Source organism: Kryptolebias marmoratus, linkage group LG12, assembly GCF_001649575.2.
Source record: "Kryptolebias marmoratus isolate JLee-2015 linkage group LG12, ASM164957v2, whole genome shotgun sequence".
Classification (NCBI taxonomy): Eukaryota; Metazoa; Chordata; class Actinopteri; order Cyprinodontiformes; family Rivulidae; genus Kryptolebias; species Kryptolebias marmoratus.
In genome coordinates, this window is record NC_051441.1 from 5747528 (window position 1) to 5817953 (window position 70426).

General features: G+C 37.7%; 5 protein-coding genes across 10 annotated transcripts in view; 3 read left to right on the forward strand and 2 right to left on the reverse strand.

The window, feature by feature from the left end:
• The first annotated feature begins 21042 nt into the window (after positions 1-21042).
• LOC108243773 (bryoporin) lies at positions 21043-24462 on the forward strand. Its single transcript, XM_017429444.3, has 3 exons — positions 21043-21202; positions 21508-21616; positions 23760-24462. Exons 2-3 carry the CDS (start codon positions 21513-21515, stop codon positions 24187-24189), a joined length of 534 nt encoding a protein of 177 aa, XP_017284933.1. The 5' UTR covers positions 21043-21202; positions 21508-21512; the 3' UTR covers positions 24190-24462.
• A 1276-nt stretch (positions 24463-25738) lies between these two features.
• Positions 25739-27466, forward strand: apnl (actinoporin-like protein). Its single transcript, XM_017429448.3, has 3 exons — positions 25739-25886; positions 26351-26458; positions 26551-27466. Exons 2-3 carry the CDS (start codon positions 26355-26357, stop codon positions 27005-27007), a joined length of 561 nt encoding a protein of 186 aa, XP_017284937.1. The 5' UTR covers positions 25739-25886; positions 26351-26354; the 3' UTR covers positions 27008-27466.
• Positions 27467-33629: 6163 nt separating this feature from the next.
• ramp2 (receptor (G protein-coupled) activity modifying protein 2) lies at positions 33630-38719 on the reverse strand. 2 transcript variants are annotated; one of them, XM_017429441.3, is made up of 6 exons: positions 38567-38719; positions 37937-38002; positions 37822-37851; positions 35775-35804; positions 35442-35619; positions 33630-35361 (listed from the first exon to the last, which is right to left on the reverse strand). In XM_017429441.3, exons 1-6 carry the CDS (start codon positions 38649-38651, stop codon positions 35112-35114), a joined length of 639 nt encoding a protein of 212 aa, XP_017284930.1. In that variant the 5' UTR covers positions 38652-38719; the 3' UTR covers positions 33630-35111. The 2 variants fall into 2 exon arrangements, with proteins under 2 accessions (XP_017284930.1, XP_017284931.1); XM_017429442.3 differs by lacking the exon at positions 37822-37851.
• A 3761-nt stretch (positions 38720-42480) lies between these two features.
• Positions 42481-56469, forward strand: ezh1 (enhancer of zeste 1 polycomb repressive complex 2 subunit). Of its 5 annotated transcripts, XM_017429484.3 has the most exons (21): positions 42481-42550; positions 42866-42965; positions 44671-44848; positions 45348-45467; positions 45598-45720; positions 46530-46647; positions 46857-47078; positions 47698-47800; positions 48086-48249; positions 49183-49274; positions 49380-49542; positions 50540-50724; positions 51937-52028; positions 52142-52170; positions 52256-52381; positions 54508-54686; positions 54782-54877; positions 54980-55061; positions 55150-55230; positions 55312-55396; positions 55554-56469. In XM_017429484.3, exons 3-21 carry the CDS (start codon positions 44672-44674, stop codon positions 55612-55614), a joined length of 2298 nt encoding a protein of 765 aa, XP_017284973.1. In that variant the 5' UTR covers positions 42481-42550; positions 42866-42965; position 44671; the 3' UTR covers positions 55615-56469. The 5 variants fall into 5 exon arrangements, with proteins under 5 accessions (XP_017284973.1, XP_017284974.1, XP_017284975.1 ...); XM_017429485.3 differs by lacking the exon at positions 42481-42550 and having other exon boundaries at positions 42793-42965; XM_017429486.3 differs by lacking the exons at positions 42481-42550; positions 42866-42965 and adding an exon at positions 42972-43196 and having other exon boundaries at positions 55312-55438.
• Positions 56470-59917: 3448 nt separating this feature from the next.
• cntnap1 (contactin associated protein 1) overlaps positions 59918-70426 on the reverse strand; it is a 16973-nt gene continuing 6464 nt past the window's right edge. The window contains exons 3-24 of the mRNA XM_017429491.2: positions 69937-70130; positions 69510-69663; positions 69186-69389; positions 68809-68993; positions 68575-68724; positions 68236-68497; positions 67646-67795; positions 67380-67554; positions 67106-67212; positions 66874-66996; positions 66003-66206; positions 65753-65909; positions 65544-65671; positions 65275-65448; positions 64977-65195; positions 64642-64881; positions 64327-64566; positions 64034-64161; positions 63845-63938; positions 63504-63734; positions 63358-63402; positions 59918-60199 (exon numbers count right to left, since the gene is read on the reverse strand). Of these exons, the coding sequence (XP_017284980.1) occupies positions 60000-60199; positions 63358-63402; positions 63504-63734; positions 63845-63938; positions 64034-64161; positions 64327-64566; positions 64642-64881; positions 64977-65195; positions 65275-65448; positions 65544-65671; positions 65753-65909; positions 66003-66206; positions 66874-66996; positions 67106-67212; positions 67380-67554; positions 67646-67795; positions 68236-68497; positions 68575-68724; positions 68809-68993; positions 69186-69389; positions 69510-69663; positions 69937-70130 (3764 nt within the window). The 3' untranslated portion in view covers positions 59918-59999. The remainder of the gene's footprint in view (positions 60200-63357; positions 63403-63503; positions 63735-63844; positions 63939-64033; positions 64162-64326; positions 64567-64641; positions 64882-64976; positions 65196-65274; positions 65449-65543; positions 65672-65752; positions 65910-66002; positions 66207-66873; positions 66997-67105; positions 67213-67379; positions 67555-67645; positions 67796-68235; positions 68498-68574; positions 68725-68808; positions 68994-69185; positions 69390-69509; positions 69664-69936; positions 70131-70426) is intronic.

A 70426-nucleotide genomic window follows, 5' to 3' on the forward strand; every position in this document is an offset into this window, starting at 1 on the left:
TGAGTTAGCCGAGGGGAGAATTCCCCTAAACGTTTATGCTCACTGACAAAAGACATTGTCCACTGGTTGTACCTTTTATCCAGCAGATAGTGCAGTCAGTCATGGCTTGTCTACTAAAGGAGCAACACTTGTTTCTCCTTTCAATACAACGCTGTTTTGAAACAAAAGCTTGCAACAAGCTACCAGATTTAGCATGTTAGCAGGTGCATACTTTAGGTTCGTTACAGAGGCTAAGAACCCAGCTAATTTATTAATGTTATCAGCTTGTCAGGCACTTACTGTTACTTTACAAAGAAAAAAAACAGCAAAAATAAAGTATTCATCTGTGTAATAGCCACAATTACCTTAGAATTGTAAATAAATTATAAATAAATGTAAAATGACTGTTGACTCCCACGTGTTTTGGCTGACTCTGTTTAAATTAAATTTAAAATTATTCTCAGTACTTGTGATTAAATTAAAACTTTAACTGTGATCTTACAAATCATCATAAATAAAATGTTATAAATTAAACTGCTGAACACAAATTGGTTTAAAATCTGTCCTGAGTGCTGAAAAATTATATTATATCTGTGCACTAAAATTAAAATAACTATAAATAAAAGTATTTTGTTTGGTATTTTTTATTATTGTACCTAGAAATAACTTAAATTAGGTCATATGTGATCATTTTTAGGCAGCAAAAATAATAATAATAATTATGTTTTTGTCTTGAAATTTTAAAAAAAAATCATGTGATGCCTTTTTTAAATACCATAAACCATGAAATTGTCATATTTTTGCTCAAGGTAATCATACCATCAGAATGTCATATTGGCAGCAAAAATACACAAAAATATAATATAATAATATATTTGTGTGTGTGTGTCTCTGTGTTATGAATCTATTCATTCTTTTAAATATATTCATATATTCATAACACTCTTCCCATAGACGTAATTTATTGCTTCATATATTAGAGCATTATGTTTAAAAACCTGTGATTTTTCATATTGTTTACGGTAAATTTTATTTTACACTTTAGGTGTTAACAGACATAAAATAAAGATATAACTTTATAATCCCTAGGAAGGAAGGGACAAATTTTCTCACTTGAGGAAAATTTTAACAACAATTTAAAAACGTCTTCCTGATACTTCTTACACATTTTAAAATAAACTTGACAAACTATAAGCAGAAATAAAAACAACAAACTAATATAACATTTCAGAAACTGTTTAGAAAACTGAAGCCATAATTTGATGAAATGCTGTCACAACAACAACTTTGTTTTTAAAGAAGTGCAAACAGAGCAATTAGTGGGGAAAAAGTGCAATATTTCTGTTTCCTTCTCAACTCAACTAAAATGTAAAGATGGGGGTTGGTTTGAGGCCAGCAAACAATTTGTTTTCACTCCCTCACATCTGGAGGAGTCCAAATCTCAGCAGGGATCCACCTCAGGCGGAGCCATGTGGAGCAGCGTGCCCCAGCAGGACCAATACCATCACAAGCATGGAGGGAGGTCCCACAGAGCGCACATGTGAAGAGAAGGTCACAGACTGCGCTGCACCAGCCGAACACCAACAGCATGCTTCTCCCTGTCTGGAGCCACCACTCGTAGATCTGACCCCGGTTCACTTTCTGGACGTCCCCGGGTTGGTCCGTACCTGTCAGGATTTATTAATGTCATGCTCCCACTCTGTGGCCTAATGCTCACCCTAATAAAAATGTATGGAGACATTTCAGTCACATAAAATATATTCTTCTCAAAAGGCATGCATATGTCTTGCAGACTTTGAGTAGAAACAATGTTTTCCTGAATATGATATGTTAATCCAGATCATTGCAGATAAACTTCAGCCTTCTGAGACACTTGGCAACATAAAGTTTGGCTCAGTATCTTTAAGGATAAAAACTTTTTGTTTGTGTTATCACAGTCTCAGCAGCTGCTTTGTCAGAGTTCTTGAACCTTTTTGGGTCAGACCCGATCAAGGTGTTTTTGTGTTTTCCTTCTTTTAAATGACCACATTAGAGCTATCAAGAAATTACATTATCAGTGACTAATGGTATAAAAAATAGATTTGACTGCCATCATATTAATGCAGAAACAAGTCACAGATGTGGTGAAATCAGAAAGCATTGAACCATAAAATTTAAGCATCGTACCCAAGTCTGCACACAGTTATTTCAATTTTCTTTTCCAAACTCCAAAAAAAGTGTTTCATAATCTTGCAGTCTTTTCTGTGAGGCCACATTGATCTTACAGAACACAAGACAATTAAATATGTGAGAAAGCGAGTTGCCACCTGTCAGGAGAACAGGAATCACTGTTCTCGATCGTAAAACACAGTAAACTGACCTGGTGCGGTCACGTTACAAGGCATCCCTGTCAAAGACCTTCCTGCAGGGAACTGAAAGCAAAAATGAGGCAGACAGAGGAAGACCTGCAGGGATAACATCAAGGAGTGGATTCCAAACCCTGCTCCACACAGCAGAAGACTGAGGATACTGGAGATCCCTGATAGCTCAACTTTCCATCACGTCACCCCTACAACCCTCTGGGTCATGTGATGAATAAATGATGATAAACGATAATAGTATTTTCTTATATATCAAAGGTAGTAGGACGGTGTTTGATGAGGAAGCAGTAACAAACTAAACAAATGGTGCCATGCAAAACTGTACAGGTTATAAGCTAATGTAGCATTCTTTTACATCTTTACGACATTTCTGAGAAAATTTTGTTTAATAAGCCTGAAAAATTATATGAAAGGGGTCAAGATTTGGCTTGTCATAGCCTAGAGGAATACTTCTGCTCCATTCTCCATACTGCATGCTCTTTGACTGATGTTACCCCCAGAAGGTACTACTTATTGATAACTATTTGACAGAACATCACTTTAAAAATCACCAGAATATTCAATACTGTTTCAAATGACCAAACAACAGAATCGGAAACATGTTTGTATGAATGTGTTGGCTAAGTTTTGCAAAATTTTATGTACTTGTTAAATAAAAACCAACAAATTTTTGATGCAGAATCCTCCGACCCTCTGAGCACAGATCATGGATTTTTTTTTCCAACAATTGTGTGAAATTTTAAATAGATATGCCATCGGTCAATCACTGGACAAACAAAATAAAACCCTGCAGACACTTAACTCCTGCAGACAATTTTGTATCAACATAGAAGTTAAGCTGAAGTTATGAATTGTACATATTGCAAAACCCTAAATAAGTACAACAGCTTTATTTTGAGCCATTTACAATTTCTGTGTCTGTCACATGGTAAAAATCTGCTTTTTAATTGACCTTGTTATTTTTTGGTTAATGTAGCTTTTCTGTTTAGTGACACAAAAGCTACAAATTAGTAATTACACGCTGTCATGTTTGAAAGACTGTGTCCCTTAATTCACTGGGCAATAATGTGTTTTTGCAAATTGAATCTAAAATACTTGACTGAGACGTATTTGTAGAGAAGCCTTTAAGATTTTTACAGCCTTCTTCTTCTTTTTTTTTCCATAAAACTGTGTGAATAGATATCTCTAACAAAATGTCATTTTTTCCTTCTGTAATACTACTGTAAACATGATTTTATTTGTTATTTTTTAGAAATTTAAATTTAAGTGGAGATAATTCAGCTCTTAAGAGTCGAGCCCTGGAAGTTTTTTGGGAAAAAAAAGCCCATAAATTTGCTTCAGTCACAGTCTGCTCATTGTGCCAATTGCCCGGATCTGCTGGAAGTGTTTTGTGTTAACGATTGTTCATATCAGGCCAGAGAAAGAAAAAGCTGTTTATTCTGGCAAAGTTGTTGCGTTATTATTTCAGCTAGCAGAAGCAGTGACACTTGTCTGACTGAGAGTAGATCATTATGGTTTACATGTTTTCTTGTGTTTCTTTCTTCAGTTTAGCATCATCCAAGAAAAACAGTTGGTAGTTGGGCTCATGATGTTTGCTTTTATTAGTACACTTTGTTTTGAAAATAGATTATATAGTGAATGTTTTCTTAGCTTCTTTTCAGCAATAATTTGTACAAAATAGATTTTTTGGTGTAGTTTGTAAAAAAAATATTGGCTAATATTAAAGGCTTACCATTCCATAAAGGAACGCATATCATCCGCCGCTTTTCACGCCAGAGTTTTAAACTAAAATCATCTTATGTGAGGAAATAACAAAGCTGAGAAATGTAGCTGTTTTTGCAAGCAGACTAACAGGGTTGACTTGAAAAGTTAATTATAAACATTACATTATTACGCAATGCACATCACTTAAAGTATGTATTGCGATTGACTCTTAGCTACTACCACACCAAATTATAGCACAATATCTAATAAAATTACTGAATTATAGCAATTTATTTACTTGAATAGGGTTGATTTCAAAGGTTAATCAGTTGTAGATGCACATCTGTGGAATACTTTAAATTTGCTTAAATCTGTGGTTCATGAGATATTTTGGTATCAAACAAACACATGAACATATATTCAGACACAAGTGATAGTTAAACTTAAGTAGAAGTCAGAATTACTGTAATAGTTTACTAAAAATAATTATTCTTTTTACTTTAATATTCTAAATTAGAAGAGAAGAAGTAAAAGCAGAATTTGGTTTTAAGCAGAAAGTTTCATACAAATTTGAGTAGAAAAACTTTTGTTGCTTGCAGAAATATAATAAAACCCTCTGTAGACTCCATGCTCCACCCACATATATTCTTCAGTTTCTCTTCAGGTATATTTTTGCCAGCCACTCTTTGACTTGACCAGTTTTTCTGACTGTTTTTCACCGGAGGAAAGGGAAACATTAAGGTCAGCTGTGTTCTTTTTTATTAAATGCAAATGTGAAAAGTTTTTTTTTTTTTTTTATGGTTGCAGGGTGCAGGTGTATAATGAAGTGTCAGGATCCTGCAGCCTGACAGGGATGAGATGAGTATCCACTCAAACATAAACCATGCTGATGTGCGAATGTTCCACACCCAATCAACCGTCCCTCTTTTTTCATAAGCCATTTGAGGCAGGTGCTGTTATGTGCTGCGTCGTGGGACTGAATGGCATTTTAAACTGAACTCGCCATTCTTACCTGCAACTGCATTGTGTCTCTAGAGCACCCGCTTTCCCATTTAGCGCCTGACAATATCCAAGCTTTCTATTCATTTCCCTTCTTTCAGGCTGGAGGAAATGAATCACGGGGCTGTCAAGGAGAGGCACAGGAGCAATAACAGAAGTGTTCGAGAAAAGAAACTTTGATATGTGAGGTTTACTCACTCTTTATTTCCCACAGACCCTTGGGGTCTGTTGTAGGACAACACGCTGCAAGAATCTGCCTGCTAAAGCTAACAAACCTGCAGGTGTAATTTCATCTGCCCATCTTTGTCCTCCTTGGCTCCACCTGCCTTCCACTTTTACTCCAACTTTCTGTTTTTATCTTCCTCTGCCTGATCTTCTATCACACCAGCTGCCTGACAGTCTGCCCTGTGTCATTTCCATTTACATCACAAACTTTGGGGTGCAAGTTCACACCTGCAGCTTCGGAAAACAAAAAAATATTCACTATCGTAGCTATAGACCTAAACTGTTTACATCACTGTGACTCAAAACAGCATTATTCTATTAATCTAGTATTTTGGCTCGTGCTGTGAATGAACCTAAAGTCAGGGGATTATCACAAACAGTACGTTTCATTCCTCTGGTGACCATCAGTGTCTGCACTAATGGCAATGCATCGAATATTTTTATAATTGTTTCACTGTTTCTGACAACTGCCTCCATTTTAAAAACTACCTCACCTGCACAGCTTTACCCTCCTGAAGCCCTCATAACTGAAGAGAGGAAGTGAAGCCCTCGTAAAGTGGAATTCATTTGACCTGAAGGCCATAGGAGGGTTAAAAAGCAACACACATGACCAAAAGGTGGGAAGGCAAAAGTGCCTGCAAATCTTGAACAGAAAACCTGGAGTGAATGTACTGAAGGATAGCAGAAAATGTTGCACCACTGTGGTTCCTTTGTCTTTATACCTGTTTGTGCACTCCTGAAGAAACTGACCTGTATTAACACTTATTCTTATTTCATTCAAAAGTGCCTTAAGATGTTTTTTGTTGTAAACTGCTTGGACTGCAAAAGCTCATGATAGTCTAATCATGGCCAAATTTCTTAGAATATATGATATTTATGGTACTGTTCTAGGTGCCTACAAACTAATTTCTTAAATCATGTAGTTAAAGAGAAATTAGAAGGTCTTTGATTCCAATTAGAGATCTTTCTTTGTCACACAGGAACATTAGCTAGCATCTTTTTCTAGCCTTTCTCTATTTTTATCTTTTAACTAGTGTTGTGCGTTTTTTAGTTTTTAGCTGGAGTTCTGATTATTTTAGGCTTAATAACTCAGTTTCAGCTTCATTATATATCAGCAGTCATTCAGCACTCAGCATTCACACTGCATTTTCTGTGAAAATGCAGTGTGTTATATGATTAAATGGTAAATGGCTTGCACTTGTATAGCACTTTATCTAGTCCAAGGACCCCAAAGCGCTTTACTCTACAATCAGTCATTCACCCATTCACACACTGATGGCGGTAAGCTACATTGTAGCCACAGCTGCCCTTTGGCAGGCTGACAGATGTATAGCTTAAGCTATATGCTTAAGTCTAATTTAATTTCTTTGCACCATTAAATGAACTGATCATGTAGTTACTTCTATTTCTACACACCTATCTGGTAAAAATCTGTTAATAGAAGTTGTTTCCAATCAGAGGTATCTAACGGAACCTGTACTCCGTGCTGCACACGGTTCACAGTCTCTCATGACGTGTTAGTGTGAGTTTTTTTTTATCACAGTCCTGTGCTTCACGTTCTCAAGCTCTCCCCTCTGTGATGAAGCTGGTATTTTAAGGTCTGCCATCTGCACAAGTGCCAAAACAGCGCGGGAGTTCCACTTGCTGCCTGTAGATCAATCTGAGATTATTCCCCTGGTCCCTACGCTGAGGAGGATGGCCTGTCATGCACATTCACTCACTCACTCACACACACACACACACCGACACACACAGAGACACTCAGGCAAATACCTAATGATTTTTTCTGAAGTGAACAAAACAATTAAGTAAAGCCTGCAGCATCAAAGTCTTTTAGTTAAAGCACAGAGGCCTGCGGGGACATGTAGAAAAGACTGAACACAAAGAAATCAAAACACAGCTGAGTAAAAGGCAGAGTGTGTTTATTCTCCAGCTTCAAGCTCTAAATGTTACCTTAGAGAGATCACCTCATGTTCTTTGAACACCTTTGTTCTCCAGCAGAACCATCAGCTGTGTATAGAGACTAAACTGGGCAACTTTTATCTTCAATGCAAGCCATGTTGTGGCCAATTTATCTGTCTTTCACTAAAAGTTTTCAAAGAAAGCTTTTTGTTTCTTTTTGTTTTCCATAAAGATGTTCTCAGTTATACCGTGTAAATTAGAAGTATGCTTGTAAAGCAAACAATGAACAATTAGCAAAATGTTAAGTTATGCCATTTACTGTATCAGTTCACAGATTTCCTTAAATTGGTAAAAAAAAAAAAAAAAACTCTTACAAAAGCTAGAAAATTACATTTTATTTTTAGAAATATTTAAAATTTGGTATGATCAAAAACATTTCAAAAAGTCACTTTAATTTTGTGGTGATGTAGTTACAGTACTTGTAATTTGTCTTTTTTTCCCAGTGTGTCTTATAGATAGAAAGATTAAGTACACAGTAAGCTTCCCAGCACAAGATAAACAAACAAAATATTAAAATATGATCTGCTAAACCTCATTCAGTTTTGTGTACTGCAAAATTTCTGACATCTTTATGAAAAACCTTCTGTAGCTGATACTAGCAAGTAAACTGTAGCTGCTAGCTGCAGTTTATTTCTGTTCAGAGTTCATATTTTTTGTCAAAATCTCATTTTAATGATGTGAGAGTCACTCCGCCATATAAAATTCTCCTCATGGCATCCCAAAGATACTCACTGTGTAGGATTAAATCTCTGTGGTGGCTAATTTAGGTGTGAAAATGTGTGTGTGTGTGTGTGCGTGTGCCAGGTGAAACAGGAATCAATGCAGTCACTTTATAAAGACTAAGAGACGATTTTTACCTGCTTACTTGGTCAAATCCAGGTTTCAACTTGTTGTTGATGTTTATTTTTTGTGTTTGTTGTTTTGTTTTATAGTATTTGCATAAAGATATACTATAAATTTATAAAATGAAAGAATTAACAAGCTGATCTGAGGTTTATGCAGAAAATTGACCAAATCTGTTGCTGCTTAGGGAGATATTACTTCATATCGTTGGTCTTATAAATGACCACAAGCATAAATAATCTTAGAGTTATTGCAACACTTCTTGGTTGAAAATACTTCAGAAACAGTCATCTAGTTCAAACCACATACCAGCCAATTAATATGTATTATATGTTTCTTTTCTGTCCAAGCCATCTGTCTACTTGTGAAGTTGACACTGGGCTGTGCTTGGCTGTTGCAGTTTGTAAATGACTAAGAAAGTGATCACACAAACAAATCAAACATGCAGGAATCATCTTGCAGTCTTTATAAATAAAATGCTCATTATTATAAATGTGTTTACAGGAGTTACAATGGTCAGTGCGTTATTCAGCTCTATCTGGTAAACTAAATATTCTGATTAAAATGTTTGGCAGAAAGGAAATCCTTGAAGATTTTGTGCATGAAGTGGAGCATTAAAATGTGCTCTTACTCATTTTATTCAGCAGAAATTGACAAGACACTATACACCTAACAATGCCAGGAGAAATTAATGTTTGCAGCATTACTGCACACTGTGTTGTATATTATAGAGGATTTGGGATTAATTCCAAAACTGGCCAAAATTAAAAAATGAAGCCCAAGTGATGGAAACTGCATCAAATACTCAGTTTAAACTGGGAAAATCTGCATCCTGGAATTCTGTTCGCAATAAACTAAAATGATGATGGCACTAAAAGGCTAAAGCATTCCCACTCTGGGAGAGTATGATTCATCTTGTCAGGTCTGCACTCTAACTGGAGCCCCAATTAACATACCCGATGATTTCTACAACTGGCTTTCTGAGCAAATAAATTAACTGTTGGAGTCAGACTGAAAGGGAAATACGTAGATTCTTGCACCAAACAAGTACAAGAGTTAGCAAAACAAGAGCACGAGAAATGTAGGAGACAATAATGTTTAATATGTCTGACAGATAAAAACAAGCAGCACAATAAAACAGCAGAAAAAGCAGGTTACAGCTGGCTCCAAAATCATAATAATGCATATATATCTAATTTCAGATCAAATTGGAGGAAAATCTTTTGATTAATTTTGTGCCTTCTTATATTAAATTTTTTTTGGACATCATGAAGATTTCATATTACACCTCTGAGAACAAACCAAATCATGTGCTTAATAAACATTAAAGGGTAATTTGTGGTTGTACTGATGATGCAAAAGTAAACTTTTCTGATTCAGCATCATTTCTTGTTCATATCTACTTATGCATGTTTTCACCAAATTAAAACGAGTTCAGTCAAGACTAGTTAGACATTTAGGATTTGTAACTTGTATAGTTTTTGATTTATTTAACTTTATTTATATATATTTTCCCTTTAGAAATACATTGAGAGCTGTCCATCTTTTAGCTAATTAAACCTTTTGCTATGATTTTGTTTATTTTAGTTTTAACTACTGTATTACTAATTTTAGCTCCTTTTTTGCTTTTTTTAACTTTAATATTTTTTAACAAATTTCAGCAAACTCATTCAATATTAGGCATTCACACTGGACTTTATCAGAAAATGCATTTCATTTTCTCTGGCTAAGATTTTTGTTTACAAAAAAGTGTGAAAAAAAACTTAATGAATCTTAACTCATAAAAGTGATTCAGTGTTTTTGGATCGGAAGTGCGGAATGACAAGAGCTTTAGAGCCATCTGATAACTGCTAAACAAGAACACTTTTGGATCAATTATCTTGATTACTCATGTTGGGTTTTGATGGATTACCGGCCACTTGTGATTTGTTAATTAATTTAAAAAAACAGAAACTTCTTTCATCCCACAACAAACATTCTCTGTGAACTGAAATGAAAAAATATCTCTGCTTTATTCCAGACAGTCAAATATGAATACGCTGCACAACATAATATGCCTTTGACCTCTTCTTAGAGCAAAAATATACTCAGTGCTCATTTTTATCTTTTGTATTTGCAATTATTGAGACTTTTTAGGAGGGATGCCAAAAGTAGGAGAAGCTGGACTGAATGTCAGCGTTGGTAATTCACGGTAGAGGCATGCTCACAGCAAAGGTACGCTGTGTACAGTTTTCCTGCTCAATTTCACTCTTTGTGTTCCCGGTAAGAAACAGTGAGATTTCTGGCTTCACCTTAGTGAGATTTTTGCATAAACCAAGTAGCAGAACTTCTCTTTGAGCTGGCTAAGTTTAAGGTTCTATTGTAATGGGGATATTTTCAGGCAGAACTGTTTAAATTCTAAACCCATTTGTTTCACAACCTACAAGCTGAATTGTGCTTGAATTGATGAGTTTTTAAGACGGCTCCCATTCTGCCGGCAGAGTTCAAGGTCTCTGTATTGATGAGACCTTTTATCTATAAAGTTTATTTTACAAATCATTAGCTGGAGTGTGTTTTTGACCTTAAAGTATCTGTTTGTTCTTTGGAATATTTCACTCACCGCTGCGTTCGTGTCCGTGAATGTTGGTGTATGAATCAATGTTGCAACCCAGCATTTTCCTGTATTTTCTGCAGTCGTTGAAGTGCTTTGTTTATGGAATAACCACTACTTTATAATTTGTACTATACATAATTTTTTTTATCCTTAAATGTCAGCCTAAATTGACTGTTACAAATCAAAATTTAAGAATCAAGGTGTGTTTGTGAGAAAAAAAAATACAAAAAAAGGGCAGAAATTTGTCAATGCAATGGTTTTTATAATGTTTTTGCCCAAGTGTGTTCATTTGTCTGTACAGTTAGCAACATATCTCATGAAGTACTGGACAGGTTGCAAAGAAACTCTCAGAAAGTAATCATTAGATGTACATCTGGAACTGAATAACTTCTGGAGTCACCCTATTCAAGATGGTCAACACAGCTAAAGGACTTAAGAAACCCAAAAATGGCTGCAACTATTTATTTCCTATATTGTCCTGAACCACTGGTTGTGTTCTAATCTAATTCAAAGAAAGTAATCCTTGGCTGTACACCTAAAGCGCATTACATTAGGAGTCAACCCAATTTAAGATGGCCACAACAACTTTTCGAGTCTGGCCTACAGAAAAATGGTTATAACTCAGCCAGTTTTGCAGATATTGAGCCAAACCTTTGCGTGGTAGTAGCTGAGAGACATCCTCAACACATTTTATGGTTGTTCTTGTGTATTTTATTTCCCTTTTTTTTTTTTTACTTTGAAGTCCTCTCTAAAGCTAGATCAATAGCCTGACCACAAAAACCCATTAGCGTCTCCCAGCTGTGGCTGGAGATGACCCGGGCTAACCCAAGTTCAATTTAGACAAAAGAGTTAAATCCTGTTCTTAGGTTTAGTGGGATCGAAGGGATACCAGAGGCTCTGTCACCTGAAAGCTCAACAGCCACAAACACATAATTTTGAATCTTTCATATATCAGCTGGCAAAGAACCCTCCATCTTACCGAGGAGTGGATGCCTCTCGGTGACAAATGGCCTTGATACAGAAACGGCGTGAGTACAGATAGATCCACTCACTTTATCAAAGGCACAAAAAGGAAAGGGTTAAGAGAATAACCATGGAAACACAGGGGGAAAAGCCATCTGTTGCTTTGTACCATTTTTCAACTGACAGCAGTTGATTCGGGATGAGTTTAACTGATGGGCAACACTTCTCAGCTCAGCAGCTTATAGGTAATCATTCATTCCGAATTATGAAATCCAACATAAAAATTGTTACCCTGAACTATTTCAAAGGGGCAGTTTGAAAGAGTTTACTCCAGATAAATCGATATGCAATTCTGAAATGAGGGTATGCACTCAATGTAAACAAAGCACTCACAAACCATGAAGACGCTTGAGTCACGTGTTTGACTTTTATGAGGCTGGCCATAGTCTGTGTAGGCAAACAAATATAGCTGGTGAGTTTAACTTTTGACCTATTTTCAGTACCTAGGAGTGTTTAGGTAGGTAAACATGTGGTAGGTGGCATCCAGTCACAAATCTTGCTTACAAATTTTTAACTTATGGACTCATTAACCATTGATGTGACAAAAATTTTGTTTCTTACTTTATCGTTGTTTTGTCCGGCCTTGATGACTTTACAGTGAGTACATTTAACCCTTAGGAAGATGCAAAACAAGCAGAGAGCAGAAAGGATGAGTTGAATTGAGACATGCAGGAAAAAAGCAAATCCATATCCATGCTCGGATGCATCTGTCTGTCCTGTCACTCTGAATTAATTGTCAGTCAGAGCCCAAATGTCACACCTTTCATCGGTTCCGTCTGAGCTGCGGACTTTTTAATTGCCTGAGTGGAATATCATTTTGAGGCTGGAGCAGGGGGTGGGATGAGAAGGTTACTATGGGACCATAGAGTCAGGTGAGGGGTGATGGTGGCCCTGCAAAAAGACAAGAAAAGCAATAAAACTGATAAATGATGCTAAGACACACGGATACAGAGACCCTCACCACCTTCATTCTCTCCCAGCTGCTCTTCTCACAAGCACTCTGCCCCTGTAACACCAATCTACCCCCCCTCTCCAACACCTATCCACCCCTCCATCTCCTCTCTGGAGGACTGGACGCTTCTTATTGAGCACTTGTCTGTTTACAGATCAACACTTCCCATCGGGTTTTGGATCAATGGGATTATATTTCTTATAAAATGGGATGGAGCAGCTGAAGGTGGAGCAGGAAGGGAGACAGAGGATCAAGTCACAGAGAGGCTGAATGAAGGCTGCAACGACAAAGCAACAGTTTGGGGGAAAAGGGTGGGGATGAGGGGGAAAATTGGGGGTTTGGTTAAAAAAAAAGGAAGGAGAAAAGCCAATGCCAGATGGAATGGAGGATGAGGAGCTTATTGATCTTCTGTCTGCATTCTCTTCGGAGGATCAGCAGCAAACATAGGCCTTGGTGTTTATCATTTAGTCAATGCAAGGATGAGGACGCTCTGTTTGGGGATATGGAAATGAACGGCAAACTGTGCAATACAGCATGTTTGCATGATGCAGGTATTTTCCCAAAATGTCTTTGAAAGATAACATGACCACAAAGGACACAATGTTTTTCGAAAACAGGAAGCTGGTGGGACAGAAAAAGCACAAAGTATTTACATATGTTAAACAGGAAAAATGTAGCAGATTGGGCTCACAATGAGGACAAAAGATTTATTTTTATTCCAGTCTTTTGACACTGCAAAGAATTAAAAAAAACCTTTGTGTTTCCCCCCTGAGGAATTTTTACTTGGCTATGAAATCAATATGTTTTTGTGGTGTTCATGAAGTGTATGTTTTTTTTATTGTGTGAGCTTAAAAAAATACAGTGTTGTTCCTCTAATAATTATAAAATGGTCAAAAACAATCTGCTTCTGATTTAAACAGGTTGCTAACAGTTGGATGTAGGAATCTGAATGCCAGAAATTAGATGAAAAGTGGTATTTGAACAATAAATTATGAATATTTGAATGCATTTGCATATATTGAATGATCAAATGCTTAAGGTTCAAACATAAGAGATTGCACAATTGCTATTTTGGAATAAAGCATTTAAATCACAGTGAGCGGTGAAATGTTTTGCACACAGTACAGAAAAAAAAGAGGCAAGGAGAGAATGTCCTTAACTACTGGCAGAATGAGCCTTTTTACCAGCTTTTCATTGCTAAGTCACAAAGACCAGACCAAAAAAGTAAGAAACAAAACCATCACAATATGTGTCATATTGATGATTAATATAATAATAATAATAATAATAATAATAATAATAATAATAATAATAATAATAATAATAATAATAACAGAACAAATTGTGACTGGATGCCAGCTATCATGTGTTTTTGTTTATCTATGGAAACAAACTAAAGGGACTGAAAATAGGTCAAACATTAACCTTACCGGTCGTATTTCAAACTTTTTATGCTGTGCCCTCCTTTGGAGTAGTAACAGTTTTCAGGCTCCACCTCAGCTCAGCAAGACTAAAACAAAGTGAATCAAGTTGAACTGTAACTGGGAAAAACTATAAAATACATAAAACTCAAGATTTACGTAAACATTTTCATTTTGCTCTAAAGTCATTGTCAAAATAACGTGACTTAGTTTTTGTTGCATTTGTTATCATGAGTGTTTTCTTTATTTAAAAAAAGAACAAACAAGAACTGGACTTTGCTAAATGATTAAAAACAAATTGTTCCATCAGGCAAGGATGTGCAATTAATTTTAGAACCTTAATAATGAGCATTTAATCTATGCACAGAAATCCAACAAACACAAATATAAAGGAGCTCAATATTTACACAGTATAAATGGCAGCAATGAGTCTGTTTCTCTTGTTTATCTTTAACTAGAAAAACAAATCCGTTTATTCAGTTTATTTATTTCAAAATCCAAAACATGAGCAGGTATTTGGCAGAAATGTTGAGTCCCTTCATTAGGGAGGGCTGATTTAATTTTATCACAGTATTTGTGGTTAGGGTCTGTTAGCAAACAGACGTGGGACGAAAAGGACCTCCTTCAGACAGAAAACTTTTTTCAAATAAAGAGAACTCTTCTGTTTCCGCTCGTCATCACTTCTGTCTGACTGTAGAGTGGGTGTGAATTTACTCACCACACTGTTGTCCAGTCCAGTTCAAGTAGAAAACATCGAAACATTAGTTCTGTTTGCAGTTTTTAGGTTCAAAAATGAATAAATAAATAAAGAGTAGTGGTCACACGCCTCCCTTATAATAACCTCGTCCAAACCCAGTTAGAGAACCATTGACCTACACTTTACAGCCACAGGTCAATCATGTGACTCAAGCTTCCACTTGAGTTTGGGCAGATTTAGCTGGCTGCTTTGTTTACATTGAATATGGACCCCCATTTCTATCAATATATCTGGAAAACTACTCGAGTAAACTCTTTCATACTGCACCATTTGATATAGTCCAGGATAACCTTTTTGTTTGATTTCATACTTTGGAACCAGGACCTTTAAGTGTTGGTGGGTTTTAGTCATTTTGATGTGCATTGTCTAAACTTGCCTCCCTCCACCTTGTGTTTTTGCTTCTTTGTCCCCAAGAGGTGACACAAATGTATTCCTATTCCATTGATTTTTCTTAGGTGGGGGAATTAATCCACGTTGAGAGCAAATCATCTTTGAAGCAGGCGTTTATTCCCACTCTCACCTCCGGTGCGACACCCTGGATGCATTTTGTCGCGAGGTAATTTGAGCGGGTGGATGCGCTGGCATGCTCTGTCAACTTAAAGCTCTCGTCTTCAGTCTTGCCCTGTTGAAAACACACACCAGCCTACATAAACACATACACACACTTGAGCCTGTGCATGCACAGACACTTGCAGACAGATTAATGTCAAGGTCTTTTCTGTCAGAATTCTAAAACATTATATGCAGATTAAAACCACATTTCTCCATATGCACACTTTTGTTGTGGGATATTCTGCTGGCTTGTCCCTTTATCCCTCCTCCTCCTCCTCAAAGTGGCACCGAATGTAATCCTCCTTAATGGATGCGTAATATTTACACTTATACCATAATCGCTTAAACATTCATTTACACGGCCATATTTGGTTGTTGGAGGCCCTGACAGCCGATTCATCAAAAAGTAAATGTGCAGAACCTCGCGCCCCCTGTAGCAATCAATCAATACGCTCTTCTCCCGGCTACCATCAGCGCAGATACGTTTCAGGCCAAAATTAATCACTGTGAAGTTTGCATAATCCCCCTCCTCTTCCCCTCACCCATTACCCTTCATTTGAGAACCTTTACCTTTGAAGACCATTTTGATGACTGAAGAGATTAATCAGAATCTCCCTTCTCAGGGCTGATTAAACTGTAAGAGTTTATGCAGTGGATAATGTGGTATAAAAAAGGGATATTTAGATTTTGTGATTGGATCTGTGGCTAAAATGAGTGTCTGGAGTTTTAAACTTGTACATGTTAGACACTGCTTCTAAATCAGAAATGGCTGAGCTTTGCTGCTTTGCTGGTGTCATTTACGACATCTAAGTTTCATTAGAAAGTCTGTATTGGCCATCTTGCTGTGACAAAATATTACATGAAATGCGCCTGAAGCTTTGTGCAATTGTGCCTCACTGTTTTAAAACAAATAATATTCTTCCTACTGTATATCCTAAATACACAGTCAAGTATTAAAGTGCTAATATATTAACCTCAACCTATTAATTTCTTTCCTTTTCAGAAAGTAAATGGGGAAACAGTTCCCTAATTTAGCACTAATTAGTCTTGCAAGTCTATTCTTTTCCACTGCATCTATAAATTCTAATCATGATGGAGTATTTTGTTTACATCAGACCTGAAACAAACAAACCTCAGAGATGTGACCTTTCTGTTTCCACCAGTTTGGAAATGTTTTGGTGAATGTGCTGGGCTTAAAAATATGCATCTTTGTTACATTACAGGTAGTACACCATGAGATGATTTTCTTGTTGCGCCAATCTGAGAGAGAAAAAGAGACAGCTGATGTAATGAGTGAGAAAAACATTTGTTTTATATTTTTAAAAAAACAAACTGCAGATAATGAAAGGCTTGAGTGGACACTGTTTAACATAATTGGTCTTAAAAGTAGGAATATTCTCCGCATGAAGAGTACTGTTATCATCAGGTGTATCTGCAGAGATAAAGAGATTAAGACAAAACCAAATTGCTCTCTCAAGTGGCAGAAATGTCACTGATGTTATGCATCATTAGAGCTGCAAAGGAGCCGTGCAGGAGTGGGGGATGGAACGTGAAAGAGACATCAGCGTTTAACAGGAGAAAAACCGCTTTCTGTTAAGGCGGTTTTCAATTACTACATTAGTAGCGCAGGACTTTTATGTGTTAAATTTGAAAAATGTTTTTTTTTTTTAAATCTTCAATTTACAGGCGTGAAAAGATTGGGAAAATGGAGTGCCACTGTTTGCTGCAGTTTTATTCTAATGTTTTCATATCAGCCTAAAAACCAGTCTGGCACATCTGCCAAAGCCAACGACAGCAGAGCAATTTGCAATGATTTTTGTTTTCACACTTCCTAAGTGGCCAATTCTGTATCCCAGGGCTCGCTTATATTGATATCACATTTGGAAAAGAAAAAAGGGATTCTGGGAAAAGGTCATAACAAAACCAGACATAGAGCATTGGACGACATGGAGAGTGTGTAAATCTGATAATAGATATATTGTGAAAACTGGGAGGATTTTTTTTTGTTGTTTACTTTTAGTTATAATGGTCAAATTGTTATTGTTCTCAAAATGTTTAAGGTCATTTCAACAAAGTGAAGTTTCTCTGTGAAATGCAATACATCGTACATATATTTGTGAAAAGAAAAGAAGAAAAAACAGGACCACACACTCTGCTTATCTATTTGTTTTTCTGCATCAATTTTATTGTTTTCAATATATAAAGTTACAAAAAGATATCAGTAGAATTAGTTTGTAGCTGATATTTGACTTTCCTGTTAAGAATAATTTGTCTGTTGAGGCTTTGTTTTTGTGCTGAACAGCTCAAAATATGCAGAAAAGAGTTAGACAGCGAAAAACTTAAGGAAAAATAAACTGAAAATAGAAGTAAGTGGTGTGAATTCTGAATCAGCTTTCACACTGTTGTAAACGTAACTTTCACTGTTGACCCAGTTTATTTTGGTTCAGCTCAGATTTGACACAAATGATGAACTTTGCTACGTGCTATAAAACAGTTTTTGTTTTTTTTAAAACATTTTCTTTTTCAGTTTTACTCAAACTCCACCCTGACACACAAACAGTGGTGTCAGAAAAGGTGTCTAATGTACTAAATCTGCACCTCAAACGACATGACACTATAATTAAATACAGTTATATAGTCAGCATGTATTTATCTTTGTCACAACACTCAGCATCACACAACCAGCGATTACTCCTGTTCTTTTCTTTTGTTGCCATCTTTAATTGCCTCTTACTAGCTGTTCTCGGGAAGACAACTGGAGTGTGATTAAATTTAACACACCTGCTTAATAAGAAGGTAATTTGGCGCAAGATGGGCTCTTAAATTGGTGATCATGCACAATGCAGGGTGCTCTCTGTTAACCCCTATAAGTGCAGTTCAAGAGAGGCACGGCTCACTAGTGATTATGTCCTTACTGGATTTCTGTTCCAAAGGAGGAACGAAACAAATGACTGAAAAACAAGATGTAAAGTTTGGCCTGAAGATGGCAGCAGAAAAGCAGTCATGTTAAAAAAACAGATTTCTTGCATGGTCTTTAGACTCAGTTTCAGTGACAATGGTGTCCTTCAGGATTTTCAGTTAGGTCTGATTATTATTTTAGTTTATTAGAAAACTGTATTTTGTTTAAATTATGATCTTCCACAGTGATAATATTTTTGCCTGTGTCTTTGCATGTGTTCATTTGTCTGTACCATTAGCAAAATATCTCATGAACCACCGGCTGAATTTTAATGAAACTCTAAGAAAGTACTTATTGGATGTACATCTACAACTGATTAAATGTTGGGGTCAGGCATATTCAGTCTGGCCACCACAACCAAGCAACAAATTAAACATATAAGTGACGAACTCAGCCAGTTCTACAGATAATGAGCTAAAATTGGGTGTGGTGGTAGCTGAAATTTCTTAACACATACTCAAAGTGATAAATATTGTGAAACATGCTTAAAGCTGTGGGCTAAATCAACATTGTCTGTCTGTTTGCGAAATATCTCATGAACCACTGAACTAAATGTAGTGAAAGTCTCAAAAAGTAATCAGTGAAACCAATTCAAGATGGCCACCACAACAAATGGACATATTACTCAGATATTATAAATGCAGGCTCTTCATATACTATTTCTGTTTTTATAATCTAGTAAAAGCAGTTTATATACATACAGTATATCTGAATCATCATGGGACAAACTAGAGGACTTACATGCTGCATAGAAAATGTTTGTCAGAGATTCCCTTTACTTTTTTTTTCCTTCTGGCTAAATATCAGCAAATTGACTGACAAACTCTGTAGTGCAAATGTATTTTTGCAAATGCATGTTTGGTGCCATCTGGTGACTTCAAGCTTTGAATGACGTCTAACAAGTTCCAAGCATCTGATAAATGTAACAGAACAGCTGCCATAGTATTGCACGCACCGTTTCATAAAATAATTACAGGCTTAGCTTTCCTTGAAGGAGTGCATATCACCCACTGCATTTCATGACAGAATTTAAACTAAAATCATATGTATCAGATTTTTTATTTAAAGTTTTAAAAACTGATCTCAAGTGATCAGTTAGGGCTCAGAGTTTGAGTATATCAGTTTCAGCTGCTACTACACTAAATTTTAGCTCAATATCCTTAAAATTGGCTGAGTTATAGCCATTTTTGTGTTTGTTAGGGTTGCTTAAATTAGACTGAGTCAAAAGATTAATCAGTTGTAAATCTATACTTTCTGATAGTCTCATCCAAATCTGTCCATTGGTTCATGAGATTTATTTTGCTAACACTACTGATAAACGAACAACACAGACATGAGCAAAAATATTATCTCTTTCAGAGATAATGAACACAATGCAAAACATTCTTTGACTTTGGATCTTATAATCATATAGATTAGTTTAATGCAGCTCTATAGTGATCTCTCTTATATAACACACTGTTTCTTGTAAGCAACATGGAAGAAAGGAGTGTCTTTCTCGACTCCATAATCCAGCGGGAGCAGAGTCAGCAGCAACGTTTCGAGACAGACAGTGTGTTGAAATGTGTGAGTGATTTCAGGAGACTCCCACAGGAATCTGTTGCTAGCCTCACCTACAATAATAACCAGTTGAGCAATGCCTGGGGGAAAAAAAAGGAGTTTCATTCAAAGCAAGATGGAACATGAACTGTTTCTTATGCCTGGTTAAGTCAAGCATGTAATGTAATACAGGTGATACCTGAGGAAAAAGGTGAAGGAGCATTTTTCAAAACTAAACTGAACTGAAACTCTTTGACAAATCTGTGGTGATTTCCCATCAATGTGTTGCATAAACGTTGTGCAGAAAAGTACTTTTCTTCACATTAAAACACTGTGAATAATGTGAAGATAATGTTGAAACTAGAGAAATTGCATTTCTTGTGAAAAAGCAGTCTGTTAAAACTAAAAGAAGCAGAACACTAGCTAAAAGGAGCAAAATACTAGCTAAAATTCTAAAAAAGCAAAACACTAGCTAAAAGACAAAAGTGGCAAAAAGCCAGCTAAAAAGTAAAAGTTGAAAATGAGTAGCTAAAAGTAGCTAAAGGCTAAGTGTAGCAAAATGTGTGTTAAAAATTAAAAATAGCAAAACAGCACCTAATAGATAAAAAGTTGCAAAAGGCTAGCTAAAAATAGCAAAAGGCTAGCTAGAAGCTAGAAGCTAAAAGGCCATTTTGAACCTAAAAGTAGCCAAAGGCTAGCTAAAACGTAAAAGTAGACAAATAGTTGCTAAAAACTATAAGAAGACAAAAGCAACTATAAAGCAGATTTTATTTTCAGTGTATATCACTGGGTAAAATGTTTGTAAATACAGTTAAATATCTGGAAAGTATAAATGTTGCAAAAACCAAGTCATGGCATCGCCTGATCAAGTTGAACATTTTGACATGAATGTCTAAAATAACACAAAGTAGTTAGCTTTCAAATATATATATATATATATATATATATATATATATATATATATATATATATACAGAAAAATAAAAAAACAAGAAAACAATAATGTAAATGTTAAATCAGCGTTCACACAATTAATAAAGACGTGACGTCTGGTTAATTTGTGAACATGTTTGCTGGTTAGCCTAATTAAAATCCCTCATTATGACAGTGATCACATAATATTAGAGAGCCTAAGGGCTTCAGTCAGATCTGAGTTCCTGTCATGGACTGTGTGCGTTCCGTGTGCAGAGGACACGCCTGTGTTTGTGTTGGAACAGGCTCTGTGGAGGTGTAATCACACAGGAGATATTCTCTCCACCTCTCTGCAGGAGCTGGGAAAAAGAACTTAGACACTGCTGTCTGGCACAACACCGACCGTTGTTAAACTCTAAAAGGTAAATATAATCACACTTACTCAGAGCGAGAATGTCACCTTATTTTGTCTTTATTATTGTGGGGAAAAAGTTCTACATTTTAGTAAATCTTTTTTTATGAGGTGTATTATAATTTCTCAACTTTAGATATAGTTCTTCCCAGAAAGCTTCTGTTACTGACAAGAAAAACGAACAGGGGATGCAAACATTTGACTTATTCGGGATGACTTCTGTCTTAAATTTGTACTTTTAAAGTAAATGCATGTTAAACTTGTACTTTTTTACAATATAAATGCTGATTAATGATCTGTATCTTTCTGTTGCAGTCAAAATGCCTGAAACTGCAGAAGCTGTGTCGGCCACTCTCAGCACCAACAGAAACTGCACCATAGAAATAACCAATGTCAGCGGCAGCTACTGCCTCATCAACCCCGTGTAAGTCTACAAGCACCTTCAAAGTCTTAGAACTCAGAAGACAGAAATAAAAAAAAAAAAGCTTAACATTCCTTAAAGAAATGCATGTCACTCTCCTCTTTCTGTGTCAGAGTGTTAAACAACTGTAAGATGATCTTAGGTGTGGTCTTGTAACCAATTTTGGTCAAAACTTGTAAATGATATGTGCAATCTCATCCTGAAAATCTGTTAGCATTAAGAGTATGCATTGAGGATGACTCTCAGCTACTACCACGTCAAACTTTAGGTCAGTATGTGTAAAACTGGTTGAGTTCTGGCCATTTTTGAGTTTGAGATTTAGCTGAGGTGGCTATTTTGATTTGGGTTGATTTAAAAAGTTGTGGATGTACATTCAGTGACAACTTTATGAGCATTTCATTAAAAGCTATACAGCGGTTTATGAGAATAAACACTAACCCTATAAACAAACAAACACAACCACCCAACCCCACCCACACAAACACAGTCAAAAACATTATCACCTTTCACCTTCAGTGACTAGCAATAAAGAAGTTAAAGTTTGGATTAAATTTGAACAATTGGTATTTTCTTTAGAAATTAGGATGACATTTTACATGACAAGAAAGATAATGTGATGAACTTTCAAAATTTTATAATATTACACAATGAAACACTATAACAAGTTTATCAATGCACCTGAAATTGGATGTGAAAATAATTGGATTAAAGAAATTTTTATTTTCTTTTGCACAAAATTCACCTTTCAACTAGAAGTCACTAAGAGTCACAGCAAAAAACACAAAGGTTCTCAGTGATTATAGAAAAGTTCAAAATAATACACATTTTTTATTAGCTGCCCCTTTGAATTTAAATTAATATTAATTGACAATTTTTACAATTTCAGTTTTAAATTTAAAAGTCTAGTATTACTTCCAAAAATGCATATCCCCTGCTGCCTTTCATGCCAGAATTGTATACAAAGGTTTTTATTATCTTATGTTGAGAAATAATGAAGTTGTAGCTGTTTTGGTCAAACCTTTAAAATAACATTATGCAAAATCTCATGAAATATTGAGAAAATGTCACTTGTGTTGTAAATGACTCTCACCTACTACCACATCAAATCTAACTCTGTCTGTAAAACTGTCTGAGTCAAAGGCATGATTTTAAGTCTATAATTAATAATCACAATAATTACTTTTTGAAAATTTACAGCCATTTGGCTGTGGTGGCCATCTTGAATCAGCTTGACTCCAAAAGGTAATCAGGTGTAAAGGTATATCCAAATTCTTTATCCAGTGGTTTATAAGATATTTTGCTAACATTTGTCATTCTGTGAGTGTTAAAAATCACTGAAAATGCAACACCAGACAACAGCAAAAAAGAAAGCCATGTCTTTTGCAATGTGTGTCATGTTTCTACATTTATCCAGCTTTGTCAGGACAGGCTATATTTTGAATCAGTGTTTTTTACGTGTGACATTACTTTACTGAGAACATCCGCCTATCGATCATGCAGTGACACGCTCTGCCTCATTGCACACTGCATGCAGGTACAGTCACTGTTGTTTCCACAGTAGTACTTCCAGTCACACTCCATCCATCAGCGTAAGTTATTTTACTCTGAACAGGCAAACACTCAAAAAGTACATCAAGAAGCTTCTCCAAACTTCGTAAAGTGTTTGTTTTTATTGCGTGCTCCTGAAGGAGACAGAGGAGCGATAATGTATTTACTTGTCTGCGTGTGCTGTGGGTTCATTTGTCTTTACGATTAGCAAAATATTCCATTAATACTTGAACTGATTTCAATAAAGCTTTTCGAAAGAACTCACTGGGTTGACATGTAGATGGAATCAAGTTTTGGAGTCAACCCAATTCAAGATGGCCGCCACAGAAAAGCATTCCTTAACAAACACAAAAATGGCTGTAGTTCAGTCAGTTTCACAGAGATTAAGCTATAACTTACATACAGTATACTGAGCTCAAGGCTGGTGTAGTTGTAGCTGAGCTCTGTCCACAGCACATACTTTAAGAGCAACACATTGTGCAGTATGTTGTTGCAGGAAAGGTGGTGGCCGATATGCATTACTTCAAGGAATGCTAGGCCTTTACTTGTCAATGAAATCTTAGCAGTGATGATTTTCTATGTATTTATCTTTTTTAAGGGTCTACATGTCGAGTGGCTTCAGCTACCACCCACCTCAGCCGACCGTTCGAACCCAGAGGACAGAAGTCTGCTCCTTCACGAAGGACGACAACACGGCCACAGGTGCCGTCGGCCTGCTGACCTATGACCTCTTCCACATGCAGAGTCGGGTTTGCGCCGATCGCATAGCCATCATGTTCTCCGTGCCCTTTGACCACAACTTGTACAAGAACCGGCTGGCTGTGGGTGTGGTGGAGCATTCCCGGGCCTGCGACAAACATCTGTACGACCAGATGTACGATGGGAAAGATCTCAGCAGCTACACCCGCTCCGAGGCAAATGGGTGTGGGCTGGAATATAAAGCAACTTACGTTGATTTAAGAGCCACAATGTCATCAACCGGCAAAGCTATTGTTAAAGTAGAGCTCTATGATAAAATGGGCCATTAGAGTGCAGTCCATTGTTCTGTTTTTGGTACTTTTTTGTTGTCTTTGTATCCACAAAGTGAATAAAATTCATTTGATGTGACCACTGTTGTCATCTTAAAGAAGAGGCTCAGGAGAGGAAGACTGATTTTGCTGTCATCTGTATTTTGCGTCTGCTGAAAGATATCAATATCTGACAGCCAGCTCATTGATTTCCCATTAGCTAACGTCTCAGGCTCGTGTACGCTCTGCACACTCTCTACACTTTGATTGTGGTAATAAAACATTTAGATCCAATGCCTGTGTCACTTTGTGTGGATTGTGTTTTCACTTTGTTTGCCTGCATTATTACCGATGAACATTAATTATTATTTAATCTCTTATCGGTATCCATCCAATTCTAATGAGCACCACCAGATGGAAAGTCTGCATAGATGTTTTTTAATCGGCACTATAACAGTCTTGCTTTTCACAAGCTGGGAGATTTTCCACTTTGCATAACTGTGTGGAATTTGGAAAACAAACCTTAGACGTAGAAAGAATAAGAGTCTTGACTTGACTTGGACAATATGTGAGGAAAGAGAATCCCAAACCACCTCAGTCAAACAGAAGTCATAATTAAACACATTCCTTGAATGCCTTTCATGACAAATATTTGGCTAACTGGCATTAGCCAACACAAAAATGTGTTATGTGTTGCCATCTTAAACTAGGTTGACTCCAAAAGTTAATCAGTTGTAGATGAATATCCATTCATTACTTTTTGGGATTTTTGTTCAAATCCGCCCAGATATCTGAGATATTTTTTAAACAAACAAACAGGGTTGACACCAGCAGGTAATGCCAAGATTTTAAACAAATGTTTCAAGCAACACGTTGCCCTCAAACTATGTGCTCTGGACAATGCTCAGCTACTAAAACACCAAACTTGAGCTCAAGATCTGTAAAACTGGCTGAGTTATAATGATTTTTTGTGTTTTCTGAGGTCACTTGGCTGTGGCTTGGATTAACTTTAAGAGTAAATCAAATGTAGATGTACATTCAGTGATTATTTCCTGAAAGATTCATTAAAATACATTTGGTTGTTCATGAGACATTTTACTAACAGACAGACAGACTTGATTCTAGTAGTTTATGTCACAGTTTTAAACACAGATCTCATGCAATCATTGAGCACTCAGAATATAAGTTGGGGAGGCTGCCATTTTCTGTGGCAGCCATCTTGAATCAAGCTGACTCTAAAAGTTGTAGATGTTCACCCCATGCTTGTTTTTTTTTAAGTTTCATCAAAAAACCTTCACTGAGTCATGACATACTGTGCTAACAGAACAGACAAACAAAATGACATGGGCAAATACCATATTGCTCCACCTTTGCCTTTAGTGGCAGGCGATAAAAAGTTGGAAGACAAAATAAACATGTTGAGTGAATGATCCCTGCTAAGAGATGGATACTTTTCCAGAGAAGGGTGTGGTTATCTGATCAAATAAGGGCAAACCAAGCTGATATTTGTTCTGTTACTCCTTTTGTGTGTGTGTGTGGGGGGGGTGACTTACTGTATAGACAGAGGGTGTGCCTGTTCCAAATTATGTTGTGTTGCAAGTGGGAGGGAGGAAACTGACATCCCTGGGAAAAAAAGGAAAGAAAAGGAAAAAAACAGCCCCTCCTAGTCAGGTATCTTTTCCAACCTTCTCCTGTTGTAACTTGGAGCACTCGGGCAGGTAAGTCACCGCGAACATAAAAAAAACTTTTCTTAAAACAATGACTTAAAAAAGCAATTTGTGAAATAAAAGTCAGATGGTGGGGCATTAGTTTGATTTGCTTCTAGTTCTTGTTGATAAAAGGAGGGATGACTTTCTTTTATGTTTTCGCCCTTATCATTACTGCATGGCTCTTACTGCTGTAATTGAAGTGTGCACTTTCTTATGAGACTGCAGCTATTCTCTGATTGCTCACAACTGCTTTAAAATCTCATTAGCCTGTGAAATGCCTCATTCATACTTTGCACTAGTAGTCAGTGTAAATTTGAAGGTCAGAGTTCTGCCAACAGAGTAGAACTCTTCTATTCTACACTGTAACGAGTGCTGTTCTCACAACTCTTAGTGTGTTAGGAGAGAAAAAAAGCTCAGCAAGTTGCACTTTTTGTGTTGTCTGGTTGACACCTGATTTATCTTTGTCCTACAAGCGGTATGGCGGAGTCTGCGGAAGCTGTGGCAGCTGATGTGAGCAGCAAGAGGAGTGTGACGATTGAAATCACAAATGTCACCAATAACTACTGCATGATCAATCCCAAGTAAGCAAAGTGTTGGAGTGGCGAAACTTCTGTCTTAAATAAAAAACATTTTAGGACAAAATACTGCATGTATTTGTTTGTGCGTTCTTTAGAGCGTACCTCGAGAATGGAGAGACATACAACCCACCCCAACCCACAGTACGCCCCCTAAAGACGGAGGTTTGCACCTTCACCAAGTCCGGCGGAAAAGCAACTGGCTGCGTCGGCGTGGTGACCTACGACCTCTTCGAAAGATCCCAGAATGACTACATTGAGACTCTGGCCATCATGTTCTCTGTGCCCTGGGACTACAACCTGTACAAGAACTGGTTTGCAGTTGGCATTTATAAAAAGGGACGTAATTGTGATAAAGATTTGTACAAAGAAATGTACTATGAGAAGAAGGAGAAAGAGCATGGGTTTGTGAGAGCAGAAGCCAATGGGTCAGGAATCAATTATGTGGGGAACTACCTTGATATCAAAGCCACCATGTGTCCCATGGGAAGAGCCATCATGAAGGTGGAAGTGTGGGACAAGCTTTTCACACCCATGGGTCAACAGGCATACTAAATTTTGTTCATGGCCAATATTTCTGTTCTTTCAAATTTTGCTTTGCACATTGTGTTTTATTTCAGCAAGTAGATGTGTCGTTACTCACGTATGCCTGTATTCCTCAGTGTTAAAGCTTCTTGCTGCAAACTATGAAATCAAACAGAAAAAAGGTTATCCTGAGCTATATCAAACGGTGTAGTTTGAAAGAGTTTACACAAGTAGCTTTAACCTTCAATAAATCTACTAAAGATCAGAGTTTGTTTTCAAATCCTGGCAGAAATATCCTCCCTTTATAGCCAAAGCATCTCTGTGCTTCAATACCATTCAGTTTTAAACTGGGATCTTTAGAAAAGGGAATGAAAGGATGACTCAGGGAAGGATGAGGGCACACAGCTTAATGAAATACACATAGTGCTTGTCTGAATTTACCTTGACACTGCCTTTTGAGGAATCAAATAAACCTTTTGGCTGCAGCTATTTGTGTGTTTGTCTACTGAGTTTAAAAGAGGGCTTAAAAAAAGATTGAAATAGTTTAATACAAAATGATGAATGTTGAGCATGCCATCTATCTAAAGCATGCTTTGTGTGTTTACAAGGTTTTTAAAATGATCATTCTGTGGAATTGGGATTTGGACAGAAACGTAAACAAAATGGCCACTTTTTTATAAATACAATATGCTACTACAAACAATGCAATGAGGTCTTAATCCTTGAAAGTTTATTTTAACTTATTATTTTAATACATTTGATTTGCTTTGCACATTAATACAATTGTAAAAATTGCTACAGTTCAGTTTTTATTATGGTAGTTATTATTGTAAATAAATTTTTAAAAAGCCTTTGGTACCCAATCAGAGCTTTCATTCAAAGCTTTGTAAAGCACAAACTCAAAAAGAAAAAGAGTGAAAAAGTAATTATTTGCCGTCATGATCTTGGCCAGTGTGAATACAAGCCTGATTATTACGGCTGCTACATAACTTGTTGGTCTTTTATAATTATATAACATTAATAGGTAAGAGATTAGAATTAGAATATTTTATCTCAGCATTAAAGAAGTTATTTTCCAGCAACATCACAAACAGATTCTCTGTGGACATTGTCAATAACCTTGTGAAAATATGAAGATATTACGCCGAAGATGGAATTTATATTTCATAGAAATATATCAGGTAGCACCATTTTTGTTTGGGATCTCAGCAGTTGGTTTCCTTTTATTTTCATGACGCTTTTGCAGCATTAAAGGTTCCTGCCATAAAGACACATAGATCAAAGGTTTTGCTCACTGTCATATACATAATACAGAGGCATTAACGGCTCCTTTTAGGCTCAATCCCTGAAGCTTGGTTGAGTGACATATTGACAAATATTTTGGCTTTCAGCTTTCTTTTTCTCTGTTTACAATAGCTGCACATAAGTCGACTTTCATCTTTTGTATTGCGAGGGCTGGTGCGTTTGTGAGAATTACTACATACAGTATGAGTGTGTCTCCATGATTTGTTGAGAGCATCACAATTAGATGCAAATGCATGTGGTGATATGGATATTTTATAACAAAAAAGAAATCTAATGTGCAATATGCAAAATTTCAGAATTTAAAAAAAAAAACTTTCCAGAGCAGAGCAGGATTACTGTTTTAAAGAAGAAGAATAAAGATGAGAAAACATGTTTCCCCATTTAGATAAAAGTAAGAAGCTCTGTAATTGTGGAGTGAAACAGCTGCCGTTTATCACCAAACAGGGAGCGAAAAGCTGGTTTTCTTCAGAAAAGCTTCGGTCAAAACCCTTTTAGGATATTAAAAGAAAAATGATTAAGGAGAGTGAAGGTGTGCCATGAACGAAAACAGCTGATCAGCTGATCAAAGATAAATAATAATCAGGCTACAGTTCAACATTCTGCAGAAAGATGAGCCCAACCAGGAGGGAGAACTTTAACACATAACACAAAAACCTGAAGAATCCTAAATGCTACAGCTACAACCTTTCTTATAATGTCACAGCCATTTTCTGTATTTTAAAATTTTTAAATACCTCTGAACTAATTAATGTTGAAATCTGGTGATTTTAGCTTAGTTCTCCTTGAAAGTCATTCATTTCTGCTTTAAATATATACAAAGGTTGTATCAGTAGTGATCTATAAACAGGAGAAATAACTGTTTATTGAATCAACCTGGGTGTGCACACAGAAGCAAAGTTACTGATAGATGTCCCTGATGTGATATTTGAGAGCAAACTGGAGGACACTCGAAAGGTACAGGTTTCTGTATTCAGGTTTCCTTCTTAAAACACATAAAAACCCTTTGAAAAAGTTTAATTTGTCTCTAACTACAGAATTTGCTCTCAAAGACTGCCATCTAGAGGCATGACCTGGTAATAAATGTAGGTAAAATTCACAGCTGAGTCTCACAAATACATTTTTGGCCAGGAGATTTATTGAAAACAAAATAAATTTTGGATATAAAGCAAAACTCTACGCCAGCTATAAAGTTTCTGAGAATTAGGAGATGGTTGGTTTTCAGAGAAAAACTTTTCCTCAGATGGGTCATCCCTCATTTTGCTCTTCAGCTGCCTCCAAACTCCAAACATGTCTTGACATCCAGCCGGTCTGGGAGTCTCAGATAGTTCACCATGTGTCCTGATGTGTGTCAGGCTGAGACTCCAGCTTCCCATTTAGTTTCAGCCTCCTATGTCAGTCACTTTTATTTCTGAAAAAGATAAGAAAAAAAACAAAACAAAAAGCCAAATATTTTCAGCTGAGATGGAGTTCCGCTGATATGCGTGTTTGTTTTGTTTTTCCAGATATGTGCAGGTTAAATTTCGCAAACTCCTCAATATTTCTTTAGTTAATGCCTGAGGGTTGATAGTCGTGTTATTCCTGGCTGGCTATGGGGATCATTTTTCCAGGTTAGTTTGTTATTTTGGAATCTCTCAGCATGCAGAAAGACAAAGATATGTATCATGTAATAGTTTAGATATTTGGAGGAAAAAAAAAACTTTCATTGTTCTTTGTCCTCAGAATTTTGACAAGTTAAGAAGAAACCTTTTCTGTTCCTCTAAAACTGATGTGTTTTGTCTTAAATGTCCATCACGTGAAACATTTTGAGCTCCTAATTGGATTTGACTGATCAGTAATTATATTTAACAGAAAGTGTGTTATTGATTCTGAGGATGAAATGTGATCAGAAAAGCATGCAGAAAAATACAATCAGATTCTGTTTTGCAACATTTGACTTTTATCTAAATGTTTTGTCTTTGAGCTGAAGATTTGTTTCTGTCAGTGTTGTCTGCTGTATGATTTTTGTCCACATCATGAGGCTTTTTGTCTCTTTAACGTCACCATTTGTTGTTTGCCCAGAATCAACAGCAGGCCCCACAACCTTAGCGATAAAAAAGCATCAATATAAATTTAAAAAGTGACCAGAAACACATCTTAAAATAAATGTAAAACTTGCTCAGATTCTGCCGGATGCTGTTTTCTAACAACTCTGTTTTAACAGCTTAAAGTGATGATAAGTCTGTGTTGTGTTCACCACTTTATCACTTACTTCTCAGTTCCAGGTTGTTAGAAAATAATTATTGCACATTTAAATGTTGTGCGCTCTGTTGCTTGTAATGTTGTCTGCCCTCTAACATAACTTCAGCTTGGATGTAAATCTATTCAACTTCCTAAGATGATGCATTTTCTGACTGTAATGAAAAAAGGTAATCAAGCCATTTATATGCAGGTATTTTAAGTTTACTGTTTATTTTGTTCTGTGTCATAAATGCCCAGAGCTATAAAAGTCCATTTTGGTCATCACTCCTCAGCTGGTGCACGTCTGTGAACTGTTTATATATTAGGTTTCTGATTAATCCGGTCCTTCTTGTCTCACACAAAACACACAAAAGACCCTGGGTTATTTTGACCAGGTCAGACATGACTGGACTTTTGCTTTAGGATGTAATAATTAAATAAGCCTTCTTCGTTTTTGCTTGTTTCTACTTAACATCCTTCAAGTTCTTAACTGGCAGTGAAACAAAGCTGATCCTGCTCTGCATTTCTTTAAGTTTATTCTGAGTGATTGAGCTGCAGTTTTGATGTCAAACCCACCTGAATGTTCAGTCAACTGCTGCCAACATGGCGTCAGCCAGCTGAAGGATCAGCTCCAACGCAGCCGAGCCAGATGCCTGGCTCTCAAACAAAAAACTAATTACTTGTGTCGCCTTTAATAACTTGCATCAGCGAATGCATTTTTTTTTTCATCATTTCTGGCAAATCTCCAATGTGTACAAGTGCCCACAAAGCAGATGCTGGAAAAAAAAAAAAAAAAACAAGTTAACTGAGAAAATAAAGGTGGTTAAAACAGCAATCACTCATAAATAATTAATCAGCTCCAGGTCGCTTTTTTTCTTCATCTTGCTGTTGAGGTTCATCTGATTTCACTGAGGCTCTGTGTAAAGCTGTGCAGATGATATTATCAGCCTCAATGTCAAAGTCCTCCCCACGGTCTGACAAAAATGCCCTAACCTGCCTTCTCCACCTGATCTCTGGAATGTAGTGTTTTATTCCCAGAGGCAGCTGATACCTGCGCCAACAACTCGAGATGCAGCTGAGACTTGCAGGTCACCACCGCAGAGAGGAGGGTTTCAGGTATTTAATTGTATGGGTGTACAATATAAAAAAATTTATAAAAAAACCTGATGCAGAATTCTGAATTTTAGGCTGGTATTATATTTTAAATGTGTGGTGTCTAATCCTGGTCCCTGAGGGCCACTCCTGCTTGTTTGACTTGTTTTCCTGCTCCAACACACTTGGTTCTATGATTGAATTATCTCCTCAGTTTTTCCTCAACTTCTTCAGAAGCCGTTTAATCACCCCATTCATTCAAAACAGGCGTGTTAAAGCAGGGAAACATCTAAAACATGCATGATAGTGGCCCTCAAGGCCCAGGATTAGACCCACTGCTTTAAATCTTTTCATTGGTTTTAGGAATTCTTCTTGCCTGTGCTTTTTATGAGAAAACTTTATGATAATTGAAATAATTGTGTGGTCATAAAAATATGTTTAATATATGCCTCTTCTTTTGTAGTTTTTTTTATAAATAGAAAATATTTAGCTTCATTATTATATTTTATAGCTTCTCTTTTTTTTGTCCTTGATATTGTTTTTTGAAAATCACTGTAACTATTCTCCACATTAAACAGTTTCTCACAATAACGTTTAAAGCCACTAGGGGTCAACCTTTCCAGGCCAGAAAATTTAAAGACTGCCATGTATCTTGGGTGGTATTGACAAATGTATAGCAGCAACACACATACTTTTTTGTATGTTTTGTTTTTTTAAACCACCTGACAAGACATGAGTTAAGTTTAAGTTTCACTAAAATCTGTTTAGTGGTTCATGAGATACTTTGCTAACAGACTTTCTGTCCAATAGTTTTTTTTAGGAATGTTTCAAACAATAAAACTGATGGATCTGTTAGCAGTCACAGTATGTCCTAGGGATCACTCACAGCTACTGTCACGCCAAATTTTAGCTCAGTAACTCTGAAAAGGACTGAGTAATAGCCAATTTTGTGCTTTCTAAAGTAGCTGTGGCAGCCATCTTGAATCAGAATGAGCCCAAAAGTTAATCAGTTGTAGATGTGCATGCATTGATTACTTTCTGAGAGTTTCATTAAAATCTTTGAAGTCATTTTCAAGATGTTTTGCTAACAGGCGTTATTCTCAAAAGTTTATAGGAATATTTCATACAAAAACCTAAGGGATCTGTTAGCAGTCACAGTATGTCTGACAGCTACTATCACACAAAGGTTTAGATCAGTATGTTCAAAAACAACTCAGTTGTAGCCGATTTTATGTAATTGTGGTGTCAAAGAGACTCCAAATGGTAAGCTAGGTAGTTTTAGATGTTTCTCTAAAGATGACTTTCTGAAATGTTCATCAAAATCCATTTAGTGATTCAAGAGATATTTTGCTAACAGACAGACAGTCAGAGTCGCCGTGCACTCCAGTGCTCCTACGCAGGCCCCAACAAATCTAGAGACACGTTTGCAGGTTTTGAAGACACAATAGGTGCCTGTCATACGACTGCATTGGAGCACTGGAGTGCGTTAAAGTTAATACTGTTTGTACTATCACATTTTGCACAATTGCGTCAGAAATGGCGTCTGATTTGCCGTAACAGCAGGGACGAACACAAACTTGGATGAGATCAGAAACGGGCGGAGGTGAGGATGACCCGATATCTAGAGAGGAAGAAAGGTCACCAAACACACTTTCCCACCCAGTCCAGCTCACACAGACACACACGCAGTCATGCACTGGTGTGTGTGTGTGTTTGCCAGATGAGGGTGTGATACATGACTGCTGTCACTGCTTCCTTCTCTACATCAGGACTCGCACAGCATAGAAACTGCACCACAATATACTGCTCACTGAAGATACATTGAAACACTACCTGAGGAAGGAAAAAAGACACACACTCAGCCATCTGTTCTACACTCAGGGGACAGGAGTGTTTAATCAAATCCTGACAAAGGTGAAAGGGTACTTTCAGCAGAATGATGCAGTGACTCTGTTAATATATCCCCAAAAACTTGAGCTAAACTTCAACTGCGACTTTCATACTGAAACAGATGAGAACAAACAAGAATCAACAATAATTAGGTCTACAATGCAGGTTTAATAGTTTAAAAAAATAGATCAACACGTGCACAAACATGGTGTGGGAACAGACATGAATTATTCTTTCAGACTGCAAAGTCCATTAGTTCCTGACAATAACAGAGCTACATGAAGGTATATAAATACACATTTTTCTTCCAAATCTGAAAGCACTTTGTTGTGGCTTTATCGTCATGCAAAACTTAACATCACATAACCAAGCTATCATGTTGCAAGCAAAGAAACATCTTCTTGTCATTAATCACTACTTTGCCAAGACAAATTAAACATATTTGGTCTGGATGGAGATAAACTCTTCATTAGTTAATTCACCATCAATCAACAGTTTGTATTTAGACAGGAGGAAGAATTTAAAGACACGGTTAAAAAAAAAAAAAGAAGAACAATACCAGGATGTACTTCTCCTGTCACACCCATTCATTCTGCCCTTTGTGCTGTAACCTTTGACCCCAAACCCCCCATACACTCACATAACTTTATCCACACATTGTTGCCTGACTCGTTTCCATGTTTAAACATAAATATCACACTGGAGATGGATCAGAGTTAGGGAATAAAATAAATTCATCTACAAAGTCAGACAGTTCTAATGAAAAATATCTTGTTTGTTAAAGTTACTCATTGCAAAGTCATGAAGACAAGACAAAAAAAAGAAAATCTGCACAATAATTTTCTCATATTGATGATTAGTGACCTTAAATAAAATAATTTGTAAGCAAAGTTTTGAACCAGATGCCAGCTATCATGTGTGTTTGTTTACCTATGGAAACATAGGTCTAAAAATAGGTCAAACTTTAAATTTACCATATTTGTTTACCTGCACAGACTAATATGTCAGCCATTTGACTCGAGCTTGCATGTGGTTTTTGGTGTGATGTTTACACTGAGTACTAAATACAGAATTGCATTCAATACATCTGGGGACTTACTGGAGTTCAAGAAAGTTCAAGAAAACCTTTTTATGTTTGACTTCATACTTTGCAATGACTACATGTAAAAGTAGAATGATTACATATCATGAGGAGTGTCACCTAACAGTCCCTTTAACTTAACTTTTGCGAGTTGTGGATCCTTTGTCAGCACAAATAACCCTGAATACATTTTTTCCAGTACAAATAAAGCTCTATTTTTAAAATACCAGGTGCAAACTGATTCAGTCATTAGTCATTTTTCCAGTAAGACGATTACTAACAAAATCTTTTTTTTTTCATACAGTAAATGAGATGCTCTGACTATTGCACAGTACATAGATATTGGGTTAATCTGTAAAAATGCCTTAACTATAAACAGGTACTGTTTCTAAACATGGCTCAATTGTGGCTGATCAAAATGTTTAAATCCTTTTGAGTTGTAAAGTAAATGTAAGCTTGTCAGAGACACACAGACACCAGGAAGGTTGTCTGACAGATAAAGGATAGCAGCAGTCCTAGAATGGATGTCCTCATGGCAGTGGTTTCATTTTAAGGGGTGCCATCGCCATTTTTGGTCTTCAGCACCACCAGGCTCACCATCACTGGTATAAGGGCGATGGGAGTGATCACCAGGGCAAAGATGATGGGCGGCAGTGGGTCACTGAACTCTTCTGTGGAGCAATCCTGGAAAAACTCTGAATGGATGTTCACAAAGGTCTCCTCTATGAATGGGTTGGGCCACGGGATCACAAGACAGTCAGATATTTCCTCTGTGCATTCGCTTAAGTTGCTGTACAAACTGCATACAACGAGAACATGACAAGTGAGCGTCATATTAGAACGTATTTATTTAATAAACTGAAAATCTGGTTTAATTACCTGTTCACTTTATCCCAGATACACCAGTCTGTGTTGTTTAGTTGTGCCATGTCCTCTTTAAATTTAAGCAAACAGTAGTAGTTGACCAGTAAGGAGAGGCAATCCATCGACGTTCTCTTAAATGTATGATCACAAAACTCGCAAAAGCTTGGACAGTTACGAGAATTATTCCCACAGGCTGCAAGAATTAAAGTTAAAAAAAGATTAGAAACAAAGATGTTCTGAAAATCTCATATTGGCAAAAAAACTGTTGAAATTAGTTCCAATGTATACATTTTAAAAGTCTTAGTTATTACAGAATGATAAGAATGAAATGTGAAATATGTCACCTACCAGATGCCACAGCAGTGTCTCCAAGGACGTCTAAATGAGAGAAAAAATACAGTTTCAAGTTAAAAAACATTAAAAGTATGTCTCAAACCTGCTGTACACTCAGTCTGATTCAGTTCAAACCTACATACTGTGAGATTTGGTTTATTTAAAAAAAAAATTTAGCCCAGTGAATCTGTTTTACATCTCTAGCACAACTGTAAGGCAGCCATTTTTAGCTGTAGAGGAGAGACCACACACTCACCAGAGAGAAAAGAGAGGAATACCCCAATGAAACCAGCAGCTCCCTTCATGTCAGAAAAAAATGAATAAAGGTGCGATTTCCCCAAGTGATGAAGCTCCCAGACTGTGTACAGCAAGGCATAACAGGAAACCCGGCAGGGTTATCTTCGGTTAACAGATGTCCAAGTAATGTTACCCGCGGTTACCAGATGTTCTTCGAAGATCTGTCTGATGGCCCTGCGCCTTGGCAGCAGCTCTTCCTCTCTCCAACTCACGTTTCTTCAAGTTTTTCTTCCTTTTTTTTAAAGGGGTGGAGGCAACAAAGATTGTTCTCTCTATTCTCCCAAATAAAAGGAGCACACCCAAGCTGGGGCTGGACTCACATCTGAAAACCCTTTACTCTTTAACTCTTGTTCTGCTTTTTAGTCTCAGTTTCTCACAGTCGTAGGCCTGGCCAGCTCACAGCATGTGATTTATTTGCCTTTTGGGCTGCCTCTGCCAAATAGGAAACATAAGTAAACATTTAGGGCTTAGCGTTTTGGGGTGGATGTAATCATGACTCGGCAGGGTGTGCTACAACAGCCACGATTTCATATTTGGGTTAATTTGAGAAAACTTGAAACAAGTAAAAAAAAAGAAAACCATCAAATTTTCAGGGAAAATATGACAAATCTATCTTCTTTTTATATCATAATTGTGGTAAATCTGTTGGGTAGTTTCTGAAATCTTTTTTAAAAAGTTCAAAACGGGGTGTTTCAGTTTTCTCCCTGAGTTTTATGCTACAGAATCTGCATGTGAAGCCTTATACATACAACATCTGTTTGCTGAGCAGCATTTTGATTTAGTAATGACATCAGGAAATGTGTCTTTTCAGCAGAGGAGGAGCTCAGAGTTGGGGGCGTTGGCAGGGGAAAGGGGTGGGGGGACAGTAAGGGAAATAAAAAAAAAGAAAGAAAGAAAAGCGAAGGCACAGGATGAGGAACAGTGAAAGGGGCGCTGCTCCAAGATCCAGTTGTTTCACAACTCAGAGTTCATGCGTTGATCGCTGACGTTGCGTGGGGTGAATGACGAACAAAGTCAGTAAGTGGAGCCAGGTGGGGGCTGTTCATAATGAGGTTTCATTTAACCTTTAACCCCAAACCTTTTACGGGCCTCATATCTACGGCTGTTGACCCGTCTCTGGTAGAGACCTCCCCAAGAGTTTATCTTGGATTCATATGACAGTACAACCAAGGAGATCTCCTGGCAGAAGACAGAATCCCTGAGCTCTGTTTTCTGGGTTTGTTCGTTCCAGGACAGGCTAAACAAAACAGTTTAAAGAAGAAAACATCCCCCCACCCCCACCCCCCGTGAACACATTATCTAAAACCATACAGCATCTAAAGTCTACATAATCTTCATCCTTTCTGCTAAATTATTTAAGATTGAATAAAAGAGCCACACAATGATGCAGTAAACAATTAGAAACAATAAATACCTCGCATTCGTTCAAGGAATGCATATCGCCCGACACTTTTCATGCCAGAGTTTTAGACTAATATCATTTTATATTGAGAAATGACAGCGTTGGGCAAACCTTGACAAAAACATTCATCACCACCTCACACAGTATCACCGGACGTCACGCTCAGTGTTGTGAACGACTCTCGGCTACTGCCACATTAAAGTTTAGCTCAATATTTGTAAAACTTGACTGAGATATAGCCATGGTTGATTAGTGAATGAGTCGTAGATGAACATTTAATGATTACTTTTGGCAAATTTCAATAAATGCACACAAACACTGGCAAAGATGAATATGGGTGACAAAAAAAAAGCTGAAACTCACTCATAATCATTTCATCTACTGAATGGTTGCCTGTATAGAAGAGATTTTGTGTTAGTAAAGTTTTGCTGGTCATGCATGAGATTTTTTGATTTTCTTCATACAGTCTTTAAAATACCTGCAGTTATTGTAACCGGCTGCACTGTTACCTGGTCATTAACCAGACAAGTCACTGTTGAGCATCCTGGAATGAGAAAAATTATTTTTAAAAAAACTACAATTTTAATTAAAGGAAACACTTCATTAAACTGAACTACTTTTACAATAACAATCCTGTTCACGGGATTTTCCAGAGCTGTGAATGTAGAAGATGAAGAGGAAATAACTCTGGTAAAGCTGTGGGGACTTATGAGGTCAGTGCATCCTCTCTTTGTCTCCCCTTTCTTTAAAGAAGTCCTAATTTATTCAAGGACATTTAAAATTAACTACAAGAATTCCCCTTACACAAAAGTGAAACATCTAATCTAGGCAGCGAAAAGTAATAGGACGTTAGTTTTTAAAAATAACAAAAAGCTTAATGCTAATATTCCCACAAAAAACACTAAATTCATATTTTTAAAATAAATCTGCTGCCTCAGGCTCATTTAAATGAACAATTTAGCTAATCAAACCATATGAATAAACTAAATCATGCTTTGCTTCTTTATAAAAGTATCTCAGTTCCTTTTTAAGAGGTGAACCAAAGAGCAACAAAAAAGACATGTCTTCAAAAGTATAAATTAATTAACAATGAAAATCATCCACTCACCCCAAATAAGAAGAGCTGCTAAACCCCCAGAAAACACAAAAGAGAATTTGGTGAGTGTCATTTTTCCTAGCAAAGCTGTGTTCATCTTCAGAGTTGGGTAGAGATTAGAAATCTCAACCTTTTCCACAGGAAGGCTCTAAAAAAACAACAGGAAAGCCTTATTTCCTAGTATGGGCGGATTCACCGAGTGGGGTGATCCTCTGCTAATGTAAGAACTGATGTTGGTTAAACATCATCATCACTTTTCTTTTTTATATTTTTTTTAAGCAGAAATTGTGAAGTTCCAAAAATTTTTATTCTCCATTTCCTTTCTCCTTCTTTCTTCTTGCTTTGCCTCTGATTTTATCACTACAATGATTTGATTTTAGGAATAAATTCCCACAGCAGTGGTTTCTTAAACTACGTGAGTCATTCTCAAACATCAGGTTTGGTGTTTGGAAATATTTGCATGTTAAACTTCAGTAGGAACTTGGTTTTATGAGGCATGTGCAGAGATGATGATGCCATTTTAAAGTTTCCTTTCATGTGTTTAAAAAAAATCCAAATATATGTGTCAGACCTTTAAATCAAATTTGAAAAAAAAATTTTTGTTTGTTTTTTTTTTTTTGGCAACACATTTGATTAGATTTGGGGTTGCTGACTTTGTTGCTGCACAGTAAGATTTACAGCGTTTGACTTATGTAAGGAATGCACTTTTTCAGTCTGTACTGTGGTATATATCATCCGCGCTGAGGACAAACACCCCTTTTTCCCACCGCCTATGGTTTAACGTCATATTAAGTAAGGACACCCAGTCTTAAACTGAAGGGCTTGTTCCTGTCAGGGAAGGATGAGTGCTCTTTCTCAGCTGCTGGGTTTGGAAAAAAGCCAGGTAGTTTTTCAGCTTTTGCCAAAATTGCTCCCACATTTTATTTCACTTGACCTCTGGAGCTCAGTTTTATTTAAAAGACAATAAATAAATAAAATCCAACCAAAGAGCAGCTAAATATCCGACTTGCTATATGAGGGTGGTTAAACAGAGACATAGATTTGTTTATGATGAAAAGCAGAAAACTTGTTTCACATGTTGTTTAATTAATTGGGTGGTTATTATTTTAAATAACTTCAAAATTGCCCGTTTTATTAGTTTCTTATTTCAAAGCTTTTGTCACTGAGAATTTACCTTGTAACAAATCTGAAGAAATGAGTCGTCTCAACAGGCGCCAGCATCAACACCAGGAGTTTACACAAAAACAGAGCTAAAAACTTCCTGCTAACAGCCCCGTTCTCCAAGCTGTGTGTTTGTTTGTGTTCGCAAGGTGGGCTGGTGGCGTGCCAAACATCCAGCTCAAACAGATACTTTTGCTCTCTGAATGCATGATAAATATTCAAGATTGTGTGATATGAACAGCAGAGACGAGAGAGCAGAAAATGTAACATAATAACCATGAAAAATCAAAATAAATGAATTAAGTTGATTTGGCTTTGTGTTGAGTTTTCTTATCTTAATCAAATGCTTGCAAAGGGCACAAGTTGTGTCACTCTGTAAAAAAAATAGTTGAACAGTGCCATCTTGTGTGTCAAAGAAGGATCATTTTGTGTGTGTTTTTATTATAATTCTTAACATTAAAATGTTATTTATATCTGAGAAAAAACTCCTGAATGAGTTCTACAAAACAAATAAAATTGTACTAAAATCACTACTTTAAATTGCCAAAAGGTAAAGTAAAGTAGCCTTCCTTCTTTTAGGAATTTAAAAACATTTATTTGTATAAAACACTCTTTAATGGTACCCTTAAAACCCGTTTGTTAAGTGTCAGTGGGAAGCAAATAAGCACACAAACTGGTATGCATATACAAAAAGACATCTTACTTTTAATATCTGAAACACAAGACATTTCAGCAGAATAGTCTAAGAGTTGATGTCTGCTAGAGTAAACAGAATCATCCCCAACAGGGAGGTTATATTGTTGTATTAAATATTCTTCAAGAAAATATAAAGGAACGATAGCAATTTAAATGTTGCAGAGACGGAGATGTGGTCAAAGTCTCCAGAGATTGTTCTGTAGCCTGGCAACAACTGATCTGACATTACACGTAGCATCAGCAAGAGACACATTTGAACTTTTGGTGGACAGAATGGGCAGAAACTCACAGCCAGCAGCGCTGACGGGATCATTTCAGGCCAGCTCACACAATCTTTCCTGCTCTTTCTTGCATAAAACAGCCAAATGTCAACCTAATTCAGAGAAAAATTAAAGGCCTAGCATTCCTAGAAGAACTGCGTATCATCTTTCATGCTAGAGTTTTAAACTAAGATTAGCTTATATTGATAATTAACAGAGTTATAGCCATTTGATCAAACCTTAACTTAAACATAATTTAAAATGTATGCGAGAAGTCACACTCAGAGTATTTATTTAGGTAAATTGACCTAAGTATGACAATTTTTGTGTTTTGTCAAGCTGTGGTGACCACCTTGTTTGTTTTGACTCCAAAAGGTAATCAGTTCTATATCCAATAATTACTTCCTGAAAGTTCCATTAAAATCTGCCCAGTGGTTCATGAGATATTTTGCTAACAGACAAACACACACAGACATCATCATAAACATTATCACCCTTCAGTGGCGGGTGATAAAAAGCAGGTATTAAAGAGTCAAAACAATCTCCAACCAAGTCTTCTTTTGATCTTTTCCCAGAAAATCAGCAGTTAGTTTTGGTGAAACAGTTCAAATAGCATTCAGGGTCGAATCAGGTCAATTTAGCAGATCAGTTAGGGTTAACGTTAAACATCTGTTCCTCTGATCAGACAGTTTACAGGTGGTTTGTTTTAACTGGATGTGCATGTAGTTTCCCCACACTCAAACAGTATAATGACCTCTGGAGCCTTCCCCTTTAAATTTGACAGATTGTGTTAAATGTAGAAGTTATTATAAGACCAGATCCTTTTCAAATTTTATTAAAATGTTCCTGAGGCTGGAAACAAAAACAGAATTATAGCTTTCAGGAAGGTTACATAGATGTTGATACAGATTAAACTTTCAGGGAAAAATGAAAATATGTTTTAAAAGCAGTATTGAAGATAAAGCAAATATGCACACTAACTAACTCTAGAGAAATTGAATTTTTCTGTGGACAATCAGCTTGAATGCTGACTGCTAAATGACTGCTGAAATTTGCTGAAGAATCAGAAACTAAGTTGTTAAAGCTGAAGGAAGCAGAACACTAGCTAAAAGCCAAAAGTAAATTAGTAAAATAAAAAGCTAGTTCAAATCTAAAATTACCAACAAGCTAGCTAAAAGTAATAAAGGTTTAGCAAAGGCTGCCCAGAAGCAAAATGCAAGATAGAATCTAAAATTAGCAGAAAAGTAGTTCAAACGTACTGTAAAAGTATCATAAGGAGACAAATATAGAGCAATGATGAAGCAGATCTGAAAGAAAACAATGTGTTTGGTGGAACTGAAGATTGTATTTCTATTAGATGTAAATAAAGTTAAATACATAAAAGTTGCAAAAATCAAAAGTCATTGCACCCATCTCTGGAATGAGCTGAACGTAGGACTAAAACTGCACAAAGTGTGCAAAAGTAGTTAGTGTGTAAAAAAATGTGTGAAATTTTTAAAAACAATAACAAAAAACAGGGAAACAATAGCGTAAATGCTGATGAAAACTATTTTTATATAAAATATGGAGTGTTATGGACATTATATGGATTATTGGGTAAACCTTCAAAAGATATTTTAAACAATTCTGATTTATAGGCAGCCAGTATTCAAGCTGCCATGTTTACATATCCCAAATATATCAATTGAGAATCTTCAAACCGTGTATTTTAAATTAATACTTGAAGGTGACATCTTTAGTGATGTGAGCATTCAGTTCTGTCTTTTTCTGGTCAAAACAAAGGGTAAAAAATGTTGGGCTCCCCCTGCAGGAGGAAAGCTGAACAGCAGCTAAGAGCTGGTTTCCATCAGACAGAAGTCCGCTGGAATGTTAGGGAAATGTAAGCTGCTTTACATTTATTACTTTATCCTTTTTATGCAAATTCAGCGACTTCTTCACCAAATTGATTGGCATTCTGAACAAACATGGGTTATTTTTTTATTTTCTGTAAGCATTTATGCTTGAAACGTCTTCATTTCTGTAATACAGCACATGGCTGTCTGGGTGTTTCTTAAAGGCTTATTTGGAGCAGCGATGTGACAACCCTTAGGCCGACAGAGGCGCATGCAGATGACTGTAACACAGTTATAATCAGTTCCTGTGTGTGAGGCTAATGGCTGTTCTGTGGTTGCTCCACGCTGCTTTTTATTCCCAGGACGCACGGGTACGCGTAAATCCTCGCTCGTGTCTGCTCGGAAAGGCTGCATCACACTAAAGACGTCACCCTCCTGCTCGGGTTGGTTCCTCCGAGCCAAGTAAGTGCGCAGCTATTCGGTAGGCGAGCTACAACAACAAGCCTCCAGCAGCACCATGCCCGTGGATAACGTGGGGATTTCTCTGACATCCCCTCGCGTGGAGACGATCTCTGCGTCATATCCACAGCAGAGACGGCCTTAAATTGTTCTGGGTCCAAAAGAAAAAAGAAAAAGGGACTTGATCGCATTGCGGGCTAATTCTGTCGCAACAAGCGGGACGTGGATTTGAAGGTATTTAATAACTGCGACACTTGGAGTGGCCGTGGACGTGCTCGCCGTCACGAAGGGGCTCGCTGTGCACGTTTTTAAAGTCTTCTGCGTTTAAATGGGCGCCGTGTCGCTGCAGGACGTGGAGCACTTCATATCTGAGGCTCAAGCGCTGGGTTGGCTAGGATATTTAAATTTATTTATTTATTTTTCAAATGCACTGTTCTAATGTTCAGAGTTCGGTTCTGATTTGTGCTAATTTTTTATCACATTCTGGCACAAACCTCGTAGCGAATGTTGTCCGAGACGATTAGAAAACCCAGAAAAACTGTACTACGCACTTTTCTGCTTCGCTGGGGCACGCCCACTTCTGTGCAATGTGCTGTTAAATTCAGCCATTATTTGTTAATAGGCACACATTTCACAGTTTGTTTGTCCGCCGCTTTTACGAGCCACACCTCACGGGAAAAAAAAAAAAAAAAAACAAGAGCAGGAAGACTTCGACAACCTAAAAACATCCGCGGAAAGAGCTTGTTTTCTTCGCTTGGTGTCAGTTTTGTTTTGCCAGCAGAAGGGGGCGCTGTTTCAAATGTGCTTTTGTTCGGGGTAAATAGGGACGTGGGATTTTTTTTTTTCTAAAAAGAGGAGCTTGTGAAATACTATCAGCTACCCTGAAGTCAAATAAGTGCTAATTAAAGTTGACTGCAGGCCACACATATTGCACTAAAACTAATTCACAAGAACCACTTAGAAATAGTGATAGTGTTATTGCCAGTGCGTGCATCCGCTTGTCTGTAGGCAAAATATTTAATGAACCAGTAGACTGTCTTTAATGAAAATATTAGGGAGTAATCATTGGGTGTACATCTACAACTGATTAACTTTTGGAGTCAATCCCATCCAAGATGGCAGCTACAGCTAACTGACCTTAGGTAACACAAAAATGGCTATATTTCAGCTAGTTTTATAAATATTGAGCTGAAACTTGGAATGGTAGTAGCTATTCCCAACCCATACTCTGAGCACTGTAGATTGTGCAACAGCTTTACTCAAAACTTTGCCATTAACTGTTGGTGTCAATCCTGCATGCTAACAAAATATCTCAACAATCACTGGACAGATTTTTTGGTGAAACTCTCAGAAAGTAATCAGTGGATGTACTTCTACAAGTCATTAACCTTTGGACTCAATCCAATTTAAGATGGCCACCGCAGAAATTCAAGCTTAGCCAACACAAAAATGGCTATACATCAAGCGCTAAGTGGCTGCATGGAATCTTGTTTTGTTATTTACATGGTTTGACTAAACTGGTTATCACTCCATTTCTTCTCATCATAAGATGATCTTTGTTAAAATGTCTGTCAAGAAAGGCTAGGCGTTTAACTTCTTAAGAGAGTAGATGAAACCAGTCCTAAATAAGCAAAATAATCTAATATTAAAGTGATACAACATTCTAAAGTGAAGGTTGTCTTGCTTGTCATGTTTGTTTCTTTTAAAGAATGATGGAAGAAACAGCAGCGGCGGCCCCTGCCCCTGGGTCCGGCGACCCCCCACCAACTCCCAGACCCCCCATCTTCACACTGTCCCGCAGCCTCCTGGAATGGAGAAGGCGGGTGAAGTCTGAGTACATGCGCCTTCGCCAATTAAAACGCCTTAAAAAGGTCGATGAGGTCAAGGTGGGTCAAGTCTTTCACTGATGGATTAAAGGTACTCGTTGCAACGGCATGAAGACCAGTCAAAAATAAATTCAGAAAGTAAGAAACTAAATCCATGCGATTTTTCTTACCGTAAATTAAACATTTGTAAGTAAAATTTGTGACCAGATATCAGCTATCACATGCATTTGATTACAAATGGAAACAGCTGAAATGACTGAAATTAGGTTAATAATGATAATGTTCATGGAAGAGCCGTCTGAGATAGAGAAGTCCGACAGAGTGTTCAGATAAAAGTGCTTTGTTTGCATTGAGTGCATATCCACATTTCAGAGTTGCATGTTAAATTACTGAATTAAACTCTTTCAAACTGTCCCCTCTGATACAGTTCAGGATAACATTTTTTTATGTTTGATTTCATAGGTTGCAATGAGTGCCTTTTAATAACTATGCATGCTGGGAAAACATTTTGCCGGGCGTGTGTTGTGGCTGTTTTTGTGACATTTTTGTTTGTTTTTAGACCCTGTTCATGTCCAACAGGCAAAAGATTGAGCAGCAGACAAACCTCCTGAACGCAGAGTGGTCCAATCTGAGGATTCAGACCATCCCTGTTTCAGCCTCAAGTGGAGCCAATAAAAAGGTGCTTTCTGTAAAAAAAACAAAACAACAAAAAACAAACAAGCAGGTTGCAGGTGGAGGGTTATGATGTTAGAAAACAGCTTGGTAATGCAGAGGATGTTAACCTCAGACCACCTCTGCTTCTCTTTCAGATGTGTTCGGTGGAGTTTGGTTTCCCAGGGTTCAAATCTCAAGCCGTTGCCATGAAACCTCTGTCAACGGTGGCAGGGATCCCCTTCATGTACTCGTGGTCACCTCTGCAGCACAACTTCATGGTATGATAGAAAGCACATTGTAGATGATGCAGTGACAGTCATAACAACCTTAGAGCACACTTTGTTTATTTCATTTTGCCCACCTCTGAAAGTCAAAGATGTGCAGTGATGTTTTTACTCATGTCTCTGTGTTTGTGCACGCATGTGTCTGCCTGTTGTCAATCTGATGAACCACAGAATGAGTCCTAATGAAACTTGCAGAACATATTCGTTGGATGTACATCTTTAACTGCTTATCTTTTGGAGCCAGTCCAGTTCAACACAACTATCACAGCTAATCAACATTAGCCAGCACAAAAATGTCCAAAACTCAGTCAGTTTTACAGATTTTGACAAAAATCTTCACAAAACATACTCTGAGTGGGACATCTTCCAATATTGCATGAGATTGTGCATTGCAATATTTTCATAGTTGTAACCAAAATGGCCCTAAATCCATCCTCTGTCATCATAAGATGATCTTTGTCTAAACCTTTGGCATTAAGATGGCCGGTGACATGAAATCCTTTACGGAATGCTAGGTGTTTAATTTTTTAAGTTTTCATCTTCCCAAGCTTACACTTTGAAGAAAAAAGAACATTCCTGCAACTCAATTTGGTTTGGGTTTTTCATGTTTTAGTATGTGTGGTTTATAGTTACTATTAAATATCTACAAACGGGACCATGCAAGCATTCTGCCAAATGTTTAATACGTACAGGTCTGTGTTTATTTAATTCAGAATCTGGGCCCACCATCTTTAGAGGTTTCAGGGTTAGATTCAGCCCCAGACAATGCCGTAAGTGAATTTACATGTGGTTTTGTGTTCTAGGTGGAGGATGAGACGTTCCTCCACAATATTCCTTACATGGGAGACGAGGTGCTTGAGCAGGATGAGGCCTTCCTGGAGGAGCTCATAGACAACTACGATGGTGTCCATGGTGACAGAGGTATGTGCCAAAAATCCTAAATATTCACTTCAGCCAATCTGATATACATTACATTTTGTTTCTACAAAAAAATATATGTTTAGACTATAGTTTTCAGGTCTTTGAGTGAATATTACAGGAGTAACAGTTCTTATTCTTTAGAATGTTAGAGATATTTAAGAAATAAGTTTCAACAGTTTTTAGTTTCTGACATGCTGATTGTGTCCCAGAGGGGGGCTTCATCAGCGATGAGATCTTTAAGGAACTAGTGGACGCCTTGAGCCAGTATTCTGACCATGAAGATGAGGAAGAGGAGGAGGCAGCAGCAGCTTTGGTGGAGGTTACAGGGAAGAAAGAGGAAGAGAGGATGATGAGGAGGAGCTCGGCCGAGGGTTCAGATGAGAACAGAGCTGGAACATTAACCAGGAGGAAGAAGAGAAGCACTGTTGAGGGTGAGTTTTCACTTGTGCCTCTCTGGGTTCAGAGTTCTTTAGTGTGAACAAGGCATGCTCTGTTTCTCTTATGACACTGTGCAGCTGCCACAAGGTCGCAGCGCCACAACAGCTCTTGAGCTGGCATTGTTGCGTTAAAGCTGCCCTTGTTTCTGTGTGAGGTCACCGTGTTTGAGGGAACTTGTTTGTCCATGACACTGATATGACCTGGCTTTAATTAGAAAACCTAGCGGCCCCCTGCGCTTGGATTTACGGGAAAGTAAACAATATCCAAACTTTGCCAACACTTAGTGATAGTGAAATGAATACACGCCATCATTCAGCCATCGCATCTCAAACACATGCAGGAGTCTGCAACCTTTAGGTTTAAGAGAGCCAATCAGTCTCTTTCCAATTAAATAAAGTCACAAAAGGCTGAAAACTCCATGTTTCTCTCATTTTCACAGAAAGGTGTTTTCAGAAGTCTGAGTGGCCTTGAGAATTGGGGGGAAAACAAGCTGTTGCAAAATGTTTAAATCAGCATATTGCATAACCTTTATTTGTGAATCTGTATCAAAACCTGATGTGTGGACAAATTCTGTTTATTTGTGTAACAATCTTTGTTCCGTGTCTACAAAAGTGAGGGATCTGTCCAGCAGCAAGAGGATCCCCAGCGATAAGATTTTCACAGCCATCGCCTCAATGTTTCCTTACAAAGGCACCACGGAGGAGCTAAAGGAAAAGTAAGAAAAAGTGCTGTCAATTGAGAGATCTATGTACACCATGCTGATTAGGCTGTTGCTTAGAGTTCACCATGGAGACCTAGGCAGTCAGGGGGTAAAGCAATAATGGCGGCTTCCTCTCAGGCTCTTTGAGTCAAAGGGGTAGTTGCATCAGCATCTGAAAGAGCTCAGAAACTCAGAAAGAAACATCTTTGCCCAACGCCATCACACACTCCAATAAGCATATGAATGGCGTTCCCTGAAGAAGTGACATAACAAAGTGTTTTTTCTTCACATCCTCCACAGGTACAAGGATCTACTGGAGCCTCCAGGCCCAGTGAAGCTGCCCCCCCTCTGCACCCCCAACCTAGATGGACCTTTTGCAAAGTCTGTGCAGAGAGAGCAGTCGCTACACTCGTTCCACACACTCTTCTGCAGACGTTGCTTCAAATACGACTGTTTCCTTCATCGTAATAACTTACTCTTGTTTTTCTTTTGAGAATACATCAGGATTATTGCACAAAATAAATGTCTTTATGTAGCGTAGGGGTCTGCAACCTGTGGCTCTTCAGCCCCTCTGCAGTAGCTCCTTGTAACTTTGACCAAACATAACAAAGCTTTTTTAAATCGACAATATTAATAGGTAATTTAGCAGTTAATCTGGTAAATTGTTCTGAAGGAAAAAAAATCAATTTCTGCTTAAACATCAGATCTTTTTAGGCTACAAATAAATGCTGAATGACTGCTGAAATTTGGTGAAAAAGTTAAACTGATCTGTTAAAACTAACAGAAGCAGAGCACTAGCTAAAATGAGCAAAACATCTAGTTAAAAGCTAAAAGAAGCAGTGGTAGCTAACAGCCGAAAGTAGCAGAAGGATCATTAAAATAGCCAATAGTTAGCTAAAAGTAGCAGAATGCTAGGTAAAAGCTAAAAGTAGCATAAGAAGACAAAAATAGAGCATGCACAGTTAAGCTGATTTTAAAGAGAACAATATTTTGAAGGACTTGAAAAGATCTGTGTAATACTGTTTGGAAAATATTTGTAAATAAAGTTGAATATTTAAAAAAGTATAAAAATACTAAACTAATACCAAAAGTTTCCAAAGATATGGACTCATATAGGTCTGCATAGTGTTATTTTCTTTGTAGAAGTATATACAGTAGAGTACAATGCAACATAAACTGTAGTTTTTAATGTATAGAGTAGAACTTAAATTAATTAAGTAACCTTTTAAGGGTCATGTACGTTTTATGGATTTATACAAACTTTATTGTGAAAGATGGTAAAATTGGCTCTTTTAAACTCAAAAGTTGCAGACCCCTATTGTAGTGCATTAGGTGTTTAAAATGGACATTTGGAATGTTCACCAGGTTGTGAGAATATGTTTTCTTTGGTAATGAAGCTTTTCATGCTACACCAAATGTTTACAAGAGGAAGAGTAAGGAGATCCGCATGGAGACCGAACCATGTGGTGACGACTGTTTCCTGTTACAGGTATGATATCTGCAACGACGCAACAAATCAATGCCTTCTGTCTCTGCAGGACTCTTTTATGTTTTAATGTTTCTCATGTTTCCCATCACTAAACTGTCTGTGAAGAAAGGAGCTAAAGAGTTTTTGGATCAGAACGCGCTGCGGTCACAGCGATCTCGAAGGCGACGTAGGCAGCAGCGGCCCACCAGTTCTGGCTGTGCTGGACCAGCTGGGTCTGCTGAGGAGGGCAAGGAGGGCGACAGTGACCATGAGACCACCTCCTCTTCAGGTAAGACATTAATCTCACAGCTGATGGGTTTGTTCTGCTGTTAAAAGCAGGAAAACAAAAGCCAACTCAATTAAACCCAGTTGTGCTTAATATTATTTTCAATGTTTAACCAAAACAGTTACATCTTTCTCCTTTCTCAGCTTAAGATGATCATTAAAATAAAACATTGGCATCATGGGCGAAAGGCCTTACATTTTAATATACTGTATGTTTATGATACTCTGAGTCAGTGAATAGATGCTTCATTTGCTGTAACCTCTCCTTAACTCCTCCATTCTGCAGTGCTGTCTGACCTAACAGGAGGCACTTTCTAAAAAGGAAGAATATGGCTGCAGATGACAGCTTTCAAGTCACATCCTGCTTTCTTTTAGCTTTCTCTTCTTACATCGTCTCCCAAAATCAGCTGTTTTCTTGCCAAACATAACAAACCAACCATTATTTCTGCATGATTCAGCCGCTTCATAAACACCGTCTTCCTGCCTTTTTTTCCCGTCTTTCCATAATTTCTACAGACATCTTTATGTGGAGGGCGAAAAGAAGGAAAAAAAAATCCTGTGGCTCCTCATTTTCCTCCTATTCACAGCAGACCTCTCAGGTTGCTATTAATTCCTTGCTGAAAGTCCGTGTTGGAAATTACTGGTGATCAGCCAATGACTCAGCAGACTTTCTCACATGTGTTGTGACAATGTGGAAAAACAGATTGGTGAGCAGATTATTGAAGAGCATAAAAAGCTGGAGCGTGTGGCCACCGCAGTGCTCCATTCAGCCTGTTGCCAAGCAACATTCAGCCTCCTGCCTTTAAAACAGCCATCCGTTTTGAAGGTTCAAAAATGTAAAATCAAAATTCATGATTCCCTCTGTGTGTTTATAGATATACGAATAGGGGTTTATATAAATAGCAGTATGTACATTTTGGCTGCCAAAAACTGCTAAAAACATTGAACAATCTTTGCGTGTTTGTGTGTGTGTGTGTGTGTTTTGTTTTGATGCAAATCAGAGGGGAATTCACGCTGCCAGACTCCCACCAAGCTGCGTCCAGGGGAGGATGACGGGGAGCAGCAGGCATGCTATGTGGTCCAGTGGAGTGGGGCAGAGGAGTCACTGTTCAGGGTTCTGCACGGCACGTACTTCAACAACTTCTGCTCCATTGCTCGCCTCATCGGTACCAAGAACTGCAAGCAGGTAAAGGTGGTGGTGGTGATAGTGATGGTTGGATGGTCGATTAGAGCTTAGATTATGTACTGGGAATCAGTTTCAGCTACTGCTGCACCACATTTTACATCAATATGTGTAATCTTGACTTAGTTATAGACATTTCTGTTATTTAAGGTCAGCTGACTGTGGCAGCATCTTGAGTTTACTTCAAAAGTTGATCAGTTGTAGATGTAGATCCACTGGTGACTTTTTGCAAGTTTCATTCAATTTTGTCCAGGGGTTTGTGAGATTTTTTAGGAAACAGACATGCAAACATGGGCAAAAACGTTGTTTCACACCTTTCAGTGGCAGGCGGGAATGAACACACAAAATGTGGCTGTGACTAAAACAAAAAAAATCTTTTATAAACAATGAGATTTTTTTTTTTGAGGAAGCACACTAGCAATTATATTGCCTGTTATATGTCAATAAATATGTGTTGTTTAATAGTAAACAGGAACTCTGTGGAGACACTCTTAAAATGATGCATAGTCCTTTTAAACATAGGAGACAACATTTTTGTGTTGCTGATTTGATGTTTTGCTTGCGTCAGTGTAATAACACATGCATGTCGAGCTTGTGGTTTTATGGTGTGGGTTTTTGGGTTGACTGAAGAGAGGACAGCGTGTTGCAGCATAACCTCTTTACCAGATGCCACATTTCTTATAATTACTCATGATGCAAGTTCTCAGAAAGTCCCAATAAGGGTGGTCTTAGAGATGTTGTAACCTTAAATACGGATAAAAGGTTGTTAGCATTTGTGGTGTAATATTTCAACATATGTAGCAACAATGGTCCTTTTCAGACACATTCTTTCTTTATTTCTCCTGTAAGTAGTATTTTCTGAACTGTCGTAGCTCTGCAGATATTCACAGAAACTTGCTCACTGCTTAGTGAAAATGCAGAAGCCAGCTGCATCATTATGTTTGTGTCTTAAGGAAGAGGCCAAATCTGGGTTTTGGCAACCGGAGGTGTATCAGTGTGTGTGTACACTGATACAGTTTTGTGTCTGGCCTGCTTGTTGTAGTTTTGAAAGAAGAAGATGGAGTAAGGCAGGATGTTTTGTGACATTTTTTTCTTTCTTTTGGCTTACACAGCTTGCACAATTTTGCACAATTTAACTGAAGTGAGGACAAGGTTGTTGTTGTTGTAGATGTACAACACGAATTTGTGTGAATAACGCTGTTTTTGTTGTTTCAGGTGTATGAGTTTGCCGTCAAAGAGGCTCTGATTCACCGCGTTCCTTTGGAAGATGGAGGCATCTCACCCCAAAAGAAGAAAAGGAAACACAGGCAAGATCCTGCCTATTGTTTTTATTGTGTTACCTATTATTTCAAACATCAATGTAAGTTTAAGGACTTATGACAAAACTAAATAAACCTATTTATTGTGTTTGATGTTTCAGATTATGGGCAAAAATTCAGCTAAAGAAAGGTACATTAATTTACAAAAGCATGATCTTTATCATACAACCTAGCTTTCAATGTTGTTCTGAGGGATTTGTCCTGTGTTGCTCCAGATAACTCATCCAATCAGGTGTACAACTATCAGCCATGTGACCACCCCGACCACCCCTGCGACAGCTCCTGTCCTTGTGTGATGACCCAGAATTTTTGTGAGAAGTTCTGCCAGTGTGAGCACGAGTGTAAGTGTCACCTTCAGTTGTTTCACCTGTCACAAATTTCACCAAAAACGCTCTTTTCCTCACACAAATAATAGCTCCAGGTCATAGAGACATTTTTCTCTGGGTCGCAGTGGAACAGAGCTGCAGACTGTAATATGTTTCGGCAGCGGTCAGGGGAGAAATTGTCCTCTAGTGGAAATAGGTGGTTGTCTGTTTATCACAAAGCTGCATCTAAAATGAGGTATTTTTCCCAAAACCAGAACTGACTGGAGAATTTGTTTTTTGTTTTTTAATTTTGCACTCTGGAGAGCTATCAATTCAGAAAGAGGGATAACATGAAGTAAATATTTCTCTCTTGTTTTGAAACAAAGATTTGCCTCATTTGTTCTCATGTTGTGGTCCAGTCACCTTCCCTCCCCTCCTCCTCCTCCTCATTATCCCTGCCTTTTCCCGTAGCAGAGGAGAACCCAGGCCAAACAGGAAGCAGCCCCCATTTCGACATGTGTGTATGCTTTAAAGGCTTGGAGAGAAATCAAAGGGATGTCACAGGCTCTGTGGCTGATATACAGCATCATCAGTATGAGTCAAACCGTTCCAGCTTAAAAAAGCTTAATGATACAGACACATAAGCCCGTAGAGGTTATGACTGGGGTTCTTTAAAAAACATCACAGAAAGGAAAAACTGTGTCTGGACCTCCTTGTTGTAGACAATTTTCTCTAAGTAGACACTTCTGGAAAGACATTTTGCTCATTCTTGATCGAGCCTTCTGTTCATCTGCCCAGTGGGTGTTATGTTACACTCTTAAACATTGTATTTCAGCATATCTGCCAGCAGAGGTCTCTTCCTGATGGATCTCTCAGCATCGCTCTCCTACTTACTGCAGCTTCATATCAATATACTGAGCTCTTCTGAGTCAAAAGGCACATTACAGTGTTGTAAAAAAGGTATTTGCCTCTATACAGATTGATGTTGATTTGGCTTTTTTGTCACACTTAGATCAGATCAGGAAACAAATTTTAATATTAGACAAAGATAACCTGAATAAATACAAAATGCATTTTTCAAATGATGATTTGATTTATTAAGGGATAAAAACTATTCAAACCAGCCTGGCCGTATGTGAGAAAGTAATTGCCCCCCTCATTAAGCTAAAAAATAACTAAAATTAATCAAATTTTTGGAAAGCTGAGTTCAGTTTCACCAGCCACACCCAGCCCTGATTACAGCCCAGATGTGAAAATCAATAAATTACTGAAATAGAACCGAGAAAACAGTGGTGAACCTTCCCAGGTGTGGCCAGCTGACCAAAATTACTCCAAGAGGGCATCGGCAACTCATCCAGGAAGTCCCAAAAAACCCCAAAACAATGTCCTGAACTGAATAAGAAAGAAACAAAGGGCCAAAATAGACTTCATGGAAGAGTTTCAAGGCCAAAACCACGACTGACCAAGAACACAAAGGCCCGTCTCACATTTTCCAAAACAAGACTTTTGGAAAAATATTCTGTGGCCTGATGAAACGAAAGTGAAACTTTTTGGACAGTGTGTCCCGTTACATCTGGGGTAAAACTACCACTGCATTTCAGAAAAAGAACATCAAGCTGGCAGTCAAACACAGTGGTGGGAGTGTGATGGTCTGGGGCTGCGTTGCGTGTGGTAATTGATGGAACCATTCTCTACCAGAAAATCCAGAAAATGAATTTACAGTCATCAGTTTGTGACCTTAAGCCCATTCGCACCTGGTTTCTGCAACAGGGCAATGACCTGAAGCGCAGCAGCAGCATTCCTCCGCAGCCATGTGAACGACTCATGGCCAGTTACTGCAGTTGTTGCTGCCAAGAGAGGCACAACCAGTTATTAGGTTTAGGAGCAATTACTTTTTTTCCACACAGGGCTAGAGTGGTTTGGGTACCTTTTTTCCTTAATATAAAATCATTATAAAAAAAACTGCATTTTGTATTTAGTCAGGTTATTTTTGTTCAATATGAACATTTGTTTGATGTTTTGAAAAGTGCAAAAAGCATAAACAGAAGAAATCTGTTATTGGAGCGAATACTTTTCCCCAACTCTGTATATTTTTGTACTGCTGCGCACAGTTCGCTCATGAGCATTGTGTGCTGTCTTCCTCGTGTCTGAATGTTTTCCAGGCCAGAACCGCTTCCCGGGCTGCCGATGTAAGACTCAGTGCAACACCAAACAGTGTCCCTGCTACCTGGCTGTGCGAGAGTGTGACCCAGATCTCTGCATGACCTGCGGCGCCGCAGACCACTGGGACAGCAAAGTGGTGTCCTGCAAGAACTGCGGCATTCAGAGGGGCCTAAAAAAGGTTCAGAGAGCAACTTGACATTTCAGGAAAAACTTTACTCCTGACATAGTGAAAGTTAGTGGTATGTGATCCTTTACATCTGGTTTCTCTTTCAGCACTTATTATTGGCTCCATCAGATGTTGCTGGGTGGGGAACATTCATCAAAGAGCCTGTTCAAAAGAATGAATTCATCTCGGAATACTGCGGAGAGGCAAGTCCATGCATTTAAGTCGGATTTTATTTCAGATGTGTCATTCACAGGCTTTTATTATGCATACAAAATTCTGTTGTTTTTTTTTCTTTTTACGAGCAGCTGATCTCCCAAGATGAGGCAGACCGACGTGGAAGGATCTATGACAAATACATGTCTAGTTTTCTTTTCAACTTGAACAATGGCAAGTTTTACCTCTAGTTTCTTACTGTACTGTGATGAGTCAAACACGCAAATACAGTGTGTTAAAAATCCCGAATCTATCTCTGTAGACTTTGTAGTAGATGCCACTCGAAAGGGGAACAAAATCCGTTTTGCGAATCATTCAGTCAATCCCAACTGCTACGCTAAAGGTGAGTCGGTTTCATCTGCTGAGCGAAACCAGAATTTAGAAACCTCTGTTGGCTGAACTTTATGTTTTATTGCTATTTCAGTTGTGATGGTTAACGGAGATCACCGTATTGGAATCTTTGCCAAGCGAGCTATCCTGCAAGGAGAAGAGCTCTTCTTTGACTACAGGTAGAGTCACGGGCCTTTTTGTGACTCTCCATCAGCTTAAAAGTAAAGATAAGAAGAAAGAAAAACAAGGCCTCTATATAGTGCGACTCGCTTAATTTTAGGTTGTTATAAATGTGTTAAAACTAACTTTTTAACCGAATTTGTTTCTTCCCCGCAGATACAGCCAAGCCGACGCCCTCAAGTATGTGGGAATAGAGAGGGAGGTGGACTTGACTTAGCTTCGCTGCTGTACTTATAGACTGGCTTTTGTTCCACATCTCTGTACGTTATGCAAGCTTTTAAAGCATACATAATGTTGATCAGTGAAATGCATGAGCTGTCTTTTGGCAAACCATCAATTAAACATGTTAGCTGCTTCATTAGCTTCAGTCGGATGCTCCTCCTGTGCACATATTCAATATTGTAGATGATGTTATGCTCTGGCTGATCCTCAGAAAAAATGATGTTCAGGTTCAACAGCCTGGTTTGTTTTTCTGTGATTCTTTCCAGCAGCTAGCAACACTACCTTATCAATGTTGTTAAACAAAAACTCCATGTGCATTGACATCAATTTACAAGAAAAAAAGGCAACTAGATGAGAAACCGACTGACTGAATGTAACTCGTAGATGACAAAGAAGAGATCCCGCTCATCTTTTCTTTTTACATTATCCTTTTATTGGTACTAAGAGCAATGTATATGCATTAAACATTTAGCGTTGTGTGAATATGATCACACCTGTAAACAAATAGCAAATAAATTAGTCACAGATTAAGTGTCTTCCTAAAAAAATGAAAAAGTGCCAAATGGTTCCTCACTGAAACGCTACATAATTTTGCATGTGAAATTTTGTTGATTACCAGAGGTCGTTTAAAGTGTTCGTTTCAAGATTATAATGATAGTAAAAGCAAAGCTGTCAGTGTTTGACAAAATATTTAAGTCGCAGTCATGTGTAACCTGTCATCCACTCTTGTTCGTTTATAAAAGCCAACTACTTTCAAATAAGGTCTTTCTTGTGGAGCTGAACAAAAATGAAGTTTAACGCTATGTACAGTGTATTCCCATAAAAAATAAAGGTTTAACTTTATACAAAATAAAAGCTGTCTTTATTTTTGTCGTAAAGGTACTTACTGCAAACTATGAAATAAAACATAAAAAATGTTACTCTGAACTATATCAAATGGTGCAGTTTAAAGAGTTGACTTTAAGTTTTACAGATATGCAATTTTGAAATGCAGGTACAAACTCACTATAAAAAATGTACTTTTATTTGCATACTTAACTAATATGAGCATAAATACATACCAATACATCAAAGTTGTTGGACCACTTCATTTTCAAGGACTCTTTTCATGGACGTCTCCACTGTTGACCTGTTTTTAGTCATTTTAGCTGTTTCCATAGATAAATAATGCTTGTGGAGACTGGCAGACGTTCACAACTTTTGCTTGCAAACTTTTAATTTCAAGACGGGTTAACCATTGATGTGAGCAAAAAATTGTGTGGCTTTTGTGTCTTTAAGGATTTTTTTTATGCCAGTCTTCATGCCATCACAGCTCATACCTTTAACTGTGGCTGATTAAAGCACCTGCTAAAACACAATTTCCTTCAAGCTTCATTTATTCAGATGACAGTTTGGATTTGAGTTGCTTTACACAGTAATGGTCATTTACAGTGAAATTATTACAAAACAAACAGAAAACTAAAATGTTTAAAAACTGCAACTGTGTTGTTTGTTTTTAGTTGTTGTTTCAGACAGTTGTTGTTCGGTGTGCAGAGTGGTCTGAGCTGGTCTAACATGCCTGCTGCTCACTCTGGTGCCTTTCCGTTTGGTCTCATATGTATCACTGATGACAGGATTTTTTGTGAATGCATTACTAGTAGATTCTGTAGAGCACAGAAAAGAATTACACCCAAAAGGTTGCACTTTCAGGTTTCTGGTATATAAATCAAAGTTTTAACTCCACTCAGCATCTGTCAATTAATCCCATGTTAAAAGTAAACCGATATCCAGTCAAAGCTGATCTCCAGCTGACTACCTCCCTCTACTGGCCACATCCTTCACTGAATAACACCAATCCTCATAAGTGTCTGTGCACTACAATAAGTGGGTTGAATAACTGGCATAAGTGCACATTTATATTCATTATGTTGCATCTTGGTGAGCAAACTGTGAATGCACAAACATCCAGTCAGTCACACAGAGACACACTCCAGGGACCACATATGAATTATGTGAGATGCAATAATGTGACACTGCTATGCTAAATGTTTACAGTTCAACACATTCAGTGAAATAAACACATTGAAATTTATGTTGATTTTTTTTTGTTGTTTGCTAACAGGCAGCAAAGCACATCTGATCCATGTTTGTTCAAATTAATTTTCTGTGGTGATTGTCTGTGTTAAAAAAACACACACAAATGATTCTTTGTGTCACAAACCAGCAGCTTCACTCTGTTCGCTCACCTTTCATCGTCAATCGTCTCATTACATCACATTTCCAAAAATATATCCTGTTAATGCCAGTTTTGAAATCTGTACAGATTGATACATTATTAGCAAGTCGTGTCTTTACAGTAACTGCATTTTTATTTTTTTTTAAATCTACTGTACATTCTTTCACTGTACAATGTTGCACAGTCCTGCCCATCTGTAATGGAAGAAAACCAACAATGTTCAGGAGGTGTATTAGTACTACAGAGAGCAAGTTCTGTGCTTTCTTTATCCTGAGCGATCTAAAAAGCTATCATGAACGGTTCTTTCTGCACTATGCAGTCTACAGTAAAACCATCAGAGCATCTAGAATCTGTTCAGACATTATAGAGTCAAAGAATTTACATTCAAAACACTCCCTGTTTGTGTATAAACCCTAGAAGAAAAGGTCATTCAACAGACTATTCACAGAATCACATTGTACAATCATTACATCCTATTTGCTATTATACATTAGCAAATGAAATAAAAACATTAATATTATTAGTGACTGGAAGAAGCTCATATTATTGCATGTTCCTGCAAAGTGCACTCATGCTCTACATATGCATAGCTAAAATGTTGCAAATGTGTTGATTTTTAAACTTTTTCTTCACAAACACAATAGTTTTTATAGTGTCCAGAAGAGCTGCAGTGACTGATGATAGCTCTATGCTTAAGATGGTAAAAACACGTTTTATCTTGCCAGTAAATGAATTTTTTTGGACTATAGCCAGAATTTGTCTTTTTTAAATAAAAGCAGCTAACCAAGCAGCAGCAGCAATGACATTTTGGTCAGCTAAGATCCTTTAGTGATAAGCAAAATATTCTAGCAGTGTCAGAATTAAAGAATTAGATTTATTGTGGTCCACTGTACATAAGTCATGTTGTATGTCTTTATGGTTCCCATATGGCCATAGGGAGCAGCTGTTCCCTGAAATTTTTGTTTTGTTTTGTTTAGTTTTGTTGTGGAAGATGGAAGGACTCTGGAAGTACTGATTCTGTTATTGTAATTCTGTCATGAGAGAATCAAACACTCTATAGCACCAAGCTGATGGCAGCTTGACCATAAAATAAGCAACCAGAGGAATGAGAACTCCGATATTTGGGTCACTCTGTCCCCGGAAAGACAATCACTTTGACTTTTCTGTTTATCCTGTATTACATCAACAGTTTGCAAACAACCAACTCACAGTCTGAGGTACTTTATCTTCAAATTATCACATTCTCACTGCCAAAGCCTCAGGCTTAAGAATATGTTGTAAATCTGAGCATATTACTTGGAAAAGCAGCTATCTGTTAACACTATGGCAATTCTGAACCACTTACAAGAGCCATTCTGTATAGGCAATGCACCATTATAGGCTGTGATACTGCAAAAAGCAAATATACCTTTTACAATCTTTTAATGTCTCATTTTAAAGCATAAAGTTCAATGCTTGTTAGAATATTCTGTCTTCAATTAGTTGTTTTTTTACTCATGAACACCAGTTGTCCCTTCTTTTTTTTTTTTTTTTGATATTTTTTCACTGTTTTTGTTAACCAGCACCCATAGATGATGAGTATTCAAATCCATGGCTGAATACTATTTCTGATTTTAAAAATGGATCATGTGAGATTGTCCACAAAATATGTATTTCAGATGACAGTCATTCTATACAGAAAGCTATAGATGAATTTTATTCACCTCAAAAATGGCTCAGAAAATAAATCAGTCAGTAAAAGCCTTAATACCTCAAACTGTTTTTAACTAAATGTTCATTGAACCTCCTTTTTTTTGCTTCCACCGTGTCCAATTTAAACTCTCTGATTAAGCTAGTATGTTTTCAGATCAAGCTTGCTCAGATGAGGCACTTCAGTATTTCACCCTGCAGTACAGTGTGAGACTTGTTGGCTACTTATACAACACGGGGCTTGATTTTAACTTTTAACACAGCAAAACTAGAACATATTAAACCAAATAGTAAAACAAAGCACCAGGCCTCCTGTGCCTCTCAACCATGATAAGGAACAAAAAGTGTTTAGAAAACAAGGAAACCAAATAATTAGAAAACTTACTAAAGGTATCTGTGTGTGTGTGTGTGTTTTTAAGTGCTAACTCTCCCAATCCTTGTCAAACCCCACCCATTGTCCCTTAGGTCCAGGAATATTAGCCACTCCTGAATTCCTCTTCAATTTCTGGAAGGCCCTTTTTCTCTCTCCTCAGGGTCTCGGTCAATGGCCTGGAGCTGCTGGGAGACTCCAGGTTTTTGGGTTCATTGGTGCGGTAACTTCCCTTTTGCTGGTAAGCATAGACATAGATGCTGTACAGGCCTCCGAAGAGCAGCAGCAACGCCAGGATGACAATAACTGTGGATAAAAATAACACAGTCAGGCAAGGGAGGAAACGTGCTCCTTCAAATACAGATGAGGACCAGACAGTGGTTAGACCCTTTTTTTCTGCAGGAAGAAATTTAGTAGGATGCCAATGTAGCTACCATCCAAAATTCCAAGGATCCACTAATCTAAACTAAAAACAAATGCCTGTATTTTGATCTATGAACTGTATGGAAGTGTACGGACTAATGTCTAAAGAAAGCTGAGATCAAAAGAAACGTTAAAGCTGCTGTCAGAGACTCAGAATGGTTACAAATGGTAATCACACCTGTTTCTCACTCTCTGATTGCACCAGAAGAGCTGCAGACAGCAACAGACTGAAAGATAAGCCTCAAACAAACAGTCACTGTGTAAAAACTATAAGTCAGAATTTAAAATTACATCACCCATGAGCAGCAGAAGACTCTGATGATCACACTTGTGAATTTTTATGTTTCTACAATGCTTTATGTCGAAGTTAAAAAGGCCCTTCACTTCCGGTTTTGAAGAGAATATTTTGAGGTGAAATATAATTGAATCTGTGGAAGCTTTAGTGTGCACTCACTGCATTTTGAGTAAGATAATAATAGACAATAAGAGTTTGTTTGCAAATGATTTGAAACTTTTAACTGCTGAGAAGTTAAAGCGTGTGACATCATGAACTCTCATACGAATATTCTGGGGAGAAATCTCGAACAATCATAAATCCTAAACTGCGATTGTGGAAAAACCATAAAAGACATCAAAGTCTCAGTTCAGACATGTAAAGCCTAACTGTCTGTAATCTGTTTTTATGGTGAAGTATGTCTGATCTTTAGAGCTTCAAAGAGAGACAGATTTTCTCATGTGTTTTGTCAAAATCCCATTAATCTCCATTCTTGTTTTCCTCACAGCTTTTTGCTAATGTTGTTCACATTATGCGACGTACCGCTACCAAAAGTCAGAGCACACTATTGTTGACTGAGCTGCATGTTTTAGTGTATGAATTGTATGTTTTATTTCAAAGCTGCGTGACAAGAAACAGGACAAAGCATTTGAACAGGAAGTAATAAAAGTGCTTCGATGCTTGGGCATTGGCACTCTTAATACAGTGAATCATGCCTAAAGTCTGCAATTTCTGAAAAGTCTGCATGACATCAATGATCAGAAGATGCAATTTATTTAAATATTTTGGGCATAAAATAAGATATTGAGATTTATAGCAAGCCAGTAAAAAATTCTAAGCTGTTGGTTTAGAAATATTGAATGCAGTCTCTGCAGATTTAGACATGGCTTTGAAGACATGAAGGAGCCTTTTGACCGAAGAGGCCTGTAAATCAACACCATTGTATGAAAAGAGCAAAGGAAGCTCTTTTATCCCCAGATGGGATCATGAGGGCTTCCTATGTAGCATAAGAATTTCAGATGAAACCATGTGCCAGAGTGATGAGTTCAAACAGACACATTGTGACAAACTAATGCTTTCTGTATTCTGCTTTTTAGGTTTAAATATGTTTAATTCATTTGTTTTATTGTTAGTTTCACATTTTATATTCAAGCTTTTTTTCATAACTGGCCTTTGTGGACAATAGCGAGTCTTGAATCTTGTTAATTTTATAGAGTTCATTCGTTTGTGTTTGTTATTTTGGGTTTGGGTCAAATTCTGCCTCCACACCTGTGTTTAGTTTGCTGATTGCTTGCACTTGCATTTTGTTCTGTTGATTACCCTATTTAAGTTTCTCTCAGTTATTGTCCTGCAAAAACCTCTCAACCACTTTGAGAAATTACACATCAGATTTCAAGCTATTTAGCAACTTTTGTTTCAAATACAATAAATATTTTTGTTGGTGGTGGTGGTTTTTGCTTTTTGAACTTGTCATCTTCATTTAGGTGTTCTTTAATTATGGATTGTGTCAGTCTGTGAAGATAAACTTGCAGTAATCATGCATGCCAAAGCAAGTGCAAAAATGATTTTCTTCTCCTGGCCATCAGATAGAACTGACATCCTAACTGATTCATACATTTGTCAGGATGTGATTCAGGCTTTTTTCCTCCACAAAAATACTTAGAAAGGAGAATATTGATGCACTGCTGGTCTGTTTCATTTTCCTCAACATCATATAATGGGTATCAAGTGACGGCGCAAATGTAGTTAAAACTGCATCTTCAGTGTGACTGAACAAGTTTACATGAGCATGACTGCTAATTTTTATATCATCTTTAATATTTAAAACAAGAGAAGTGTGATTTCTTGATCATGTAATTGTTTGAAGTGTATCATTTAGGGAAGATGGCTGCTGTCTCATTGTTGGGATGCCTGAATGGCACACTGATTTTTAATGGTGTGCTGATGTCCTGCATTAGCATACCGTCCCAGAGGTTGAATGCTCTGTGAAGCTGAAGCATCTATCAGTGAATCACCCGTGCAGACTAAATATAGCTGATCCGGTAAAGGTCTCAGACAGAGATAGATTGGGGGTGGTGTGTGTGTGTGGTGGGGGTGGGGTCTCTGCTGCAGTTTAATCCTGAGAGACTTCAGCCTCTCCGACACAACAGGGGGACTTGATGTAATTTTTCTGCTCTCGCCTGTAATTCTGTGCTGCTGCGAATCATTTATTTCTTTGTCGCATTTTATCTTTTTCTCTTGTGATTAAGGAACCGTGTATTGTGGATTACTCCAGTACAGAAACAAGTGAAACACTGACATTTTTTTCAAAACATCATATTAAACTTAAGAACATAACTGAGGTATGCTCAAATCTTGAGCATACCTCATTTGATATCATCTAAACAGTGACATATTTGTTTGGTTTTGTACAATAAAGGCTGTAAAAAGACCAAACCATCTTGCTTTGTGTTTCTTGTTTTGGTGCCTAAGTAAACACAATTAAACCTGCAGTCAGACATTTAATAAAAGTGCTTGAAAGCTTGCTTAGACTCTGAAAATCCAACAGGATTAAAGGATAATAAGAAAAAGACTCAGACAATCTGTGTCATCTGGAACAGGAAAAATGTGGCGTTATAAACAGAGGTGAGGAGGGAAAAGGATTCATCAAATTGTCACAAAATTGGTGTTATCTTTAAAAAAAGCAATTTAGTGACTAGCTAGATACACATTCAGAAAAATAGTTCAGTGTTTGATTTAAAAATGTATGCAAAAAAGGACATCTTACCTGTTATCCAAACCAAGCCTAGGTCATCATGAATGTAAAAGTACTCTGTAAGAAAAAAGAAAACACATTTACAGGAAGTGGACTGCCTGAAGATTGTATTCCATCGATCTACAGCAAAGAAGCATGATGGGTGACATAAAACTCACCTATGCCAGTAAACCAAGGGTCTACTTCCCAAGGCACATAACCCAGGACAGGAGGAAACGCCCCACAGTTGGATTCAGAGACATAACCTTGTGTTGTTACCGGAGGATTTGTTACGTTTGGACGGAAGAAGGCTTTCAGCGGGGCATAGACGTTGTATCTTACTCCAGATATGCAACCTATGAATCCTGGAGCATTATGTCGCTGGATTTCATAGTCAATGTCACCAACCTCTGAAGGAAAAGACACAAACAATGAAACATATTCACTAGTCTGGATAAATAATTCCATCTGTAGGCTTAAACCCATGAGTGTTCTGATAGGCAGAATGTAAAACTTTTACCCATCACTCTGCCCATGAACATGGACTTTGGAGAGTCAAATCTGGCATCCTCCACTAACGTTATCTTCTCTACTATGGGTTCCATATAGTCCACCTGAGAGAACAGAAACATTTGTTATGAAATTAAAAAGGATTTTTGTGTCAATAGCATAAATTACAGAACATTGTTTGAACAGTGAGAGCAAGAACCTGTGTTTTGATGGTTCTGTTGTGTCTGGTAATGTTCACATAATGAGGATATCCATCTGCCAGGTTTCTGTGAGTCAGCTGGTACTTGTGTGTAATGAGCCCCAGCTTATACCTCAGATCTACACTACCTGAGGAAAAAGAGGCAACAAAAATCAATAGCATGTTCTGCCATGCAGCATAGCTTTGGTGGTTCTTGTGACGCTTTAATCTGTTAAAAAAAATAATCTCTTGCAAATTGAAGCACACAGCAATAGGTTTGACTTTGCTATTGTCAGAACAGGTTTTTCACCTACCATCGTTCTTGAGGATGACAGCGATGTAGTCTTGAACAAAGGAACTGATGTAGAGTAACACAGCTGGCGTGTGAACGGTGCTGAAACTGAACTCTATGTCATCTGCTGTGTCGTTGTAGCCGAGGCTGAAGTTGTCATAATGTGGGTCGATCCAGTTTGCCCATGCTGCCTCATCTGATATGGGCTTTTTTAGTATGTTGTACCTCAACCACGATCCAATCTCAAAGTAAGCTCCAATGTCTGAAAAGAGATAATTGTGCTGTTCAATATCTGAAATAAGATTATTTTAGAATTTTCTATTGAACATGAACTCACCTTTATGGCAGTAGAACCCATCAAAGGCTGTGTTGTTACAGTCACAAGTGTAGGAAGCATATCCCTCAATACACTGACCACTGTTTCGACACGGAATGGTGGCATTGAGACACTGTCCAGTGCAGTTCCTCCTTATACCCTTTTCTTCATCCACCTTCCCCTCTAAATCAAGAGGAACACCATTCATACGTAACCCACGAAGGCACCCTAAGAAAGGCCTGAGAGTGCGGTTGGCTGCGCCTAATGACAAAAACACATACCTCAGGGGTTAAGGAACAGTTTTAGTGAGGACATATTGGATTTTAACATTTCAGAATTCTTCTAAGGTAACCTACCTACAAGGAGAGGATGTGTGAACTTCATTGTGACAAAAGTCTGACCTGGTAAACGTTTGACAGCCCAGGGCTGATAATCAACCTTGATCCGAGCTAATTTCACATTAAGCTCAGCCTGAACAAAATGCCACTCATTGTCATTGAGTGCCACTGGGGAGCGAAGGGTTACATTAAGGATGCCGTCTCCAACCATAAATATAAAAGCAAGATTGTGGGTAGCTAGGAAAAAAAAACAGGGAACGATTTAAAAACGTGAGCACATAAAATCTCCCTAATACTGTAGGTGAAAAAAACTTACTATTCAGTTCTATCCTTATAAAGTTTCTGAGTTGGTCATCAGAGTTTTCCAAGAAGACACCATGGTCACGGTATGTTTTGAAGTGGAAAGAGATGTCAACAGTTGAGCCAGGCCTGAAAGTGGGGAATGTGATGTAGGTGGGCTTGATGAAGGCTATCGTGTTCCATATATTTCCTGTAGAAGACATTATTATGCATCTATTGTAAAGAAGTCCAAACATAGCACAAATATATTCCTGTGTTAATTCAATATATTATAATCAAGCTCACTGTCGCCATGGCAGCGGAGAGGCCCAACTGTGACTTGTGCTACTGAACCAGTCCGGTTGGTGTCCCCGACCACTACCCTCCTCACAGGCAGGTGGTCTCTGAAGTCCAAATAACCTTTATCTGAGTACCTAAAAATCCACACAGGGGACGTTCAATACCATTAATGTGAGAGACACAAGTTAAACATGCTGATTATGTCTGTCTCTTACCATTGTCTGTAGTCAGCATCACAGTTGCATAGAAACTTTGGGTCAACACAGGTTTGATTAATAGCACAGCCACATTTTTGGACTTCTCTGAATGTCCCACCCCAGTAATAGTGACTCTCATTGTTGCGACCAATCCAGTAACCAAACGGTCTTCCATCTGTTTTGAAAAATAAAATGTATATGTGGGTCATTTAAAACTTTTACTTTGAGCATCAGCAGTTCCACCAGACTAGAAACTGATCCCACTCACTGGGGGTGTTGAGGAGACGAGACTTGTAGCAGGAATAATCGATCCACTGCTCACAATACATGGAGGTGTTGGCGAGAGCGGTGACTTCATCCCAGGAGGCATTCCAGTAGTGCACATCTACTATAGAGGGGAGGTCTATTGAGCTCCCGGTAACCTTGGTACCTTCCACTCGATCATTCATGATCACAGTCCAAGCTTTATATGCTGCAAAGATATTTGACAGATGTAGGTTATAAACAAAACTTGCTCAAATAGGAAAATAAGAAAAAAAAAATGTTAACTAACAAACAACTAAAAGGAATGAGTGCCACTCTTTTACTTTCATGCTAGAGTTTTAGTCTAAGATCATCTTATTTTGAGAAATGATGGAGTTGAAGCTGTTTTGGTCTAACCTTAAAAATAATGTTGTGTGCAATCTCATGCAATATTGAATGATTTCATGTTCAGATTATGTTTTGTTTATTACTCTCAGCTCAATGTTTCTCAATATTTGGAAAACTGACTGAATTACAGCCATTTTTGTGTTAGCTAATGTCAATTAGCTGGGGTGGCTATATTGAACTGAATTGACTTAAAAGGTTGGGCAGCTGTAAATGTACATCTAATGAATACTTTCTGAGCCTTTCATTAAAATTCATCTGCTGCCCTCTTGAAAAGACATTGTCTTCGCAGATGAACATGTTATTATACTAATGATAGACATTCTGGTTCCACATAATTTTCTCTGGGTCATTGTGACAAATCCACTAATAATCATAATACCTCTGTTACGTTTGCAATTTTCAGCCTCAGTGATAACAGGTTCATTTGTTTTCCCTCAACTGCACACAAGGCTGATAAATGCTGATTGGTAATGATGCTGATCACTTACACTTCATTTTGCAGTACACTTCAAACGGTTTCAGCGGCCCACTGAGATCAGGATCAATGGTGTAATTTCCAGACCAATATTTCCCACTTAGTCTGTAGGCCTCGCATGACTCTTTATAAACCGCTGTTTGCAGGACAGAAAATGACCCCTTTGTTATTATTAATGAAAATAGCTGCTTATACTATGTAAAAATAACTTTAAAAAAACTATTGATGAGATTGTCAGTTCTTACACATATGGCACACTTCTCCTTTGTAGCCTGTATTCTCACACAGACAGATAAAGTCATCCCAGGACTGGATGCATCTGCCCTCATGTTCACATGGATTTGGAGTACACCTGTAAATAAGAAAGAGATTAACTTTTTAAATAATATTGTTTCCATATTTCCATCTTCTCTGTGATAATTGATCTTTTCACAGGGCTAAAGACATTAAAGTATAAGTTGAGTGGGACCTACTGCTGTGTCACTAATGCTGCACTAGGTAAATCAGTGCATTTCTCACCTGTCAGTGATCCCACAGGTACCTAACAGCAGCTCCTCGTATCTTGCCCACTGTCGCTGCAGAGTAATGTCAATATCAAGCTGTTCATTGTCGATGAAGATATGTTGCATGCAGCCATGGAAGCGATTCAGTTTGGTTTCACACTTGAATGCTGTGTTATTGGTTTTTGGACAACCTGAAAGCAGGAAAACAAATTCTGAATGAATTGAAGAGCACACATTTAGCTTGGTGGTGTTCCCCTGCGGTTCTTTGATTAATAACCTCACCTCCAAAAAAATAGCGGTCACTTGTTCGGATGGTAAATGGGTTGGTGATCTTCAGTGGGGAGCCTTCCTCTTCATCAATGGTGAGGGTCAACAAGTTGTCTCTGGCTGCCAGATCCACTGAATGCCAGTAACCATCATTTAGCCTGTATCCTAAAAATCAAGGCAAAGCTTTTAGTGATGCATGGCTATTAGAAATACAACATATAAACTTACCAGCCACTTTATTTGGTACACCTTGCTAACTGAACAGATTGGACATCAATTTTGTCTTCAGAACAGCCTTATTTTTTTTTGTGGCATAGCCTGTAAGGCACCAGCCTATTCTTCTCCATTCCATGCTCAGTTGAAACTTCAGCAAGTCATCTTCACCAGTTCTAGATGCCTAAATGAATTGAGCTGCTGCCATGTTGATGTCAGCAACTTATTAGCTATTTGTGTTAACATGCAATTGAACAGGTGTACTTATTAAAGTGGAAGCTCAGTATTAATCAGAATTTAATTACTGTGCAGTAAATATAACAATCCCTGTTAAGGAAGAAGTAAAACATTCTTATCCACCAAAAACCTTAGTTTGCATGCCAAAACCTCACCTGCAGCAAATTGCAGCTTCTTTTTTCCAGTCTGGAAGATGGTTACATTGATCTGACCTTCACTCAAACCCAGCTCAAGGGCACCCAGGTTATCAGAAAAGCGTGTGAACATCAGCAGCCCAGTGTAGTCCCATGAGCGGAACTTAAACTTCACAAACATGCGAGGCCTGCCAATGAACCCTGGTACTTGCAAGAAGTTGTTGGGTCCAGCAAAGGTCATTGGTTTGAGCAAAATGTCACGGCAGGCAAAGTGCATTTTTTTCTGTATAGAAAGAAATATTAGACATTCTTAATGATGGAGAAGTATTCTATGGTGAGTATTTACCGAAAACAGCTTACGTTTCGAGGAATATGAATGTCAGGGTCTTCTCTCCTAGCCTTGTCGATAATATTGATGCCATTAATGAAGACATTTTCAAGACATCCTCGGAAATTTGGTATGGTAGGGAGGTGAGGCAGATTTGTCTCTATTACTCCTCCTACATACATCTAAATCATAAATATTTAGACATTCAGTTATACATAGTCACACATTCACAGAAATTTATGTAATAATCTTTGATATGTAGGTACCTGTGTATTTAGATCCAAGTGAGTAAATTCTCCTTTGCAAATGGCTGTCACTGTCTGACTGTCTACTGTAAAGTTCACCTGTCGACCGTAGCGCTTGATAGTGACATAGTGCCAATGCAGATTATCAAGAAGACTTCCTGCAGTCAGAGTAATTCGGCCATCAACTTTGTGTATAACACTGCTTCCTGAAGAACAAAAGGCAAGAAGAGAAGGACTTAAAATCAGAAATAGAAAATCTTTTATTTATTTTTTATTTTTAACTCAAGGATTTCTGAGACTCCTCTCAGTATTTTTTTCCAAAGTGCAAAAAGCCTGTTTCACAAAAATATTTTCTTTATTCATTACATTCCTTCCACAAATTACAAGACTACACTCACCAAGGCTGATGTGCAGGTAAAGACGTCCTTTCTTCAGCTCCAGTGTGAAGAGGTCCCCCTGAATCCCCTCACTGTGTAACAGCAGACCATCCTGGTCCAGGGTCTTAAAGTTGATGGCGATATGGTCATGCAGCGTGCGGAACCTTTTTTCTGGATATGTGTACACCACTGCATCATCTCCACTGTATTGTAGCACATGGGAGTCTGGAAATGAGTTAGCCAAATTTCCAAACTTAACGGTTTTGTAGCTCTTCTCATTTGCACACTTCTTCTGTATTAATTGTGTGACAACACAAGTCAGAGTCCACCATCCATCACTCTCACCATAAGGGCAGCCAAAAAGCTCCAGTCTCACACCAATCTTTCCTCCATTCTCTGTGTTCCATGCCAGAGGCAGCAGACGAATATGTTTAGCGGTAAAGGCATAATGGAAGACATTTCTCTTCACCTGATAATAATTCCAGTTTCCAGGCAGTGTCTGCAAACAGATGAGACAGGGAAGGCGTGGAGAATTATTGTCACTGCACCGCCTTGTAAAAAAACAGGAGATAAACTGATGATGAGATCAGTTTTGACTCTGCTGAGAGAGATAATATGCTGTGCTGTCTTTGTTTCTGTGCCAGTGACACTAAACATAATGAAACACCCCTAAAACTCCTAAATCAGATATGAAGATTATATTTGACTGAAACACCCTTGGCTCCATTCTGTTATAGCTCTCATCTGAGCACTTGGGCCAGTTGACACCTACAGAATTTCCTCCTTTCATGATGTATGGAGTCCAGGAATCCGGTCTGTCTCCATAAAGAAGTGTGTACTTGGTGACCCAGTCGTATGAGTTGAAAGTCCCTTGGGTTGCAATTGCCAACAGTCGGTACTTCCTGCCCAGATTGACCTGCAGCCATGGCTGTCTGTCTTTGGGGGAAGGGGACCACCCACTGCTGCCTGAAGAGGAAGAAAAAAACTTTATGACATCATGAAAATAATTATTGTGGTGTTATAGAACTGACATGAATCTGTTTTGAAACTGAGTCAAATTTTACTGAGCATGTACTGTACAGTTCGCCTATTATAACAACTGATTTGTTAAAGCTTCTCTAAAATGGAAACAATTTTTTTCAATTCTGGTCAGTTGAGGTCCTTGATTCTAAATGTGACATAAAACTTTAAATTAATAGCTATTTAAGGAATATGTTTGTTATATAGTGGTCTTATCAACTATTAAAGGCAAATACTGTTAT

Excerpts from the sequence above, each read along its gene's own strand:
- LOC108243773 (XM_017429444.3), top strand. The coding sequence starts at position 21,513 with ATGCCTGAAACTGCAGAAGCTGTGTCGGCCACTCTCAGCACCAACAGA. Across the intron at positions 21,617-23,759 it reads TACTGCCTCATCAACCCCGT|GGTCTACATGTCGAGTGGCT; the intron begins GTAAGTCTACAA and ends ATCTTTTTTAAG.
- apnl (XM_017429448.3), top strand. The coding sequence starts at position 26,355 with ATGGCGGAGTCTGCGGAAGCTGTGGCAGCTGATGTGAGCAGCAAGAGG. Across the intron at positions 26,459-26,550 it reads TACTGCATGATCAATCCCAA|AGCGTACCTCGAGAATGGAG; the intron begins GTAAGCAAAGTG and ends TGCGTTCTTTAG.
- ramp2 (XM_017429441.3), bottom strand. The coding sequence starts at position 38,651 with ATGAACACAGCTTTGCTAGGAAAAATGACACTCACCAAATTCTCTTTT. Across the intron at positions 35,620-35,774 it reads AGACACTGCTGTGGCATCTG|CCTGTGGGAATAATTCTCGT; the intron begins GTAGGTGACATA and ends TAATTCTTGCAG. Across the intron at positions 35,362-35,441 it reads ATCTGGGATAAAGTGAACAG|TTTGTACAGCAACTTAAGCG; the intron begins GTAATTAAACCA and ends CGTTGTATGCAG.
- ezh1 (XM_017429484.3), top strand. The coding sequence starts at position 44,672 with ATGATGGAAGAAACAGCAGCGGCGGCCCCTGCCCCTGGGTCCGGCGAC. Across the intron at positions 49,275-49,379 it reads ACGACTGTTTCCTGTTACAG|AAAGGAGCTAAAGAGTTTTT; the intron begins GTATGATATCTG and ends CTGTCTGTGAAG. Across the intron at positions 52,029-52,141 it reads AAGAAGAAAAGGAAACACAG|ATTATGGGCAAAAATTCAGC; the intron begins GCAAGATCCTGC and ends TTGATGTTTCAG.